At 41.7% G+C, this 72,089-nt stretch overlaps 2 protein-coding genes, 1 non-coding gene and 1 pseudogene across 3 annotated transcripts; all 4 read right to left on the bottom strand.

Moving 5' to 3' along the window:
- Positions 1-21,483: 21,483 nt before the first annotated feature.
- LOC117277225 (small nucleolar RNA U3) lies at positions 21,484-21,687 on the bottom strand (annotated as a pseudogene).
- A 20,589-nt stretch (positions 21,688-42,276) lies between these two features.
- LOC117275005 (small nucleolar RNA U3) lies at positions 42,277-42,490 on the bottom strand. Its single transcript, XR_004505162.1, has one exon. It is a non-coding gene; the product is annotated as a small nucleolar RNA U3 (small nucleolar RNA).
- Positions 42,491-47,437: 4,947 nt separating this feature from the next.
- LOC138904908 (uncharacterized) lies at positions 47,438-49,111 on the bottom strand. The gene is made up of 4 exons (XM_070193406.1): positions 49,092-49,111; positions 48,924-49,026; positions 47,981-48,103; positions 47,438-47,833 (listed from the first exon to the last, which is right to left on the bottom strand). The coding sequence occupies exons 1-4, from the start codon at positions 49,109-49,111 to the stop codon at positions 47,438-47,440; spliced, it is 642 nt and encodes a 213-aa protein (XP_070049507.1).
- Positions 49,112-52,359: 3,248 nt separating this feature from the next.
- Positions 52,360-53,120, bottom strand: LOC104089435 (3'-5' exonuclease-like). Its single transcript, XM_009594331.4, has one exon. It carries the CDS (start codon positions 53,118-53,120, stop codon positions 52,494-52,496), a length of 627 nt encoding a protein of 208 aa, XP_009592626.1. The 3' UTR covers positions 52,360-52,493.
- Between the last annotated feature and the right edge of the window lie 18,969 nt (positions 53,121-72,089).

Genomic DNA, 72,089 nt, shown 5'->3' with positions numbered 1-72,089 from the left:
ATCGGGGTTGGATTCTGATTTCGGAAGTTGGAATAGGTCCGTAATGTTGAATAAGACTTGTGTGCAAAATTTGAGATCAATCGGACGTGGTTTGGTAGGTTTCGGCGTCGGTTTTGGAATTTGAAAGTTTAGAAGTTCTTTAGGCTTGAATCCGGGTGTAATTGGTGTTTTGATGTTGTTTTGAGTGATTCGAAGGCTTGACTAAGTTCATATGGTATTTTAGGATTGGTTGGTATGTTTGGTTGAGGTCCCGGGGACCTCGGGTGAGTTTTGGATGCTTAACGGATCATTTAAGGACTTGGCTTGACAGCTGAAGTTCTGGTTTCAGCAGGTTCTAGTTTCCTTCTACGCGATCGCAGGGATTCATTCGCGATCGCGTAAGCTTATTTGGGGCAGGGGTGAGTTTGTTCTATGCGATCGCAGGGTTAGGAATGTGATCGCGTATGTGTGCGAAGAAGTGCTTCCCGAATGCGGGGCTAAGGTCGTGTCCGCGTAGAAGGATTTGTGTTGGAGAGGAGGTGTGGCCAATGCTCTATGCGATCGCGTGAGAAAGGATGCGATCGCGTAGGTATGAGAGGCAGTGATCCGCGATCGTGTGGGTGATTCCGCATTCACGTAGGGTAAAAATGTGGGGCATCATAGTTGTGCTTCGTGATCGCGAGGAATGTTCCGCGATCGCGATGAAGAATATCTGGGCAGGAAATATTAATTTCAAAACGAGGGTTTGAACCCATTTTTTCACATTTTGAGCTAGAGAACATGGAATTGGACGATTCTTGAAGGGATATTTGTGGAGTTGATTGGGGTAAGTGATTCTTACTTGATTTTGGTTAAATCCCATGATTTCATCTTTAATTGAATCATCTAATTTGTGATTTGGGGTGAGAAATTAGGGGGGAAAAGGAACAATTTTTGAGTTGGGATTTTGAGGTTTTGAATGGAATTTTGTTATCGAATTTGAGTAAATTTGTTATGGTTAGACTCGTGAGTGAATGGACATTCGGATTTTGTGACCTTTGTCAGATTTCGGGACGTGGGCCCGGGGGCCAAGTTCAGGCCAATTTCGGATTTTTGGCTATAATTTAGTACTTTTCTTGTGGAATTGATCGCTTTAGCCTATATTGATTGTATTGTTCTACTTGTGGCTAAATTCAGCACGTTTGGAGACCGATTTGAGAGGCAAAGGCATTTCGGAGTAGAGATTTGCTCGGTTTGAGGTAAGTAACATTTTTAAATTTGGTCCTGAGGGTATGAAACCTCGAATTTTGGTATGATGTGATTGTTTTGGAGGTGACGCACATGCTAGGTAACGGGCGTGTGGGCGTGCACCGTGGGGGATTGTGACTTGGTCCGTCCCGCAAGAATATAAAGTCGAATAGCTCATTGTTAATTTCATGTTCCCTATATCTTCAAGAAATTTGACTGCCATTTATGTTATAAACCATGCTTAGGCCATATGTTATCACTGTTGGGACCCGTAGCGGTCGAGTACTTATTGGATTGGCTGCTAATTTTTGTCTTGTACTCAGTCACAGTCTTACTTGTGTGTTATATCTTTGTTCCCTCTCATTTCTTGTTGATACTTGTTGTATTCTCTGTTTGGATTGATTATTGTGATATTCTGAGAGCTCGAGGGGCTGGAGAGGTCAGTGTCACGACCCAAACCGATGGGCCGCGACGGGTGCCCGAATCCTACATGTCGAACATCCTTAAGCATGCGTTTAAGATATAAATATCAATAGTGTATGTGAGGGAAATCTGTCCAAAATACATATATACATAAACATACGGAATACAGTGGGGCGAGCCGGCAAGGCTGCTATAGACAACTATATATCCAAAACTAAAAGTCGACAAGGCCACATTCTATCCAACTGTACATAACTGTCTACAGATCTCTAATAGAAATACAACTGTACAAAGACGGGACTGAGCCACGTCATACCCATATATGTATACAAGCATATCGTACCAAAATCAAAAGTAGCTCTGGATCAAGTGGAGCACGCCAACTCTCGCTGATCAAGGATCCTAAGAAGGGGGGTCGTCAGCTTGCCTACCTGCACCTTCGGGCATGAAACGCAGGCCCCGAGAACTAAGGCATCAGTACGAACAATGTACTGAGTGTGTAAGGCATGAAAATCAATACATAAGAGACATTGATGAAACATGGAATAAGGAATTCCACCTGTAAGTCTAAATAAGTTTGCAAATCCTGAAACAATTATAACATCATGCACGTGCGTGTAAATGTCGTGTGATGCATAGGTATAGGTGTAAATAACATCATCAAGCCTCTGAGGGCATCCCATCATATCATCTCGGCTACTGTAGGCAAAATCATCAACATATACCAACCGATCAGGTGGTGGTGCATATATAACGCCGTAACCTTTTCCCACATCCCATATACATATATATACATATAAATACGCGTATATAATGCCATATGGTCATGGGTCAATGTACATGTATAAATGAATGAAATGCATGAAAATATGTTAATAATCTCAACATTCCCTTCGGATAAACTTTATCAATTGCGTATTATTCTAAGACCTATGAACAGAAGATAGAATAATAAGACTTATGAGAGAATAAGAATATACACATCTCTAGCATTTTTATGAATAGAGTAATTTATGAAGGTTGTGCATTTGCTTATTTCGCTCGTGTCATATAGATCATGCCAAAAAGAAAGAAGGGATAGCCTTAACATACCTGGAGTAGGGAAAAAATTGTGTGATATTCTTGAGAAGGTTTACACCGTATTCCCTTAAAATTGCAAAATCTCTGTTCGATTTATAAAAGACCCGCACCCTTCTATATGTTAGTTTTAGATTGCTTTCGATGTTGGCTTTAGGATGCATTTCGTTAGCTTCAGATTGTTTTCATGAAAAGCCTTTTCTAATCTCTCAAATGTTGAAGATATGAATCTTCTAATTTGTAAGATAAATACGTAGCCTTTTTGAAATTCAAGGCTTGTCTTTTAATTAGTGTAACTTATATCTCCTTCTAACAACTTCGTAGCCTTCTGACCCGTGCTAGTGGTTGTAGTCTTCGGAAGCATCGCTGAAAACGTAACATATCGTTAGGAAATGAATTCTTATATCGCACGATCTAAGATAAGAAGAGAGGATAACATCCTATATGTCCTGTAGCCTCATGTCTATAAGTGTGGTGCACAACACACCCATAAACAAGACTCTACTAGACACGGTCTATAGACAAACCTTGGACAGAACTGCTCTGATACCACTTTATCACGACCCAAATCGATGGGCCATGACGGGTGCCTGAATCCTACATGTCGATCATTCTTAAGCATGCGTTTAAGATATAAACATGAATAGTGTATATGAGGGAAACCTGTCCAAAATACATATATACATAAACATGCGGAATACTGTGGGGCGAGCCGCCAAGGCTATTATAGACAACTATATATCCAAAACTAAAAGCCGACAAGGCCACATACTATCCAACTATACATAACTGTTTACAAACCTCTAATAGAAATACAATCGTACAAAGACGGGACTGAGCCACGTCGTACCCATATACAAGCATATCGTACCAAAATCAAAAATAGCTCCGGATCAAGTGGAGCATGCCAACTCTCGCTGATCAAGGATCCTAAGAAGGGGGACCGTCATCTTGCCTACATGCACCTGCGGGCATGAAACGTAGGCCCCGGAAACTAGGGCATTAGTACGAACAATGTACTGAGTATGTAAGGCATGAAAATCAGTACATAAGAGACATAGATGAAACATGGAATAAGGAATTCCACCTGTAAGTCTAAATAACTTTGCAAATCCTGAAACAATTATAACATCATGCACGTGGGTGTAAATGTCGTGTCATGCATAGGTATAGGTGTACAAAATATCATCAAGCCTCTGAGGGCATCCCATCATATCATCTCGGCCACTATTGGCAAAATCATCAACATATACCAACTGATCAGGTGATGGTGCGTCTTTAACGTTGTAACCTTTTCCCACATCCCATATACATATATATACATATAAATACGCGTATATAACGCCATCTGGTCATGGGTCAGTGTACATGTATAAATGAATGAAATGCATGAAAATATGTTAATAATCTTAACATTCCCTTCGGATAAACTTTATCAACTACGTATTATTCTGAGACCCATGAACAGAAGATAGAATAATAAGACTTATGGGAGAATAAGAATATACACATATCTAGCATTTCTATGAATAGAGTAATTTATGGAAGTTGTGCATTATCTCATTTCGCTTGTGTCGTATAGATCATGCCAAAAAGAAAGAAGGGATAGCTTTAACATACTTGGAGTAGGGAAAAATCCGTGTGATATTCTTGAGAAGGTTTACACCGTATTCCCTTAAAATTGCAAAATCTCTGTTCGATTTATAAAAGATCCGCACCCTTCTATGTTAGTTTCCGATTGCTTTCGATGTTGGCTTTAGGATGCATTTCGTTAGCTTCAGATTGTTTTCATGAAAAGCCTTTTCTAATCTCTCAAATGTTGAAGATATGAATCTTCTAATTTGTAAGATAAATACGTAGCCTTTTTGAAATTCAAGGCTTGTCTTTTAATTAGTTGTCACCTAATCCCAACATGACTAATGAGTCATTGTTTTGGGTGGTGGTTGCTGCCACATTTGTTTGGGGGAGGGGGGGTTAATTCTTATCTTATAATTTATTAATTAATTAGGTAATGTCCCATTACCTGATAATTAACCAATTACCCACATGATTAAGAATTATCTTAAATTACTTAAAATACTACTCATTTTTAATATACTTTATATATCATACTATCATGGTCATATGGTACCTTGTATGGTACTAGTCCCTAAATATCGGGTATTATAGTTCGGACCGTATTTTATCCCAAATCGACAACCTTTAACGAAACTCATTTTCTTTAATTCGTGTACCATTTACCCTTCATGGCACTTACTTATCGCTTGTTATAAATAGCATAAATACGTTAACCTCAAGATAATCTCATCTCCGAGTCTACGTCGATTAACTGAAGACGAAACTTTAACGTACAAAAATGCGAGATGTAACACCCTTCCCCCCTTAGAAACATTCGTCCTCGAATGTTTAACTCCCCGAGATCGATATATAATTTTGGCAGAGTCGCCTTTGTAACAATACTACTACCAACTCTTCCTGTAGAAACTCAATAATTCAACGCCACATAGGACCACAATCATCAATAACGACAATGGCCTCACACGACCAATGACAATAACTAACACAAGAAGCCATACACGTACCTTAAGGTTGTGATATCTTAGTCTGACCCTTCTCTGGAGGAGGAAATAAGTAGGGATATCTAAACTTCATGTCTCCATCGGCCTCCCAAGTCATTTCTTCCACATTGTTGTTTCTCCAAAGTACTTTCACCGAAGCTACATCTTTAGTTCTTAATCTCAGAACCTGTTTGTCTAATATAGCAATGGGTGTTTCTTCATAAAATAGTTGCTCTGTGACCTGAACGTCGTTAACTGACACAATTCTAGAAGGATCTCCGATACATTTACGGAGCATAGACACATGAAAGACTGGATGTACAAATTCCAAGTCAGAAGGCAAGTCTAACTCATACGCTACTTGGCCTACCTTGCGTATGATCTTATATGGTCCAATGTACCGAGGGCTAAGTTTTCCCCTTTTTTTGAACCTCATAATGCCTTTCATCGGTGATACCTTTAGGAATACCCAATCGTCAACCTGAAATTTTAAGTCTCGCCGTCGATTATCCGCATAAGACTTCTGACGGCTTTGAGCTGCTAATAGTCTTTCCTGTATAAGCTTAATTTTCTTGATTGCATGCTGTACCAATTTTGGTCCTACTAACATAGTTTCTCCAACATTGAACCACCCTATAGGCGACCTACACTTCCGTCCGTAAAGAGCTTCGTATGGAGCCATCTGAATACTGAAATGGTAGCTATTATTATATGCAAACTCAATAGGCGGCAAATGATCATCCCAACTACATTTGAAGTCTATCACACACGCTCGTAACATATCCTCAAGTGTTTGAATAGTACGCTCAGCCTGTCCGTCTGTTTGGGGATGAAATGATGTACTAATACTTACCTGAGTCCCCAATCCTTTTTGGAAGGACCTCCAGAAGTTAGCTGTAAATTGGGCTCCTCTATCCGAAATAATAGATACAGGGACGCCATGCAGTCATACTATCTCCTTAATATAAAGCCTTGCATAATCCTCTGCGGAATATGTAGTCCTAAAGGGCAGAAAATGGGCTGACTTTGTAAGCCTATCAATAATCACCCATATCGAATTGAACTTACGCTGGGTACGAGGTAAGCCTACGATGAAATCCATATTGATTACTTCCCACTTCCAAGTCGGAATCTCTATAGCCTGCAATAATCCACCGGGTTTTTGGTGCTCAATCTTGACCTGCTGACAGTTAGGGCACTGAGCAACAAACTCCGCTATATCCCTTTTCATTCCATCCCACCAATATACCTCCCTGATATCATGATACATCTTTGTTGCTCCTGGATGGATAGAATAACAAGAATAGTGAGTTTCTCCCATAACCTGCCGACGCAGCCCTGCAACATTAGGAAAACATAATTGTCCTCGATATCTGAGGACCCCATCTTCTGTGATTTCAAACGGTGTCTTCTTCTTCTGAGGGGTAGTATCCCTATAATGAACTAACACAGGATCCTTGTACTAGCATCTATTCACTTCAGTTACTAAAGAGGATGTTGCCGTATCCTAAATAGTAATTCCAATATCACTCGAGTCCAGTAACCAAACTCCCAGACTAGCTAGCTGATGAATCTTATGGGCTATTCCCCTCTTTTCTGGTTGTAAATATGACAGGCTACCCATAGATCTATGGCTGAGGGCGTCGGCTACTACGTTCGCCTTTCCCGGATGGTATAAAATATCAACGTCATAGTCTTTAAGTAGCTCCAACCATCTCCTTGGATGTAAATTCAATTCCTTTTGCTTGAAGATATATTGGAGGCTATTATGATCCGTATATATATATATATATATCAACATGAATTCCATACAAGTAGTGCCTCCATATCTTTAGTGCATAAATCACCGTGGCTAACTCTAAATCATGGGACGGGTAGTTCTTCTCATGTTTTCTTAGTTGTCTAGAAGCATAAGCTACAACCTTACCATGCTACATCAGCACACAACCCAATCCAACGCCTGAAGCGTCACAATAGATAACATAACATCGGTCCCTTCTGGGAGCGTTAGAACCAGTGCTGAAGTTAATCTGTCCTTCAATGCCTGGAAACTCCATTCGCAAGCATCAGTCCACTGAAACTTAGCTCCCTTTTGAGTCAACTTACATGGGTATTCTAATCTTTTTCAATTCATGAAATTCCTCCTGTTAAAGGCCCAAACGTCATCCTTTATCTATCACAATTACGCCCTTATTCCACTACCACGGTAGCATTCCATCTCTTCTAAATGCTACTGGTCTTAGACTCCTTTGAGTTCACTCAGGCTACACTTATCTTTCTATAACTTAGAGAAACCATCAGCTCTCTTATTTTCATGGGCTTAATCCCAAGGACTTATCCATTCTCGTCACCTTCTCACTCACCCTTTCTTATCCTTATTCCTGTCTTCCTAAAACCTTATCGCTCTACCATACTTTAGCTTGTGACCTACACATATCTATTTATACTTATTCGCCACCTTCCTTCAACTTGCTTGCACCATAGATATCCTTATATTATTCTGGAACATCAAGCGAGACACCACATACCACTTTTGTCAAAGGTGCTAAAAGAGAAGAAAATTCCGTTACAGGTTTCCTGTAATAACCTGCCAAACGGAGAAGCTATGAACCTCCGTCAGTGTCGAGGGTCTAGGTCAAGTCTTTACTGCCTCAATATTTTGCGAATACCTTCACCTGAAATAATATGCCCAAGGAAAGCTACAGAATTCATCCAGAATTCACATTTAGAGAATTTTGCATAGAGCTTCCCTTTTTGTAAAACTTTGAGCACCGTATGCAAATGATCCACGTGCTCAGTCTCTGAACGAGATTACACCAATATGTCATCAAATAATGAAACCACTAATAGATCTAGAAAGGGTTTGAATACTCAGTTCATCAAGTTCATGAATACTATTGGGGCACTACTCAAACCGAACGACATAACATGAAATTCAAGGTTCTCATATCTGGTCCTGAATGTTATCTTCGAGATATCTTTCTCCTTAACCCTTACCCGATGGTACCCGGACCTTACGTCTATCTTCGAGAAATACTTGGCACCTTGAAACTGTACCAAATAATTCATCAATCCTCAGGAGGGGGTACTTATTCTTAATTGTCACCTCATTCAACTGTCTAATCAATACGCATCCGCAAGGAACCATCTTTCTTCCTCACAAATAACACATGTGCTCCCCATGTTGTTCTTTCAATGCTTTTAACTATGCGGGTGCCATTCTGTAGGGAGAAATAGATATTGGTTGAGTAGCTGGTAGTAGGTTAATAGCAAACTTAATTTATTGCTCTGGCGGAAGACCTGGAAGCATATTGAAAAAAAGCATCGGGAAATTCATTAACCATAGGGATAGATTGAACGGTTGGTGACTCTACTTTCACAGTATTTACCCGAACTAAGTGATAATCATACCCTTTTCTGATCATCCTCTTTACCTCTTGGCAATGCCGTATTACCTTTCTACTCCAAAAACGGGCTTTCCTGGGAATTATAATCGAACCACCTTTGTTCTTCAATCAACATTAGCATAACAAGAAGCCAACCCATCCATACCCATTATAACATCAAGTTCTACCCAACCAAGCGCCACGTACCTTATCCTTATTTATTATCAAATCTATCACGGGCCATTACGGGCGACATCCACATATATAAGTAACAATATTAAGACTTAACTCGCATAACTAATTTAGAAAAAGGTTTATATACATAGGGGTCGACAAGGCCATAGACATATCATATTCAAAACTATATACATGATACTGTCTGCAAAACCTCTAAGTAAACATAACCATAATATATACAAGTCGGGACAGGGCTCCCTACGTCCTCACAAAATAACCTAACATATTCAGAACCCTGAATTGGTAATACTTCAAGAAGAAGTGGAGCTCACTAACTAAAAGCTGACATCTGGAGGAAGTCGACAGTAGAGGGTCCTTGCCTCGTCCTATATGAGAGCCTTGATCAGACATACTTCGAAGTGGAATCTTCATATCCTCATCACTTACCTTCCTCCTCTTGGCCCAACTACTATCCTCTTTCTCTTCATATCCCATAACATACACTGACGAACCTTGATTGACGGACTCCCAAGATTGTGGACTATCTGGAACCTCAGAAGAGCTGGTGTCCACAAATACCTTGACATAGTTTTGAGCCTGAGGGGAACCCGGTTGTGCCATTCCATGAACCACTCCCCTTATACCCTGATCATTGGGCCCTGATAATGAAACTAAGGGCCTTGGTGAGGTCGAAACTCCCCTTACCTAATCTGCTGCCGGCGAAATTGAAACTACTCGAACGGATGACTCATATGGATCCTCGGATGGATCCTCCTCGATAGAACCCATGATCTCCGATGGATCTGACTCCATAATGTAACTTATATCTCCTTCTAACAACTTCGTAGCCTTCTGACCCGTGCTAGTGGTTGTAGTCTTCGGAAGCATCGCTGAAAACGTAACATATCGTTAGGAAATGAATTCTTATATCGCACGATCTAAGATAAGAAGAGAGGATAACATCCTATATGTCCTGTAGCCTCATGTCTATAAGTGTGGTGCACAACACACCCATAAACAAGACTCTACTAGACACGGTCTGTAGACAAACCTTGGACAGAACTGCTCTGATACCACTTTATCACGACCCAAATCGATGGGCCATGACGGGTGCCTGAATCCTACATGTCGATCATTCTTAAGCATGCGTTTAAGATATAAACATGAATAGTGTATATGAGGGAAACCTGTCCAAAATACATATATACATAAACATGCAGAATACTGTGGGGCGAGCCGCCAAGGCTATTATAGACAACTATATATCCAAAACTAAAAGCCGACAAGGCCACATACTATCCAACTATACATAACTGTTTACAAACCTCTAATAGAAATACAATCGTACAAAGACGGGACTGAGCCACGTCGTACCCATATACAAGCATATCGTACCAAAATCAAAAACAGCTCCGGATCAAGTGGAGCACGCCAACTCTCGCTGATCAAGGATCCTAAGAAGGGGGACCGTCATCTTGCCTACATGCACCTGCGGGCATGAAACGTAGGCCCCGGGAACTAGGGCATTAGTACAAACAATGTACTGAGTATGTAAGGCATGAAAATCAGTACATAAGAGACATAGATGAAACATGGAATAAGGAATTCCACCTGTAAGTCTAAATAACTTTGCAAATCCTGAAACAATTATAACATCATGCACGTGGGTGTAAATGTCGTGTCATGCATAGGTATAGGTGTACAAAATATCATCAAGCCTCTGAGGGCATCCCATCATATCATCTCGGCCACTATTGGCAAAATCATCAACATATACCAACTGATCAGGTGATGGTGCGTCTTTAACGTTGTAACCTTTTCCCACATCCCATATACATATATATACATATAAATACGCGTATATAACGCCATCTGGTCATGGGTCAGTGTACATGTATAAATGAATGAAATGCATGAAAATATGTTAATAATCTTAACATTCCCTTCGGATAAACTTTATCAACTACGTATTATTCTGAGACCCATGAACAGAAGATAGAATAATAAGACTTATGGGAGAATAAGAATATACACATATCTAGCATTTCTATGAATAGAGTAATTTATGGAAGTTGTGCATTATCTCATTTCGCTTGTGTCGTATAGATCATGCCAAAAAGAAAGAAGGGATAGCTTTAACATACTTGGAGTAGGGAAAAATCCGTGTGATATTCTTGAGAAGGTTTACACCGTATTCCCTTAAAATTGCAAAATCTCTGTTCGATTTATAAAAGATCCGCACCCTTCTATGTTAGTTTCCGATTGCTTTCGATGTTGGCTTTAGGATGCATTTCGTTAGCTTCAGATTGTTTTCATGAAAAGCCTTTTCTAATCTCTCAAATGTTGAAGATATGAATCTTCTAATTTGTAAGATAAATACGTAGCCTTTTTGAAATTCAAGGCTTGTCTTTTAATTAGTTGCCACCTAATCCCAACATGACTAATGAGTCATTGTTTTGGGTGGTGGTTGGTGCCACGTTTTTGTTTGGGGGGGGAGGGGGGTTAATTCTTATCTAATAATTTATTAATTAATTAGGTAATGTACCGTTACCCGATAATTAACCAATTACCCACATAACTAAGAATTATCTCAAATTACTTAAAATACTACTCATTTTTAATATACTTTATACATCATACTATCATGGTCATATGGTACCTTGTATGGTACTAGTCCCTAAATATCGGGTATTATAGTTCGGAACGTATTTTATCCCAAATCGACAACCTTTAACGAAACTCATTTTCTTTAATTTGTGTACCCTTTACCCTTCATGGCACTTACTTAACCTGGATCTGCACATGAAGTGCATGGTGTAGCATGAGTACAATCAACTCAGCAAGTAACAAAAATATATAAAGAACTGAGAAGGTAGTGACGATCTATACAAATACATGTCATTTTCAATAATTCCATCAAAGAATAGACATGCTTTCAAATCCAGTAGTTCAAGTCAAATCAATTTATACATTTACAGTGCAAGTAATCCAGATATAGAATCTTTCAGAAATTTCACAACAATGACAGATAACAACTAAGTGCATCAACAAATGAAAAACAAGTACAGCCTCTCAGGGCAGCTGACACTCAACTCGTCACAACAGCTCAATCATTCAGCTCTCAGCCCTCAGTAATCACACTTAATAGGTACCTGCACTCACTGGCGGTGTGCAGACTCCGGAGGGGCTCCTTTCAGGGCAAGCGATATATCGTTGCGGCGTTCAGCCCGACCCAATCACATAAGTAAACATAAGGCACGTTGCGGCATGCAACCCGATCCACAATCCATAAATAGCCATAAGGCTCGTTGCGGCATGCAACCCGATCCATATACCCTCACATAGCTCACAGCTCCGCACTTAGGCCCTACCTCAGTCACTGACTGTTACATATCGCATTTTCGTACGTTAAAGTTTCGTCTTCAGTTAATTGATGTAGACTCGGGGATGAGATTATCTTGAGGTTAACGTATTTATGCTATTTATAATCACGGTGGTCGTTGAGTTCGTCCGCGATCGAGTACCGGAGACTATGAGGTAGCTGCCGGCGTCCGAAGACCTTGTCTCTCCTTCTATATTTTATTTCTTTTCTGTATTGATACTCAGACACAGTTTATATTAGACTGGATATCTAGATGCTCATGATTCAGTGACACCCCGATGTCGGGCTATTTTTCTGCACTTATGTTTTATTTGGGTTTTACCCCCATTTTTATGAAAGAGTCCGGTTATTTTAAATGTCTTAATTCATTTCTGTTAAATTTTGGAAGTGTTTTGGAAAGGTCGACTTGCTTAGTATCACGATAGGTGCCATCACGATGGGTTAGCTTTTGGGTCGTTACAAGTTGGTATTAGAGCCTAGGTTACATATGTCTCACGAGTCATGAGCAGGTTTAGTAGAGTCTTGTGGATCGGTACAGAGACACCTGTACTTATCTTCGAGAGGTTGTCGAACCCTTAGGAAATTTCACATTCTTGAATTCTTGTCGTGTGAATATTTTGATTCTGGTAACTAAATTTTTGTTGTTCTAATTCTCTCACAGATGGTGAGGACGCGTGCTACGGGGCAGGAGGGACAACCACCAGTACCACCAGTCAGGGTCGCGAGAGGTCGAGGTCGCTGTAGAGGCCGTGGTAGGGGCAGAGGTGCAGCTCGCACCATAGCTAGGGCAGCACCTGTAGATCCACTAGTTGCCCTAGTTCAGGAGCAGGCTCCAGTTGTGGATGAGCCGGTGGGACCAACTCAGGCACCACCTGTGCCTATTCTGATTTCAGGCTTTTAGGAGGCCTTAGCTCAGATTTTGACTGTATGTACCAGTCTTGCTCAGGCGGTTTCTATTCCGGCCGCAGCAGCCACTTCTCAGACCGAGGGAGGTGCTCAGAATCCCTCCTCCCGCACACCGGGGTAGGTGGTACAGGGATTCTAGACACTAGGGGCACCACCAACCCAGCTGGTTACAGCTGCTCAGGACCATGTGGTTCGTATCATGCCTGATAATGAGCAGCATCGATTGGAGAGGTTTGGGAGACTCCATCCTCCATCTTTCAATGGTATCGAGTGAGAGAATGCACAGGGCTTCTTGGACAGGTGTCAGAGGATACCACATACAGCAGGTATTCTACAGGCCAGTGGGGTCTCGTTCACTACTTTTCAGTTCTCTGGGGCTGCCTTCAGTTGGTGGGAGGCTTACGAGAGGCGTAGGCTGGTCGGCGCCACACCCCTTACATGGCAGCAGTTCTCCGGTCTATTCCTGGAGAAGTTCGTGCCATAGTCCCGCAGAGAAGTGCTACGCAGGTAGTTCGAACAGCTTCATCAGGGTGATATGTCCATGACGCAGTATGAGATGAGATTTTCAGAGTTGGCCCGTCATGCTATCTGGTTGGTTCCCACAGAGAGGAAGAGGATCAGGAGGTTTATAGATGGCCTCACTTTTCAGCTGTGATTGCTTATGACCAGAGAGAGAGTGTCTGGTGCTACGTTTTATGACGTTGTTGACATTGCTTGTCAGATTGAGATGCTTCGAAGCCAGGAGCGGGTTGAGAGAGAGGCCAAGAGGCCTCGTGGGGATGGTGGATTTAGTGGTGTTCCTTTTGGGGTCAGTTCCACCACAGTAGGGTTCGTCCTTTCAGACATGCTCAGACGGCTCGCCCAGTTCATCGTGGTGCATCAGCTGGCCATAGTTCACACGATTATCAGCATGGCCATTCATCTCTCAGTGCCATCCCAGCTCAGAGTTCGTCCCATGCTCCACCGGGTCAGGGTTCGTCTATGCCAGGTCCTTCTGCCAGTTATCCCGGTGCTCGGGGCTCCCTTCAGTCCCCAACACCAGCATCGGGGAGTTGTTATGAGTGTGGAGAGTTTGGCCACATCAGAAGGCATTGTTCCCACCTTATGGGAGGTCCGACTTAGCAGAGGAGTCAGTCTTTGAAATCATCACCAGTTTCTTTACCACCCGCTCAGCCAGCTCGGGGTGGAGCCCAGTCAGCTAGGGGTCGCCCGAGAGGGGGAGGCCGATCAGGGGTGACCAGGACCATTTCTATGCTCTTCCTGCCAGACCAGATGTCATTGCTTTGGATGTTGTGATTACAGGTATTGTCTCAGTTTTCCACAGAGATGCCTCTGTATTATTTGACCCTGGTTCTACTTATTCATATATTTCCTCGTATTTCGCTCATTTTATGGATATGCCCCGTGAGTCTCTAGTTTCATCAGTTCATGTGTCTACTCTTGTAGGTGATACTATTATTGTGGATCGCGTATATCGGTCATGTGTGGTGGCCATTGGGGATCTGGAGACCAGGGTAGATCTTTTGTTGCTCAGTATGGTCGATTTTGATGAGATATTAGGTATGAATTGGTTGTCTCCATATCATGTTGTTCTAGATTGCCACGCTAAGACTGTGACGTTGGCGATGTCAGGGTTGCCTAGGGTTGAGTGGAGAGGTTCTATAGATTATGTTCCCAGTAGAGTGATTTCATACTTGAAGGCTTAGCGGATGGTTGAGAAGGTTTGTCTATCCTATTTGGCTTTTGTGAGGGATGTTAGTGTAGAGACTCCTACCATTGATTCTGTTCTGGTGGTGCGAGATTTCCCGGATGTATTTCCTACAGACCTGCTGGGCATGCCGCCCGACAGGGATATTGATTTCGGTATTGATTTGGTGTCGGGCACTCAGCCCATTTCTATTCCACCATACCATATGGCACCAACTGAGTTAAAGGAGTTGAAGGAGTAGCTTCAGGATCTCCTTGATAAGGGGTTTATTTGGCCTAGCGTGTCACCATGGGGTGCAACAGTTCTATTTATGAAGAAGAAGGATAGTATTATGATAATGTGTATTGATTATAGATAGTTGAACAAGGTCACAATCAAGAACAAGTATCCTTTGCCGCATATTGATGATTTGTTTAACCAGCTTCAGGGAGCGATGTTGTTCTCCAAGATTGATTTGAGGTCAGGGTATCACCAGCTAAAGATTCGAGACTCAGATATTCTTAAGACAACTTTCAGGACCCGATATGGCCATTATGAGTTCCTTATAATGTCTTTTGGGCAGACCAACGCCCCAGCAGCGTTCATGTATCTGATGAACAATGTGTTTTAGCCGTATTTGGACTCGTTCGTCATTGTATTCATTGATAATATCCCGGTGTACTCCCGTAGCCAGGAGGAGCATGCCCATCATCTGAGGATTGTATTACAGTGATTGATGGAGGAGAAGCTTTATGCAAAGTTCTCAAGTGTCAGTTTTGGCTCAGTTCAGTGGTGTTCTTGGGGCACGTGGTATCCAGTGAGGGTATTCAGGTGGATCTGAAGAAGATTGAGGCAGTGCAGAGTTGGCCCAGACCGTCCTCAGCAATGGAGATTAGGAGCTTTCTTAGTTTGGCGGGCTATTACCGTTATTTTGTCGAGGGTTTCTCATCTATTGCATTGCCCTTCACTAAATTGACCTAGAAGGATGCTTCTTTCAGGTGGTCGGATGAGTGCAAGGAGAGCTTTCAGAAACTCAAGACTGCTTTGACCACGACTCCAGTTCTAGTTCTGCCATCAGCTTTTGGTTCTTATACAGTGTATTGTGATGCCTCACATATCGACATTGGGTGTGTTCTAATGCAGGAGAGTAGAGTGATTGCTTACGCCTCGCACTAGTAAAAGCCCTATGAGAAGAACTATCATTTCCACTACCTTGAGTTAGCAGCTATTGTTCAAGCCTTGAAGATTTGGCAGCACTATTTGTATGGTGTCCATTGTGAGATTTACATTGATCATCGGAGTTTGTAGGATCTGTTCAAACAGAAGGATCTTAACTTGCATCAGCGGAGGTGGCTGGAGCTTCTTAAGGACTATGATATCACCATTTTGTACCATCTCAGGAAGGCCAATGTGGTGGCCGATGCCTTGAGTCGTCGGGCAGAGAGTTTGGGGAGCATAGCACCATTTTGGCAGCACTATTGGCATTGGATGTTCAGGCCTTAGCTAGTCAGTTTGTTAGATTGGATGTTTCTGAGCAGAGTCAAGTATTTTCTTGTGTGGTCTCTCAGTCTTCTCTTTATGATCGTATCAGGGAGCGTCAGTACAAGGACCCCCATCTGCTTTTCCTTAAGGACACGGTCCAGCACGGTGATGCTAAGGAGGTTACTATTGGGGAGGATGGAGCATTGAGGACGCGGGGCAGGCTATGTGTGCCCAATGTAGATGGTTTGCATGAGTTGATTCTTCAGGAAGCTCATAGCTTGCGGTATTCTATTCATCCAGGTGCCGCGAAGATGTATCAAGACTTGAGATAGCTTTACTGATGGAGGAGAATGAAAAAGGACATAGTGGAGTATGTAGCTCGGTGCCTAAATTGCCAGCAGATGAAATATGAGCATCAGCGACCAGGTGGGTTGCTTTAGAAGTTAGAGATTCCGGAGTGGAAATGGTAGTGGGTCACTATGGATTTCGTTGTTGGGCTTCCACGGACTCAGCAGAAGTTTGATGCAATTTGGGTGATTATGGACCGGCTGACCAAGTCAGCTCATTTCATTCCTGTGATGACTACCTATTCTTCCGAGCAGCTGGCTCGAGTGTATATTCGCGAGATCGTCAGGCTTCATGGTGTACCGATATCTATCATCTCTGACCGTGGTACACAGTTTGCATCACGGTTCTGGAGGGCCGTACAGCATGAGTTGGGTACTTGAGTGGAGTTGAGCACAACATTTCACCCTCAGACGGACGGATAGTCCGAGCGCACTATTCAGATATTATAGGATATGCTTTGTGCGTATGCAATGGAGTTTGGGGGTTCATGGGATCAGTTCTTGCCTCTAGCAGAGTTTGCTTACAATAACAGTTACCAATCGAGCATCCAGATGGCACCGTGTGAGGCTCTGTATGGTAGGCGGTGTAGGTCTCCAGTGGGTTGGTTCGAGCCTCTATTAGGTACAAACTTGGTTCAGGATGCTCTGGAGAAGGTCAGGATAATTCAGGATAGACTATGCACAGCCCAGTCCAGACAAGAGAGTTATGCGGATCGAAAGGTTCGCAATGTTGCATTCATGATTAGAGAGCGGGTCCTGCTCCGGGTGTCACCCATGAAGGGTGTTATGAGGTTCGAAAAGAAGGACAAGCTGAGCCCGAGGTTTATTGGTCCATTTGAGGTATTGCGATGTATCGGGGAGGTTGCTTAGGAGCTTGCTTTGCCTCCTAGTCTAGCAAGAGTTCATCCAGTATTTCACGTTTCTATGCTCCGGAAGTATCACGGCGATCCGTCTCACGTGTTAGATTTAGGCGCAGTCCAATTGGACAAGGATTTATCTTATGTTGAGGAGCCGGTGGCGATCTTAGATAGGTAGGTTCGAAAGCTGAGGTCGAAGAGTATTGCTCCTGTGAAGGTTCAGTGGAGAGGTCAGACGGTCGAGGAGGCGACCGACTTAGGATACCGAGCACAATATGCGCAGCCGTTATCCTCATATTTTCACTACTCCAGGTATGTTTCTATGCTCGCTCGAGGACGAATGATTATTTTAAGAGGGGGAGGATGTAACGACCCGACCGATCGTTTTGAGTGTACTAGCGCCGATTCCCTATTTACTGTTTTTTCCCATATCTGTTTCTACTTATGTGACTTGTCAGGAGGTCTTGTTTTTGATTTCGGAGTGTTTTGGGACACTTAGTCCCTAAAACAGAAGCTTAAGTCTCAGGACTTTGACCGTAATCGGAAGTGTGTAAAGACGACTCCGGAATGGAGTTTCGTCGGTCCCGTTAGCTCCGATGGATGATTTTGAACCTAGGAGCATGTCCGTACTATGAATTTGAGGTCTATAGATAATTTAGGCTTGAAATGGCGAAAGTCGAATTTTGAAAAGTTTGACCGGGGGGTTGACTTTTTGAAATCGGGGTCGGATTCCGATTCCGAAAGTTGGAATAGGTCCGTAATGTTGAATAAGACTTGTGTGAAAAATTTGAGGTCAATCGGACGTGGTTTGGTAGGTTTAGGCATCGTTTGTGGAATTTGAAAGATTAGAAGTTCTTTAGGCTTGAATCCGGGTGTAATTAGTGTTTGGATGTTGTTTTGAGTGATTCGAATGCTCGACTAAGTTCGTATGGTGTTTTAGGATTGGTTGGTATGTTTGGTTGAGGTCTCGGGGAACTCGGGTGAGTTTCGTATGCTTAACGGATCTTTTTTGGACTTGGTTTGATAGTTGAAGTTCTAGTTTCAGCAGGTTCTGGTTTCCTTGTACGCGATCGCAAGGATTCATTCGTGATCGCGTAAGCTTATTTGGGGCAGAGGTAAGTTTGTTCTATGTGATCGCAGGGTTAGGAACGCGATCGTGTATGTGTGCGAAGATGTGCTTCGCGAACTGGGCTAAGGTCGCGTCCACGTAGAAGGATTTGAGCAGGAGCGGAGGTGTGGCCAATGCCCTATGTGATCGCGTGAGGAAGGATGCGATCGCGTAGGTATGAGAGGCAGTGATCCGCGATCGCGTGGGTGATTCTGCATTCGCATAGGGTAAAAATGTGGGGCAGCATAGTCGTGCTTCACGATCGCGATGAATGTTCTACGATCGTGATGAAGGATATCTGGGCAGGCAGTATTAATTTCAAAACGAGGGCTTGAACCCATATTTTCACATTTTGAGCAAGAGAACACGGAATTTGGTGATTCTTGAAGGGATTTTCGTGGAGTTGATTGGGGTAAGTGATTCTTACTTGGTTTTGGTTAAATCCTATGATTTCATCTTTAATTTTATCATCTAATTTGTGATTTGGGGTGAGAAATTGGGGAAAAAGAGGAAGAACTCTTGAGTTGGGATTTTGAGGTTTTGAATGGGACTTTGTTATCGGATTTGAGTAAATTTGGTATGGTTAGACTCGTGAGTGAATGGGCTTTCGGGTTTTGTGACCTTTGTCGGATTTCGAGACGTGGGCCCGAGGGCCGGATTCGGGCCAATTTCGGATTTTTGGCTATAATTTAGTACTTTTCTTGTGGAATTGATTCCTTTAGACTATATTTATTGTATCGTTATACTTGTGGCTAGATTCGGGACGTTTGGAGACTGATTTGAGAGGCAAAGGCATTTCGGAGTAGAGATTTTCTCGGTTTGAGGTAAGTAACAGTTTTAAATCTGGTCTTGAGGATATGAAACCCCGGATTTTGGTATGATGTGATTGTTTTGGAGATGATGCACATGCTAGGTGATGGGCATGTAGGCGTGCACCATGGGGGATTGTGACTTGGTCCGTCCCGCGAGACTGTAAACTCGAATAGCTCATTGTTAATTTCATGTTCCCTCTGTCTTCAAGAAATTTGACTGCCATTCATGTTAGAAACCATGCTTAGGCCATATGTTATCATCGTTGGGACCCATAGCGGTCCAGTACTTATTGGATTGGCTGCTAATTTCCGTCTTGTACTCGGTCAAAGTCTTACTTGTGTCTTATATCTCAGTTCCCTCTCATTTCTTGTTGATACTTGTTGTATTCTCTATTTGGGCTGATTATTGTGATATTCTGTGAGCCCGAGGGGCTGGAGAGGTCAGCGAGTGAGGTAGGGCCTGAGTGTCGAGCTGTGAGCCATGTGAGGGTATATGGATCGGGTTGCACGCCGCAACGAGTCTTATGGCTATTTATGGATTGTGGATCGGGTTGCATGCCGCAACGAGCCTTATGGATACTTATATGATTAGGTCGGGCTATATGCCATAGCGATATAGAGCTTGGGCTAAAAGGAGCCCCTCCGGAGTCTGCACACTCCCAGTGAGAGCATGTACCTATTGAGTGTGAGTACTGAGGGCTGAGAACCGAGTGATTGAGTCATTGTGACGAGTTGAGTGTATGTTGCCATAAGTGGTTGTACTTGTTTATCATTTATTGATGCACTTAGTTGCTATCTATCATTGTTGTGAAATTTCTAAAAGATCCTATATTCGGATTACTTGCACTGTAACTGTATAAATTGATTTTACTTGAATTACCGGATTTGAAAGCATGTCTATTCTTTGCTGGAATTATTAAAAATGATCTGCATTTGTATAGCTCGTCACTACCTTCTCGGTTCTTTATTTATTTCTATTACTTGCTGAGTTGGTTGTACTCATGCTACACCATGCACTTCATGTGCAGATCCAGGTGTGTTTTATCATGGTGGTCATTGAGTTCGTGCGCGATCGAGTACCTTAGACTACGAGGTAGTTGCCGGCGTCCGCAGACCTTGTCTCTCCTTCTATGTTTTCTTTATTTTCAGCATTGATACTCAGACACTATTTGTATTAGACTGGATATCTAGATGCTCATGATTCAGTGACACCCCGATGTCGGGCTATTTTTCCGCACTTATGTTTTATTTGGGTTTTACCCCTATTTTTATGAAAGACTCCGGTTATTTTAAATGTCTTAATTCCTTTCTATTAAATTTTGAAAGTGTTTTGGAAAGGTCGGCTTGCCTAGTATCACGATAGGCGCAATCACGACGGGTTAGGTTTTGGGTCGTGACAAAAAAGGGCCACTGGGTGCTTGATTTTCGTTTTGATGTGACGTACAGTCTCGAGTATGAACATTTTGAAGGATTAGATCCCGGGGGTACCACCAATATTGAAGGGTTTATATTCCAAAATATTCGTACAAAATCCTTTCCCCCCGAGCGTGGCTCCCAAACAGATCCCCAAGAAGTATTGCATGCCCGAGATTTCTAAGTATAATGGAATGGCCGAACCCAACGAGCATGTCACCTCTTCCATATGTGCCATTAAAGAGAATGGTCTAGAGGACGGCGAGATCGAATCTGTGTTACTAAAGATATTCGGGGAAACCCTGTCAAAGGGAGCAATGATATAGTATCATAATTTACCACCTAACTCTATCGATTCTTTTGCCATGCTTGCAGATTCTTTTGTAAAAGCACATGCTAGAGCCATAAAGGTCGAGACAAGGAAGTCGGGCCTTTTTAAGGTAAAGGAGAAAGATAACGAGATGCTCAGAAAGTTTGTATCTCGTTTCCAAATGGAACGAATGGATCTACCACCGGTCACCGACGATTGGGTCGTTCAAGCTTTCACCCAAGGACTAAGAGAACGGAGCTTAGTGGCTTCACAACAATTGAAGCAGAACTTGATTGAGTACCCGGTTGTTGCCGGGCCGATATACATAATTGATATCAATCAAAGATTGAAGAGTCTGTCAGACAACTATTAACCATCTCGGCACCCATGGTTAGGGCTGAGATCGTGCTCCATTGCCCGAAGGACACAAGGGTTGTTAATCACGCTCTGGTCTAATGCCCAGAATTCATCTACCAGACTTGGTTTCCTATCTCCTTTGAACTCAATGATACAGTGGTACGAGCCTATAGAACAGATCCTGTTCAAGTAAAAGGGATCCACTATCAAAAGGGACGTCGATCGAGAACCAAGGTTGAACATGGATCGATGCCAGTCGTATCATAGAGATCATAGGGGCAATGACCCTGGGCACAACTCCGTACAAGAATACAGGAGAAGTGATCGAGGCCAAGACTCTCGAGGGCTGATGAGCAAGAAAGGTTTTGACAGGCATACCGGACCTAAGGAAGCACCATGACTGTTAGAGTATAACTTCAATATTGATGCATCCTCCATCGTATCGGCTATCGGACGCATCAAAGATACTAAATGGCCTCGACCTCTGCAGACCGATCCAGCCCAGAGAAATCCTAATCAAGTATGCAAGTATCATGGCACCCATGGCCACAGAATGGAAGATTGCAGGCAGTTGAGAGAATAAGTAACCCGATTATTCAATAAAGGGCACCTTCGGAAGTTCTTAAGTGATCGGGCCAAGAATCACTTCAAAAACAGAGAGTTCAACAGACAAAATGATCAAGAAGAACTACAACACATTATTCACATAATTATTAGAGAGATCGATACTACCCAAGGGCCAGTGTTAAAACGCACTAAGGTGTCAATCATAAGGGAGAAATGACCTCGGGATTCGGATTACATACCAAAAGGAACCTTATCCTTCAATGACGAAGACGTAGAAGGAATCATGCAGCCACATAATGATACACTGGTAATATCTGTACTCATAAATAAGACTCAATTTAAGCATGTGTTAATTGATCCAGGTAGTTTGGCCAATATCATTCGATCGAGGGTCGTAGAGCAACTCGGTCTACAGGACCAGGTTGTGCTCGCGGCCCTAGTGCTAAATGGATTCAACATGGCATGTGAAACTACTAAGGGCGAGATAACTTTGCCAGTAAACATGGTCGGGGCCATCCAAGAGACGAAGTTCCATGTGATCGAGGGCGACATGAGGTATAATGCCCTGTTTGGGAGACCATGGATCCACAACATGAGAGCAGTGCCCTCGACTCTTCACCAGGTCCAGAAACTCCCAACACCCTAGGGAATCAAAATGGTCTATGGGGAGCAACCCGCTGCAAAAGAAATGTTTGTCGTTGACGAAGTAATTTCGATATCAACATCCTCCTCGATAATGGGGTCAAAATCGAATGGTAAGTAGGAGGCCAAATAGCAGTCACAAACATCGGCCTCGACCCAGCTAGGGAAGTAGGGGACTGACGAAGATGATGATTATGGGATCCCTCGATCCTTTATATTCCCCGATGGTTCTGACGCTACTAAATCAAAGGTCGAAGAGCTAGAGCAAATCATACTAATCGAACATCTGCCCGAACGAAAGGTATACCTGCGCACGGGGTTAAATCCCGAGCTCAAAAAAAAGCTTATTCAATTTCTTACAGCTAACAAGGATTGTTTTGCGTGGTCCCATCTTGATATGACAGGGATCCCACCAGAAATCACCACCCATAAACTAAGCTTGAGCCCGAAGTTCCATCCGGTGAAGCAAAAAAGAAGACCCCAGTCTGAGGTCAAACATGCTTTTGTCAAAGACGAGGTAACCAAGGTTCTTAAAATAGGGTCGATCCGAAATATAAAATACCCTGAATGGTTAGCAAACGTAGTAGTAGTCCCTAAAAAAGGAAACAAACTTAGAATGTATGTAGATTACAAGGATCTAAATAAAGCAGCCCTAAGGATTCTTTTCCTTTGCCTAATATCGATCGCATGATCGATGCCACGGCCGAAATCCTCAGTTTTCTTTATGCCTATTCCGGGTACAACCAAATACGAATAAACCCAGATGATCTGGAAAAGACTCCGTTCATCACTAAATATGGTACCTAATGTTACAATGTAATGCCATTTGGATTAAAAAGTTTCGGTGCCACTTATCAACGCCTAGTAAATCGGATCTTCGAAGAACAAATAGGGAAATCTATGGAAGTTTACAATGACGACATGCTAGTTAAGTCCCTGCGAGTAGAGGACCATTTAAAGCACTTGTAGGAAACTCTCAGTATATTGAAGAAATACAACATGAAGCTGAACCCGAAAAAATACGCATTCGGGGTCAGGTCAGGCAAATTTCTCGGGTTCATGGTATCTAACCTAGGAATTGAGATTAATCCCGACAAAATCAAAGTTATTGATGGCATCACAGTGGTAGACAGCGTAAAGGCCATGCAGAAGTTAACTGGTCGCATGGCCGCCCTGGGATATTCATCTTGAGGTCCTCTGATAAAGGCCACCGATTTTTCTCGTTGCTAAAAAAGAAAAATAATTTCACATGGACCTCGGAATGCCAACAGGCCTTGGAAGAGCTTAAACGGTACTTATCGAGCCCATCGATTCTTCGCACGCAAAGGGAAAACGAACAACTTTACTTATATTTGGCAGTATCAGAGGTAGCGGTAAGTGGAGTCCTAGTCCGACAAGAACGAGGTACGCAATTTTCCATTTATTATGTCAGCCGGACATTAGGTGAGGCCGAAACTAGATATCCCCACCTAGAAAAATTGGCGCTCGCTTTAATAAGCGCCTCTAGGATACTAAAACCATACTTTTAATATCACCCCATATGTGTTGTAACAACTTATCCACTTCAAAATATTTTGCATAAACCCGAGCTTTCGGGATGGTTGGCCAAATGGGCCATAGAAATCAGCGGGTATGATATCGAATATCAACCCCGAACAGCAATTAAGTCTCAAATTTTGACAGATTTCATAGTTGATTTCACGCCGGCCCTAGTTCTCGAGGTCGAAAGAGAACTGTTGATAAATTCGGGTAAGTCTTCAGGAATCTGGACCCTCTTTATAGACGGTGCCTCGAACACAAAAGGTTCAGGGTTCGGCATCGTACTAAAACCATCCACAAGCAACGCGATTAGACAATCTATTAGAACTGTAAAATTAACTAACAATGAGGCCGATTATGAGGACATGATTGCAGGTCTCGAACTAGCAAAAGGCTTGGGAGTAGAGGTGATCGAAGCCAAATACGACTCCTTCCTCGTGGTGAATCAGGTTAACGGAACCTTCGAAGTCAGGGAAGAACGAATGCAAAGATACCTAGATAAGTTACAGGTAACTTTGCACCAATTTAAGGAATGGACTTTGCAACATGTGCCTCGAGGTCAAAATAGTGAGGTCGATGCCCTCGCAAACTTAGGGTCATCGATCGAGGACAACGAGCTCGATTCGAGGACCGTCGTGCAACTCATGAGGTCAGTAATCGAAGAAGGCCATGCCGAGATAAATTCCATAAGCTTGACTTGGGATTAGAGAAATAAATACATAGGGTATTTGAAAACCGGAGAGTTTCCCTCAGATCCGAAAGAATCGAGGGCCCTGCGCACAAAGGCAGCACGATTCATCTTGTTCGAAGATGGAACCTTGTTCAGAAGAGCGTTTGATGGTCCTTTAGCGATATGTCTAGGATCGGGAGACACCGAGTATGTTCTGAGGGAAATTCATGAGGGCACTTGCGGGAATCACTCCGTTGCTGAATCCTTGGTTCAGAAGGTAATCAGAGCCGGTTATTACTGGATCGACATGGAAAAACACGCAAAAGAGCTTGTTCGAAAATGTGACAAATTCCAAAGGCATGCACCAATGATTCACCAACCCGGAGAACCGCTCCATTCGGTCTTGTAACCATGGCCATTTATGAAGTGGGGAATGGACATCGTTGGCCCTCTTCCACGGGAATCAGGTAAAGCTCAATTTATTTTATTTATGACTGACTATTTTTCTAAATGAGTTGAAGCACAGGCCTTCGAGAAAGTTAGGGAGAAGGAAGTCATCTACTTCATTTGTGTGTGATAACGGGAAACAGTTTATCGGCAGCAAAGTAACCAGATTTCTCAAAGATCACAAGATCAAAAGAATCCTATCAACACCTTATCATCCCAACGGGAACGGGCAAGCCGAATCGACCAACAAAACCATCATCCTAAATCTTAAGAAGAGGCTAGCTGATGCCAAAGGAAACCCGAAATTCTCTGGGCATACCGCACAACCTCAAAGTCCAGTGCCGGGCTACCCTATATTCATTAGTTTATGGCGCCGAAGCTCTAATATCGGTCGAAGTCGGAGAGCCAAGTGTTCGGTCTTGATACGCAACAAAGGAATCAAATGACAAGGCCATGGATGCAAGCCTAGAACTATTGGATGAAAGGCGCGAAACAGCCCTCATCCTTCTAGCTGCCCAAAAGCAACGGATCGAAAGATACTACAACGAATCGTGCTAACTTATAATCAAGCCAAATTACAAATTGGAATTGGAGATCCATTCGACATTATCTGAGGTTCCTTAGTAATCAACCTCGAATACTGGGGGGGGCTACCCTCGGTTATGCGTATTCTACGAATATCAACTCTAGAAAGGAAACTACTTCATAAAGGGGGGATCTCAATAGATAGGATTTATTGTAAGGGTCAAATGGTCAAATCGAATTGTGCCCGTATAGATTGCTCGAACCCTGTTTCGATCGAGAATAATGAGAAGTATGTTCCTTACAAACATCTTATGCTTAGAAAAACTTTTTTTTCTTCTCTTTTTACAAAAGAGCTTCGTACTTCTGTGCCCGTATACAAACACAAGCCCAAGGGCAATATTTAACCAGAATACGGACAATCTCTCCCTCACTCGGGGACTGCCATCCGACTCAAACATCCCGTCATCGGGCCTCGGGAGCAAAAGACCTAATAGGCAACGCCCCAATTTCTAAAAGTCACGGCCACCCCACTCGAGAACTATTATCTCAGGCAAGCCCAGATAAAACGGGAAGATAAACCCAATGGGCAATTCCTGAACAAAAAGTCTACGACCAATTTAACACGGCTCGAAGACGTCCGAAATCCGTAACAAAAATAGGCCTTCGAAAAATAAAAATTCTTTCACAACCGGTTCTAAATGCTACCCTCGAAAAAATCTCGAACTTAAGATGTTTTTTGGAAAAAACTTTGATAACATTGAACCCCAATAACGCCTTAACCGAGAAAGGCAATAAAGGCAAGGTTTGTTCGAACCCTCGAACACAATCTTATTGTTTCATGCTAAGGCATTTTCAACCTTTGTATATACAAATAAAGCAAAGGAAAAATATGATAGTCGAAAGGGAAAGAAAAGCCTTATATTTATATACAATAGTTTTTTACAAAGGCCAAATCAGCCTAAATTTACAACGGCCAAAAAACGGCCTCGAAGGGCAAGCTACAAAAGAAAAAACAAAAAGTCCTAAGAGGCTTGGTCTTCATCAGAGGTCGCATCTCCATCCTCGGGATCTTCTCCGTCTTCATATTCACCTGAATTCTCGGAGTCTTCCTCAGGGAAGGCCAACTTCCGGGCCCTAGCTTCCTCTACTCTGGCCTCCTCGATCTCAGCTATGATATCGATGCCCTGGGCCTGAACTTCTTTGAGGGCTTCCCTTTGAGCCTGCCATATCGCATGTTCGACCATGCCCTTGGCCTTAGCCTGGTTGACTTTGACATCAACTCTAAATTGGGCCACTTTAGCGTCAGCTCTTTTTTATTGGCCACGGACACCTCAGATCTAGCTACGGCCACCTCGGATTTGGCCACTTCGAGTTCATCGGCCAAGCTTGCCTTATTAGAAATGGTCAAATCCAACCGACACTGAAGCTCTTTGATCTTCTCGACCTGCACCGAGGCCTTCTCTTTTGCAGCTTGCAGCTGGGCCTCGGCCGACTCCAATTGAGCTTGGAAGATCTTCTTTTTCGAGGCTAGAATGTCCATGTTCTTTTTGAAATCTTCTGCCTCGGCCTCTATTGCATTCACTTGTGTTTGCAGACATTTGATTTGTTCAAGCCTATGTCGGACCTGCAAGATTGGATCATTAGTAGTTATCTCCAATCCATATTCACTATCATGAAGCAGTCAAAATACCTACTCAACCATCTTGGTATGCTCGTCCCGAGCCTTTACCAAATATGTCTGAAGCTCCTCACTAAGAAGCTTGTAGGTGTCGCTCTTCTCGGTAAGGTTCCGAACCTCGCCCTCATGCTCCTCCCAGATTCGGAGGAATGCCTCATGATGCAACACCAAAGCCTGCAAACCAGGAAGAAGATGTTAGAATTATATACAACTCTAAGTATAAAAGAAACAATAGAGGTACCCTCGAAATTACCCGATTCAGAGCATGTTGGGCCTCATTGAAAAGGCATGTGGCTCCTACCGCGTTCATCGTGGCTTAATCCTCCTCGGTCACCAAGGATCTAAGATAACTTGAAATCCTCATGGGGGGAGAGAAAACTCGGGCATCCTCCGGTATGAAAAGCACTATCTTTCGCCTACGATCGGGATTAACACTCATGGCCGAGAATCGGTCCACCAGTTTTGGGCTCGATGAAGACCCGACAGTGCCCGACCATGATATTTTCCTCGGTACTGGTAATCTACTGAACCCAGTAATATCCTCCGAGATAGGAAACGCGAGCCCATCCAAAATACCATGGAGATCGGTCATCTCTTAAATACCCTCGTAAGATCGACTTTCCAACATGTTGGCATGACGGATTATAGCATTCGAAATCTGAGGTGATTTGAAAATATCGACCATCATGAGCTCGTCCATCGAGATATCTGCCACTACCCGAGAAGCCTTGCCCCCGGTCTCTCCTTCTATCATCTCGGCTCGGGACGAAGTTGTCTCAACTTCTTTTGGTTCAGGAAATATCGCCAGAGTTCCCTCAACAACCTTCGTCGATTCGGAGGATTTTTGTATCAAAACATTAGCCCGCACACAGGCTACTTCCTCTTCTCCTTCTTCGGGCTAATCCCTTAATCGCTGGATCAAGTCTGAAGGCATAACACTGGAGCCTCACTTGGGCTTGCGAGACTTCCTCACCGGTTTTATCTTTTCCGAGACCGGGGAACTCAGAGCCTCTTTTATTTTCTTATCTTTGGCCTTCTTTAGATCAGGGACTTCTTCATCACCAGACGGGGGCCTCATGGCAACGTCCTTCTCGAGGCCTACAAAAGGGGGATTAAGCCAGAGAAAAGGATCAAACGATAATCGTTCTAAGAACTTACCATGACTGTGTGCCTCTCATTGGCCCTTTGATAATTCCACCCAAGCACGCTCGGAGTATGGTCTCTGCAACACCAGACCTTCAATCCATTACTTAAGTTCTGGGATCGGTTCCGGCATCTAAACCACAGCTATAACAACATAGAAAAAGTAGATAAAGAAAATGGAAAGCAGAGCCACAAAATTGAACGTTTAAGGGGAATACTACTCACGATTCATATTCCATTTCTCAGGAAATGGCATGTCTTCAGCAGGGATCAGGTCTGAAGTCCTGATTCGAACAAAGCGGCTCATCCAACCTCGGTTGCGGGTCTTGTCTATGCTCGAGAATGGGGCTTTGGTGGCTCGGCGAGCAAGCTTGATTAGCCCACCTAGATATAGTCGGGGACTGTAAAGGCGCATAAGGTGATCGAGGGTGAAAGAACACCCCTCGATTTTGCTCGAGAAGAATCAGAGGAGAATCACTATTCTCCAAAAATAAGGGTGGATCTGGCCAAGGGTTACGTCGTATCTCTTGTAGAAGGCAACGATGACAGGGTATAAGGGACCCAACATGAAGGGGTAAGTGTAAACATTTAAGAACCCCTCCACGTAAGTAGTAATCAATTATTCAGGCGATGGGATTACCACATGCTTTTCGCCCCAGTTGCATTCCTTTTTTACTTTGTCGAGGATTTTCTCGGTGATTGAACACATGCACCTCGAGATCGGCTCACATCGACCTAGTACTGAGGAGGTTTTTTTGACCTTAAAATCGATGACGGTAGAGCATCCTACCGGAATGAATTCCTCAGGGGGGCTCTGTCGCATTCTCACCACCGACAGGTCGCGACGAAGAAGCGGTTTCCTTTTGCGGTACTATTTTTGAGGTTTTCGCCTTTGATGAACAAGAAAAGAGAGAATTAGGATGATATGCGGTTTAATTGGAGTTCTAGAAATTTGGGTCTAAAAATTATGAAGCAAAGGAATTTTTTCTGAAGAAGATGCAAGAATAGAGAAGAAGCTTTGAGTGTAAAGTTTGAATGCGAAATGATTGGGCTCTTATAGGTGGTAGGCGACGGTTCGGAACCGGTAATGGCCGACCAAAAACTGACAGGTATTTAATGCCTTGGTAACTGGACTGATGGGATGTTTTATCGCATATGTCATAATCGGGCTCGTCGCTGACGTTATTACCCATCAAATCGGAGTTCGAAAATTCATATCGTGTCTCGCCATCTTATTTCCAAGAAATGAGGGGACTATTTGTATATGGTAAAAACTGAGCTTGCCCTTCATATGACTAATCAAGACTAAAACATGATAGATCAAGGCTCAACTTCGTGTAATATCATGATATGATGCGAAGTTAGGTTGCCGAGATCGTGACTGTCACGACCCAAATACCTAACCAGTCGTGATGGTGCCTATCGTGGAACTAGGCAAGCCGACATTATCAATATGCTTTCAATATATAACAAAAGTGAACTAAAGCAATTAAACCAACTGAAGGTTTACATAATAACGGGGTAAAAATCCAAAACACAAGTGCGGAATGATAGCCCGACATCGGGGTGTCACTAAATAATGAGCATCTAACAACCAATCTAGAAAGCAGAGTCTACTACAGTCTGTGCCAAATTCCAATACAAAAGAGAAAAGATAATAAGAAAGGAGAAACAAGGACTACGGACGCCGGCAGCTACCTCGTAAGTCTCCGATAATCAGCCCACGCACGAAACTCAGCGACCGCCAGAACCGTACACACCATGATATGCACATGAAATGCAGGGTGTAGCATGAGTACAACTAACTTAGCAAGTAATAAAATTAAATAAGGAATTGAGAAGCAGTGACGAACTATAAAAAATACAGATCATTTCAAAAAAATTCAATAAAGAGTAAACATTCTTTCAAGTCCGGTGGTATAAGTCAAATCAGTTCGAGCTCAAGTAAAACAGATATGAATATTCCAGAAATTTCACAACAACAACAGATAACAACTAAGTGCAATAATAAATAAAAGCAAGTACAGCCTCTCAAGGTAACAGTCGCTCAACTCATCTCAACAGCTCATACTCTCGACTCTCAGCCCTCAATATACACTCTCAATAGGACCTGCGCGCACTGGGGGTGTACAGACTCCGAAGGGGCTCCTTCAGCCTAAGCGCTATATTGCTGCGGCGCGCAGCCCGATCCAATATTGTTGCGGCGTGCAACCCGATCCAATAATATATATATATATATATATATATATATATATATATATATATATATATATATATATATATATATATATATATATACTGTGACTGAGTACAAGATAGCAATTAACAGTCAATTCAACAAGTATTCGACCAATGCGAGTCCCAACATTGATATCATATGGCCTAAGCATGGTTTCTAACATGAAAGGCAGTCAATTGCTCAAAGACAAGGAAAACCAAGTAATAACAATGGCTATTCGACTTTACAGTCTCATGAGACGGACCAAGTCACAATCCCTCACGGTGCACATTCACACGCCCGTCACCTAGCATGTGCGTCACCTCTAAATATTCACATCATACAAATTCTCGGGGTTTCATACCCTTAAACCATATTTAAGACTTTTACTTACCTCAACCGCGTAGAAATCCTACTCTGAAATGCCCTTGCCTCTCAAATAGGCCTCCAAATGCCCCGAATCTAGCCACAAACAGTACGAGATAATCAATATTGGCGAAAAGGATCAATTCCACAAGAAAACTACTAACATATAGTCCAAAGTTCGAAATCGGCTCACCACCCCCCCCCCCCAGGCCCACATCTCGAAATCCGACGAAAGTCACAAAACACGAAATCCCATTCACACACGAGTCTAACCATACCAAATTTATCAAAATCCGACCTCAATTGCCCCTCCAAAACCCCAAAATTCACTCTCGAATTCCTAAGTCCTAATCTCCCAAATCTCACCTCAAACACTCACCAACTAGGTGCGAAATCAGTGGGGAAATACCATTATTGAAGATAAATGGCAAAAGGAACTTACCTCAGTGATTACTCCGAAATCTCTCTCGAAATCCCCAAATTCGAGCTCAAAAATGATGAAAATGGTGAAAAATCTCGAAGTTTTCTATTTATAGGTTCTGCCCAGACTTATCGCACCTGCGGCTCCATTTCCGCATCTGCGGGCAAAGCCCCGCTTCTGCGAAAAAATCCCTAAACTCAGTTGAAACTTCGAATCACTCAGGATAATATCAAAACAAGAATTACACCCGGATTCAAGCCTAAAGAACTTCTAAACTTTCAAATTCCACAAACGACACCGAAACCTACCAAACCACGTCCGATTAACTCAAATTGTACACACAAGTCAAAAATGACACCACGAACCTATTCCAACTTTCAGAAATCCAATCCGACCGTGATATCAAAATTTCCACTGCCGGCCAAAATCGCCAAAATTCTATCTTTCGCCAATGCAAGCCTAATTCTACTACGGACCTCCAAATAACATTCCAGGCGCGCTTCTAAGTACAAAATCTCCTAACGGAGCTAGTGGAACCATAAAAATTCAAATCCGAGGTCATTTTCCCACAAGTCAATGTCCGGTTGACTTTTCCAACTTAAGCATGCAATTAAAAGATTAAGTGTTTCAATTCACTCCAAAACCACTCCTAACCTGAACTCGAACCAACCCGGTAAGACATAATACATATGTAACACACAAAAGAAGCAGAAATTTGGGAAACGGGGCTATAACTCTCAAAATGACCGGCCGAATCGTTACATCCTTCCCCTCTTAAGCAAACGTTCGTCCTCGAACGGGTCTTGAAACATACCTGGAGTCTCAAATAGGTGTGGATATCTGCTCCGCATCTCCCGCTCGGTCTCCCAAGTGGCCTCCTCCACAGGCTGACCTCTCCACTGCACCTTCACTGAAGCTATATCTTTGACCTCAACTTCTGAACCTGCCGCTCCAAAATGGCCACCGGCTCCACATCATAAGTCATATCACCATCCAACTGAACTGTGCTGTAATCCAAAACATGGGATGGATCGCCGATGTACTTCCGTAGCATAGAAACATGAAATACTGGATGCACAATCGACACTATAGGTGGAGAGGCAAGTTTGTAAGCCACTTCCCTGATCCTCTGAAGTACCTCAAAAGGCCCAATGAACCGAGGGCTTAACTTGCCCCTCTTCCCAAAACTCATAACACCCTACATGGGTGATACCTTCAGCAGAACTTTCTCCCCGACCATGAAAGACACATCACGGATCTTCCCGTCAGTATAGCTCTTCTGACTAGACTGCGCCGTGCGAAGCCACTCCTGAATCAATTTCACCTTGTCTAATGCATCCTGGACCAAGTCTGTACCAATGAGCCTAGCCTTACCCGGCTAAAACCATCCCACCGGAGATCTACACCGCCTCCCATATAAAGCCTCCTACGGAGCCATCTGAATGCTCGACTGATAATTGTTGTTATATGCAAACTCCGCGAGCGGCAAAAACTAGTCCCATGAACCCCTAAAACCAATGACACAAGCGCGTAACATGTCCTTCAATATCTGGATAGTGCGCTTGGACTATCCGTCCGTCTGAGGGTGAAAGGCTATGCGCAACTCAACCTGAGTACCCAACTCTCACTGCACGGCCCTCCAAAACTGTGATGTAACTTGTGTGCCTCTATATGAAATGATGGAAACTGGGACACCATGAAGGCGAACAATCTCTCGAATCTAAATCTCAGCTAACCACTCCAAAGAGTAAGTAGTACCAACTGGAACGAAGTGCATGGACTTGGTCAGCCGATCCACAATCACCCAAATAGCACCGAACTTCCTCGAAGTCTGTGGGAGCCCAACTAAGAAATCCATGGTGATCCGCTCCCACTTCCACTCTGGGATCTCTAACCTCTAAAGCAAGCCACCCGGTCTCTGATGCTCATACTTAACTTCCTGACAGTTGAGACACCGAGCCACAAACCCAACTATATCCTTCTTCATCCTCCTCCACCAATACTGTTGTCTCAAATCCTGGTACATCTTCGTGGCACCCGAATGAATGAAATACCGCCAGTTGTGGGCCTCTTCAAGAATCAACTCCCGAATCCCATCCACATTGGTCACACATATCTGTCCCTGCATCCTTAACACGCCATCATCACCAATAGTCACATCTCTAGCATCACCTCGCCGAACCTTGTCCTAGAGGACGAGCAGATGGGGGTCATCATACTGACGCTCCCTGATACGATCATAAAGAGAAGAACTGGAGAACACACAAGCCAATACCCGACTCGGCTCCGAAATATCCAATCTGACAAGATGGCTAGCTAAGTCCTGATCATCCAATGCCAAGGGTCTCTCTGCTACTGGAAGATACACTAAACTCCCCAAACTCTCCGCCCGGCGACTCAAGGCATCGGCCACTACATTGGCCTTACCGGGATGGTACATAATGGTGATATCATAGTCCTTGAGAAGCTCCAATCACCTTCACTGACGCAAGTTAAGATCCTTCTGTTTGAACAGATGCTGCAAACTATGATAATCAGTGAAAATCTCGCAATGAACCCCGTAAAGATAGTGCCACCAAATCTTCAAGGCGTGAACAATAGCTGCTAAGTCAAGATCATGGACAAGATAGTTCTTCTCATGGGTCTTCAACTGGCAGGAAGCATAAGCAATCGTTCTTTCCTCCTGCATCAGAATACATCCAATACCTATCCATGAGGCATCACAATACACTATGTACGAACCAGAAGCTGATGGCAGAACTAGAACTGGGGTCGTGGTCAAAGCACTAATCCGACCACCTGAATGGAGCACCATTTTGGGTCAATTTGGTCAAGGGCAATGCAATAGATGAAAAACCCTCCACAAAACGATGGTAATAGCCCGCCAAACCAAGAAAGCTCCTAATCTCTGTGGCTGAGGACGGTCTGGGCCAACTTTGCACCGCCTCTATCTTCTTTGGATCCACCTGAATACCCTCGCTGGACACTACGTGCCCTAAGAACGCCACTGAACCGAGCCAAAACTCACACTTGGAGAACATTGCATAAAGTTTCTCCTTCCTCAATCTCTGTAACACAATCCTCAGATGCTGGGCATGCTCCTCTTGGCTATGAGAGTACACCAGGATATCATCAATGAATACGATAACGAACGAGTCCAAATAAGGCTGAAACACACAGTTCATCAAATGCATGAATGTTGATGGGGCATTAGTCAGCCCAAAAGACATCACAAGGAACTCATAATGGCCATATCGGGTCCTGAAAGTTGTCTTAAGAATATCCGAATCGCGAATCTTCAGTTGGTGATACCCTGACCTCAAATCAATCTTGGAGAACACCCTCGGCCCCTTAAGCTGGTCAAATAGATCATCAATACGTGGCAAATGATACTTGTTCTTGACGATGACCTTGTTCAACTGCCTGTAGTCAATGCACATCCTCGTAGAACCATCTTTCTTCTTTACAAATAGAACTGGTGCACCCCAAGGTGACACGCTAGGCCAAATAAACCCCTTATCAAGGAGTTCCTGAAGTTGTCCCTGCAACTCCTTCAACTCCACCGGTTCCATACGATACTTTGGAATAGAAATGGGTTGAGTGCCCGACACCAAATCAATATCGAAGTCAATATCCTTATCAGGCGGCATGCCCGACAGGTCTGCAAGAAACACATCCGGAAAATCACACACCATCGGAATAGAATCAATGGCAGGAGTCTCTGTACTACATCCCTCACAAAAGCCAAATAAGATAGACAACCCTTCTCAACCATTCGCTGAGCCTTTAAGTATGAAACCACTCTACTGGGAACATAGTCTATAGAACCGCTCCACTCAACCCTCGGCAACCCCGGCATCGCCAATGTCACAGTCTTAGCGTGATAATCTAGAACAGCATGACATGGAGACAACCAATCCATACACAATATCACATCAACATCGACCATACTGAGCAGCAAAAGATCCACTCTGGTCTCCAAACCCCCAGTAGTCACCACACATGACCGATATACGCGGTCCATAATAATAGTATCACACATAGGAATAGATACATAAACAGATAAAACTAAAGACTCATGGGGCATATGTAGAAAATGAGCGAAATACGAGGAAACATATGAATAAGTGGAACCAGGGTCAAATAATACAAAGGCATCTTTGTGGCAAACTAAGACAATACCTGTAATCACAGCATCTGAAGTAATGGTATTTGGTCTGGCATGGAGGGCATAGAAAGGGGCCTGGCCACCCCCTGAGATGCCTCCCCCTCTCGGGCGACCCCTAGCTGACTGGGCTCCACCTCGGGCTGGCTGAGCGGGTGGTGGAGGGGCTGGTGTTGATTAGATAGACTGGCTCCTTTGCGGAGCTGGACCTCCCACTATACGGGGACACTCTCTCTTTATGTGACCAAACTCCCCACACTCATAACAACTCCCTAGTGTTGGTGCAGGAGACTGAAGGGAGCCCCAAGAATGGGATAACTGGCAGAAGGACCTGGAATAGACTAACCCTGACCCGATGGAGCACAAGAAGAGCTCTGCGTTGGGAGGGCACCGAGAGATGAACGGTCATGTTGATAACTGTTAGAACCATGGACAGATGATGCACCACGGTGACCTGGACGAGCCTTCTAGGCATGTCTGAAAGGACGACCTCTACTGTGCTGGAACTCACCCCCAGAAGGAGCACCGCTAAATCCTCCCTATCCACAAGGCCTCTTGGCCTCCCTCTCAACCCTCTCCTAACTGCGAACCATCTCAATATGATGGTCAATGTCGATAACCTCATCAAAGGTAGCACCAGACACTCTATCTCTGGTCATAAGCAATCACAGCTGATAAGTGAGGCAATCCATAAACCTCCTGATCCTCTCCCTGTCTGAGGGAACCAACAAGATAGCATGACGGTCCAACTCTGAGAATCGCATCTCATACTGCATCACAGATATATCACCTTGACGAAGCTGCTCAAAATATCTGCGCAGCTCCTCTCTACTGGACTGAGGCACGAAGTTCTCCAGAAAGATAACGGAGAATTGTTGTCAGGTAAGGGGTGCTGTGTCGACCGGCCTACGCCTCTCGTAAGCCTTCCACCAACTGAATGCAGCCCCAGAGAACTGAAAGGTAGTGAACGAGACCCCACTGGTCACCAAAATACCTGTTGTACGGAGTATCCTCTGACACATGTCCAAGAAACCTTGTGCATCGTCTCCCTCTGCACCACTGAAAGATGGAGGTTTGTGTGCGGGCAGTGGGAGTCTGAGCACCTCCCCCAGCCTGAGAAATGGCTGCTGCGGCCGGAACAGAGACCGCCTGAGCAAGGCTGGTACACGCGATTAGAATCTAAGCTAAGGCCTCCTGAAGGCTTGGAATCACAATAGGCATAGGTAGTGCCTGAGCTGGTGCATCAACAACGAGAATCTGGTCCTGATCTGGGGCAACTGGTGGATCTGCAGGTATAGCCCAAGCTATTGTGCGGGCTTCACCTCTGCCCCTACCGCGGCCTCTACTGCGACCTCGACCTCTTGCGGCCCTGGATGGAGGTACTGGTGGCTATCCATCCTGTCCAGTAGTACGAGTCCTCACCATCTGTGAGAGAATGAAATAACAGATGCTTAGTTACTAGAATCAACAAATTTGCACGACAAGAATTCAAGAATGTGGAGTTTCTTAAGGGTTCTGCAGCCTCTCGAAGATAAGTACAGAGGTATCCGTACTGATCTGCAAGACTCTACTAAACCTGCTCATGACTCGTGAGACCTATGTAATCTAGGCTCTGATACCAACTTGTCACGACCCAAATACCTAACCAGTCGTGATGGCGCCTATCATGGAACTAGGCAAGCCAACATTCTCAATATGCTTTCAATATATAATAGAAGTGAACTAAAGCAATTAAATTAACTAAAGGTTTACATAATAACAGGGTAAAAACCCAAAACACAAGTGCGGAATGATAACCCGATATTAGGGTATCACTAAGTCATGAGCATCTAACAACCAATCTAGAAAACAGAGTCTACTACAGTCTGTGTCAAATTCCAATACAAGAGAGAAAAGATAATACGAAAGGAGAAACAAGGATTACGGACGCCGGCAGCTACCTCGTAAGTCTCCGATAATCAGCTCGCACGCGAAACTCAGTGACCGCCAGAACCGTACACACCTGGATCTGTACATGAAGTGCAGGGTGTAGCATAAGTAAAACCAACTCAGCAAATAACAGAATTAAATAAGGAACTGAGAAGCAGTGACGAACTATAAAAAAATACAGATCATTTTAAAAGTTTTCAGTAAAGAGTGAACATGCTTTCAAGTCCGGTGGTATAAGTCAAATCAGTTCGAGCTCAAGTAAAACATATATGAATCTTCCAGAAATTTCACAACAACAACAGATAACAACTAAGTGCAACAATAAATAAAAGCAAGTACAGCCTCTCAAGGCAACACTCGCTCAACTCATCTCAACAGCTCATACTCTCGCTCTCAGCCCTTAATACACACTCTCAAAAGGTACCTGCACTCACTGGGCGTGTACAGACTCCGGAGGGCTCCTTCAGCCCAAGCGCTATATTGATGCGGCGCGCAGCCCGATCCAATATTATTGCGGCGTGCAGCCTGATCTAATATTTGTTGCGGCGTGCAACCCGATCCAATAATATATATATATATATATATATATATATATATATATATATATATATATATATATATATATATATATATATATTTGGTACGGCGTGCAACACGATCCAATATTGATGCGGTGTGCAACTCGATCCAATATACCTCATAGCTCGGCACTCAGTCACTAACCTCTCCAGCCCCTCGGGCTCACAGAATATCATAATAATTAGCCCAAACATAGAATACAATAAGTATCAACATGAAATGAGAGGGAATGGAGATATAAAACACAAGTAAGACTATGACTGAGTACAAGACACCAATTAGCAGTCAATTCAATAAGTATTCGACTGCGGCGGGTCCCAACAGTGATATCATATGGCCTAAGCATTGTTTCTAACATGAAAGGCAGTCAATTGCTCAAAGACAAGGAAAAACAAGTAATAACAATGGCTATTCGACTTTACAGCCTCACGGGACGGACCAAGTCACAATCCCTAATGGTGCACGCTCACATGCCTGTCACCTAGCAAGTGTGTCACCTCCAAATATTCACATCATACAAATTCTCGAGGTTGCATACCCTCTAAACCAGATTTAAGACTTTTACTTACCTCAACCGCGCAGAAATCCTACTCTGAAATGCCCTTACCTTTCGAATCAGCCTCCAAATGCCCTGAATCTAGCCACAAACAGTACGAGATAATCAATATTGGATAAAAGGATCAATTCCACAAGAAAACTACTAACGTATAGTCCAAAATCTGAAATCGGCTCAACCCCCCCCCCCCCTCCGGGACCACATCTTGAAACCCGACGAAAGTCACAAAAACCGAAAGCCCATTCACTCATGAGTCTAACCATACCAAATTTATCAAAATCCGACCTCAATTGCCCCTCCAAAACCCCAAAATTTACTCTCTAATTCCCAAGCCCTAATCTCCCATATCTCACCTCAAACACTCACCAACTAGGTGAGAAATCAATGGGGAAATACCATTATTGAAGATAAATAGGCACAAGGAACTTACCTCAGTGATTACTACGAAATCTCTCTCAAAATCCCCAAAATTCGAGCTCAAAAATAATGAAAATGGTGAAAACTCTCGTAGTGTTCTATTTATAGGTTCTGCCCAGACTTATCGCACCTACGGCTCCATTTCCACATCTGCGGGCAAAGCCCCGCTTCTGCGGAAAAATCCCTAAACTCAGCCTCCGCTCCTGCGATCCAGTGATCGCATATGCGGTCCTCGCGGGTGCGGGAAATACATCGCACCTGCGGTCCAAACTCGCACATGCGCCCCTAAATTCGCTTCTGCGACCATCGCAGGTGCGGGAATTCCATCACACCTGCGTCCTCTGCCCAGGCCCTCCTTAGCCGCATCTGCGGATCCTCCTTCACTTCTGCGGGATCACACCTGTGGTTCCCACTCCGCAGGTGCGGTTTCACCAGTAGCAGCAGCTTCCGCTGCAATTCCTCAACTCTCATCAAGCCGTTAACCACCCGAAATTACCCCGAGCCCTCCGGGACCTCAACCGATCATACCAACAAGTCATATAACCCCATGCGAACTTAGTCAAACCTTAGAATCACTCAGGATAACATCAAAACACCAATTACACCCGGATTCAACCCTAAAGAACGTCTAAACTTTCAAAATCCACAAACGACGTCGAAACCTACCAAACCACGTTTGATTGACCTCAACTTTTACACACAAGTAAAAAATGACACCACGAACCTATTCCAACTTCCAGAAATCCAATTCGACCTCGATATCAAAATTTCCACTGCCGGCCAAAATCGTCAAAGTTCTAACTTTTGCCAATTCAAACCTAATTCTACTACGGACCTCCAAATCATATTACGGATGCGCTAATAAGTCCAAAATCACCTAATGGAGCTAATGGAACCATAAAAATTCAAATCCGAGGTCGTTTTCCCACAAGTAGACGTCCGGTCGACTTTTCCAACTTAAGCTTCCAATTAAGAGATTAGGTGTCTCAATTCACTCCAAAATCACTCCGAACCCGAACCAACCAACCCAGTAAGATATAATGCAGCTATAAAGCACAAAAGAAGTATAAATGGGGGGAAACGAGGCTATAACTCTCGAAACGACTGGCCTGGTCGTTACAGTGACCTAGAGACCGGTCAAGATCAAGATCGGTCAAGACTGATACCGAGAAGAATAGAGACCGGTCGAGATCGTCCAAGATTGAGATCGAGCAAAATAGAGACCGATAAAGTGCATGATCGGCCAAGATCAAGATCGAACCAGAAAACAAAAAATCTGGTATATTCGTAATTAGGGCGAGAATCTCGGCGAACATCCCAGCGCATATCAAGGAGAGGCCAATTAATTAATCTATCATGGAATTCCTTCTGTATTTAGAATTATAAACAAAGTAGGACTTCCCCCTATATAAATAGGGTTTTGATAATTTGTGCACCACATTCTGGAAGCAATAAAAACAACACTTTATCTTCTTTGAAAGCTTGATTATCTTGTTACTCTGTTCTTATACTAGCAGAATACTCACTTGTTTCAAGGGTGACCGAACTCAAGGGACAAAGATAATTGATTCATTTGGTTTGAATTTATCTCTTTTATAGTTGATTTCAGCATTGATATATATACATTTTCTCGGTTTGTATCAAGTTATATCACGTATCCTTAGAGCCGCGTATAAATTCAATTGTTATCCATTTTATGGGTAAACAGTTTGGCGCCCACCGTGGGGCTGAGGATAATAGTGGTTATTTGGTTCAAATCTCTGAAAAACACACTATTTTACACTTGCTTTTGGAAGTATCTTTGATTTTAGACTAGAAATGACGAACTCTTAATTAATGCCCCTACATATTGACAACGAATCTGGCCATCTAGGTAAGAATAACAACGTGATGCCCGGGGATGAAAGGCCACCCGTTGACCCCATTGGGACTCGGGTCGTGGATCCGATTAACATTAATTCGCATGTGGCCATCGAAGCGAACCAACATTCCGATCCCGAAAACAGCATCCATGGTGGAACCCGATCTGCAGCTCGAAATACCCAAAATATTGGAGAAGACGGAATTAGCCTGCGTATGATACAGATGGCGATAGCTCAGTTGCAGAGCCAAACCCAGGCACCGAGCAGGGCTGAGCTCGGTCCACCCCAAGAAGTCACCCACAGAACGGAGCCAGCTGTGGTAAGGTCAAATAGACAAGAATCGGGGACTAACCCCGAAATTATAAATATGCTCGAGGAACTGACAAAACGAATAGAGTCATGGGAAAAGAATATCGAAGCAAACGACAAGAAAGTGGAAACCTATAACTCCAGGGTTGATCAGATCCCGGGGGCATAACCAATATTGAAGGGTTTGGATTCCAAACAATTCGTACAAAAGCCTTTCCCCCCTAGCGCGGCTCCCAAACCGATCCCCAAGAAGTTTCGCATGTCCGAGATTTCTAAGTATAATGGAACGACCGACCCCAATGAGTATGTCACCTCTTACACATATGCCATTAAAAGGAATGATCTAGAGGACGACGAGATCGAATCCATGTTACTAAAGAAATTCGGGGAAACCCTATCAAAGGGAGCAATGATATGGTATCATAATTTACCACCTAACGCTTTCGATTCTTTTGCCATGCTTGCAGATTCTTTTGTAAAATCACACGCCGGAGCTATAAAGGTCGAGACAAAGAAGTCGGACCTTTTTAAGGTAAAGCAGAAAGATAACGAGATGCTCAGAGAGTTTGTACCTCGTTTCCAAATGGAACAAATAGATCTACCACCGGTCACCGATGATTGGGCCGTTGAATCTTTCACCAAAGGACGAAATGAACGAAGCTCAGTGGCTTTACAACAATTGAAGCAGAACTTAATTGAGTACCCGGCTGTTACCTGGGTCGATATACATAATCGATATCAATCAAAGATTGAAGAGTCTGTCAAACAACCATTAAACTATCCCAGCACCCATGGTTGGGGCTGAGAACGATCATCTACGGCTTTATTGACCGAAGGCCACAAGGGTTGTTAATCACGCTCTAGTCTGATGGCCAGAATTCATCAACCAGACTTGGTTTCATGTCTCCTTTGAACTCAAGGATACAGTGGTACGAGCCTATAGAAAAGATCATGTTCAAGTAAAAGGGATCCACTATCAAAAGGGATGTCGATTGAGAACCAAGGTTAAAACAGGGATCGATACCAGCCGTATCATAGAGATCGTAGGGGCAACGGACCTGGGCACAACTCCGTACGAGGTGAAAGGATAAATGATCGAGGCCAAGGCTCTCGAGGAATGATGAGCATGAATGATTTTGACAGGCATACCGGACCTAAGGAAGCACCATGACTGTCAGAGTATAACTTCAATATTGATGCATCCGCCATCGTATCATCTATCGGACACATCAAAGATACTAAATGGCCTCGACCTCGGCAGAACGATCCAGCCCAGAGAAATCCTAATCAAGTATGCAAGTATCATGGCACCCATGGCCACAGAACGGAAGATTGCAGGTAGTTGAGAGAAGAAGTAGCCCGGTTATTCAATGAAGGGCACCTTCGGGAGTTCTTAAGTGATTGGGCCAAGAATCACTTCAAAAAAAGAGAGTTCAATAGACAAAACAAGAAAGAAGAATTGCAACACATTATTCACATGACTATCGGAAGGATCGATGTTCTTCAAAGGCCAGTGTTAAAATGCACTAAGGTGTCAATCATAAGGGAGAAGCGACCTCGGGCTCAGGATTACATACCGAAAGGAACCTTATCCTTCAATGACGAAGACGCAGAAGGAATCATGCAACCACATAACGATTCACTAGTAATATTTGTACTCATGAATAAGACTCAAGTTAAGCGTGTGTTAATTGATCCAGGTAGTTCGGCCAATATCATTCGATCGAGGGTCGTAGAGCAACTCGATCTACAGGACCAGGTTGTGCCCGCGGCCCTAGTGTTAAACGGATTCAACATGGCATATGAAACTACTAAGGGAGAGATAACTTTGCCAGTAAACGCTGCCGGGACCATCCAAGAGACGAAGTTCCATGTGATCGAGGGCTACATGAGGTATAACGCCCTGTTTGGGAGACTATGGATCCACAACATGAGAGTAGTGCCCTCGACTCTTCACCAGGTCCTAAAATTCCCAGCACTAGAGGGAATCAAAACGGTCTATGGGGAGCAACCCACTGCAAAATAAATGTTTGTTGTTGACGAAGTAATTCCGACATCAACACCCTCCTTAATAATGGGGTCAAATTCGAAGGGTAAGTAGGAGGCCAAATAGCAGTCACAAACGCTGGCCTCGAACCAACTAGGGAAGCAGGGGACTCACGAAGATGATGATTATGGGGTCCCTTGATCCTTTATAGTCCCTGATGATTCTGACGCTACCAAATCAACGGTCGAAGAGCTGGAGAAAATCATATTAATCAAACATCTGCCCGAACGAAAGGTATACCTAGGCACGGGGTTAAATTCAGAAAAAAGCTTATTCAATTTCTTATAGCTAACATGGATTGTTTCGCGTGATCCCATCTTGACATGACAGGGATCCCACCGGAAATCACCACCCATAAACTAAGCTTGAGCCTGAAGTTCCAGCTGGTGAAGCAAATAAGAAGACCCCAGTCCGAGGTCAAACATGCTTTCGTCAAAGACGAGGTAACCAAGCTTCTTAAAATAGGGTCAATCCGTGAAGTAAAATACCCTGAATGGTTAGCAAACGTAGTAGTAGGCCCTAAAATAGGAAACAAACTTAGAATGAACCAAATACGAGATCCTCAGTTTTCTCGATGCCTATTCCAGGTACAACCAAATACGAATGAACCCAGATGATCAGGAAAAGACTTCGTTCATCAATAAATATGGTACCTAATGCTACAATGTAATGCCATTTGGATTAAAAAATGCTGGTGCCACTTATCAACACCTAGTAAATCGGATCTTAGAAAGACAAATAGGGAAATCTATAGAAGTTTACATTGATGACATGCTAGTTAAGCCCCTATGAGCAGAGGACCATTTAAAGCACTTGCAAGAAACTCTCAGTATATCGAAGAAATACAACATGAAGCTGAACCCGAAAAAATGCGCATTCGGGGTCGGGTTAGGCAAATTTCTCGGGTTTCATGGTATCCAACCGAGAAATCAAGATTAATCTCGACAAGATCACAACTATCGATGGCATCATGGTGGTAGACAGCGTAAAGGCTGTGCAGAGGTTAACCGGGCGCATGGCCGTCCTGGAGCGATTCATCTTGAGGTCCTCTGATAAAGGCCACCAATTTTTCTCGTTGCTAAAAAGGAAAAATAATTTCACATGGAACTCGGAATGCCCGCAGGCCTTGGAAGAGATTAAAAAACGGTACCTATCGAGCCCACCGATGCTTTATACGCCAAGGGAAAATGAACAACTTTACTTATATTTGACAGTATCTGAGGTAGCGGTAAGTGGAGTCCTAGTCTGAGAAGAACGAGGTATGCAATTTCCCATTTATTATGTCAGTTGGACCTTAGGTGAGGCCGAAACTAGATATCCCCACTTAGAAAAACTGGCGCTCACTTTAATAAGCGCCTCTAGGAAACTAAAACCATACTTTCAATGTCACCCCATATGTGTTGTAACAACTTATCCACTACGAAATATTTTGCATAAACTCGAGCTTTCAGGATGGTTGGCCAAATGGGCCATAGAAATCAACGGGTATGATATCGAATATTGACCTCGAACAGCAATTAAGTCTCAAATTTTGGCAGATTTTGTAGCTGATTTCATGCCGACCCTAGTACCCGAGGTCGAAAGAGAATTGTTGATAAATTCGGGTATGTCTTCAGGAATCTGGACCCTCTTTATAGACGGTGCCTCGAACGCAAAAGGGTCCGGATTTGGCATCGTACTAAAACAACCCACAGGCAATGCGGTTAGACAATCTATTAGAACTGCAAAATTAACTAACAATGAGGCCGAATATGAGGTCGTGATTGCAGGTCTTGAACTAGCCAAAGGCTTGGGAGTAGAGGTGATCGAAGCCAATAGCGACTCCCTCCTCGTGGTGAATCAGGTTAACGGAACCTTCGAAGTCATGGAAGAACAAATGCAAAGATACCTAGATAAGTTACAGGTAACTTTGCACCGATTTAAGGAATGGACTTTGCAACATGTTCCTCGAGATCAGAATAGTGAGGCTGATGCCCTCGCAAACTTAGGGTCATTGATCGAGGACAACGAGCTCGATTCGGGGGCCGTCGTGTAACTCATGAGGTCAGTAGTTGAAGAAGGCCACGCCGAGATAAATTCCACAAGCTTGACTTGGGATTGGAGAAATAAATATGTAGGTTATTTGAAAACTGGAAAGCTTCCCTCAGATCCAAAAGAATCGAGGGCCCTGCGCACAAAGGCAGCACGATTCATCTTGTCCGAAGATGGAACCTTGTTCAGAAGAACGTTCGATGGTCCTTTAGCGATATGTCTGGGACCGAGAGACACCGAGTATGTTCTGAGGGAATTTCACAAGGGCACTTGCGGGAATCACTCCGGTGCCGAATCCTTGATTCAGAAGGTAATCAGAGCCGGTTATTACTGGATCGATATGGAAAAACACGCAAAAGAGCTTGTTTGAAAATGTGACAAATTCCAAAGGCATGCACCAATGATTCACCAACCCGGGGAAGCGCTCCATTCGGTTTTGTCACCATGGCCATTTATGAAGTGGGGAATGGACATCATTGGCCCTCTTCCATGGGCACCAGGTAAAGCTCAATTTATTTTATTTATGACTGCAGGTGGTCGACAAGAAACGACGATGGATTTTTTAGCAAATGACACGAAGTCTTTAGGTCTGAAAGCACATGTTGCACATTTTTTTCCCTCAGACCGATTTTCTCCCAAATGGGTTTTTTCGGCAAGGTTTTTAATGAGGCAACGACGAATCGTGCTAACTTAGAATCAAGCCTGATTACGAATCGACATCGGAGATCCATTCGACATTATCCGAGGTTCCTTTGCAATCAACCTCGAATACTGGGGGCTACCCTCACATATGCGTTGTCTTTGAATATCAACTCTAGAAAGGAAACTACTTCATAAATATAGGATCTCAATAGATAGGATTTATTCTAAGGGTCAAACGGTCAAATTGAACTGTGCTCGTATAGATTGCTCGACCCATGTTTCGATCTAGAATAATGAGAAGTATGTTCCTTACAAACATCTTATGCTTAGAAAAACTTTTTTTCTTCTATCTTTACAAAAGAGTTTCGTACTTCCGTGACCATATACAAACACAAGCCCAAGGGCAATACTTAACCGGGATACAAACAATCTCTCCCTCACTAGGGGACTGCCATCCGACTCAAACAGCCTGTCATCGGGCCTCGGGAGCAAAAACCCTAATAGGCAACGCCCCAATTTCTAAAAGTCACAGCCACCCCACTCGGAAATTATTATCTCGGGCAAGCCCAGATAAAACGAGAAGACAAACCCAATGGGTAACTCCCGAACTAAAAGGCTACGGCCAATTTAACACAGCTCAGAGACGTCCGAAATCCGTAACAAAAATAGGCCTTCGAAAAATAAAAATTCTTTCACAACCGGTTCTAAAGGATACTTTCGGCAAAATCTCGAACTTAAGATGTTTTTGCCAGAAAAAACTTTGATAACATCGAACCCCAATAACGCCTTAACCCAGAAAGGCAATAAAGGCAAGGTTTGTTCGAACCCTCGAACACAACCTTATTGTTTCATGCTAAGGCATTTTCAACCTTTGTATATACAAATAAAGCAAAAGAAAAATATGAGAACCGAAAGGGAAAGAAAAGCTTTATATTTATATACAATAATTTTTTACAAAGGCCAAATCGGCCTAAATTTACAACGGCCAAAAAACGGCCTCGAAGGGCAAGTTACAAAAGAAAAAACAAAAAGTCCTAAGAGGCTTGGTCTTCATCGGAGGTCGCATCTCCATCCTCAGGATCTTCTCCGTCTTCAGATTCACCTGAACTCTCGGAGTCTTCCTCAGGGAAGGCCAGCTTTCGGGCCCTTGCTTCCTCTACTCTGGCATCCTCGATCTCAGACATGATATCGAAGCCCTAGGCCTGAACCCCTTCGAAGGCTTCCCTTCGAGCCTGCCATTTCGTATGTTCGGCCATGCCCTTGGCCTTAGCATGGTTGACTTCGACATTAACTCTAAACTTGGCCTCTTTAGCGTCAGCTCTTTTGTTGGCCACGACCACCTCAGATCTAGCTACGGCCACCTCGGATCTGGCCACTTCGAGTTCATCAGGCAAGCTTGCCTTATCAGAAACGGTCAAATCCAACCGACACTGAAGCTCCTTGATCTTCTCAACCTGCACCGAGGCCATCTCTTTTACAGCTTGCAACTGGGCCTCGACCGACTCCAATTGAGCTTGGACGATCTCCTTTTTCGAGGCCAGAATGTCCATGTTCTTTTTGAATTTTTCTGCCTCAGCCTCTATTGCATTCACCTGCATTTGGAGACGTCCGATTTGTTCAAGCCTCTATCGGACCTGCAAGATCGGATAATTAGTATTTATATCCAATTCATCTTCACTATCGTGAAGCACTCGAAATACCTAATCAGCCATCTCAGTATGCTCGTCCCGAGCCTTTACCAAATCTGCCTGAAGCTTCTCACTAAGAAGCTTATAGGTGTCGCTCTTCTCGGTAAGGTTCCGAACCTCGGCCTTATGCTCCTCCCGTATTCGGAGGAAAGCCTCATGATGCAACACCGAAGCCTGCAAACCAGGAAGAAGATGTTAGAATTATATACAACTCTAAGTATAAAATAAACAATAGAGGTACCCTCGAAATTACCCGATTCAGAGCATGTTGGGCCTCATTGAAAAGGCATATGGATCCTACTGCGTTCATCACGGCTTAATCCTCCTCGGTCACCAAGGATCTAAGATAACTTGAAATCCCCACGGGGGGAGAGAAAACTCGGGCATCCTTCGGGACGGAAAGCACTATCTTCCGCCTACGATCGGGATTAACACTCGGGGCCGGGAATGGGTCCACCAGTTTTGGGCTCGATGAAGACCCGACAGCGCCCGACCATGATATTTTCCTCGATACTGGTAATCCACTAAACCCAGTAATATCCTCCGAGACAGCAGACTCGAGCCCATCCAAAAAACCATGGAGATCGGTCATCCCTTAAATACCCTCGTAAGATCGACTTTCCAACATGTTGGCATCACGGATCATAGCATTCAAAATCTAAGGGGATTCAGAAATATCGGCCATCATGAGCTCGTCCCTCGAGATATATGCCACTGCCCAAGAAGCCTTGCTCCCGGTCTCTCCTTCGATCATCTCGGCTCGGGACGAAGTTGTCTCAAATTATTTTGGTTCAGGAATTATCGCCAGAGTTCCCTCACCAACCTCTGCCGATTCGGAGGAATTTTGTATCAAAACATTAGCCCGCTCACAGGCTACTTTCTCTTCTCCTTCTTAGGTCTCATCCCTTAATCGGTGGATCAAGTCCGAAGGCATAACACCATAGCCCCCTTGGGCTTGCGAGACTTCCTCACCGATTTTTTTCTTTTCTGAGACCGGGGAACTCGAAGCCTCTTTTCTTTTCTTCTCTTTGGCCTGCTTCGGAGCAGGGACTTCTTCGTCACCAGATGGGGCCCTCATGGCAACGTCATTCCCAAGGCTACAAAAGGGGGATTAAGCCAGAGAAGAGGATCAAACGATAATCGTTCTAAGAAAGAAACTTACCATGACTGCGTGCCTCTCATTGGCCCTTTGATAATTCCACCCAAGCACGCTCGGAGTATGGTCTCTACAACACCAGAGCTTCAACCCATTGCTTAAGTTTCGGGATCGGTTCCGGTATCTAGGCCACATCTGTAACAACATAGAAAGAGTAGATAAAGAAAATGGAAAGCAGAGCCACAAAATTGAACGTTTAAGGGGAATACTACTCACGATTCATATTCTATTTCTCAGGAAACGATATGTCTTCAGCAGGGATCTGGTCCGAAGTCCTGATTCGAACAAAGCAGCTCATCTAACCTCAGTCGCGGGTCTCGTCTATGCTCGAGAATGGGGCTTTGGTGGCTCGGCGAGCAAGCTTGATTAGCCCCCCTCGATAGAGTCGGGGACTGTAAAGGCGCATAAGGTGATCGAGGGTGAAATAACACCCTTCGATTTTGCTCGAGAAGAATCGGAGGAGAATCACTATTCTCCAAAAAGAAGGGTGGATCTGGCCAAGGGTCACGTCGTATCTCTTTCAGAAGGCGACGATGACAGGGTCTAAGGGACCCAACATGAAGGGGTAAGTGTAAACACTTAAGAACCCCTCTACGTAGGTAGTAATCGATTCTTCAGACGATGGGATTACCACATGCTTTTCGCCCCAGTTGCATTCCTTTATTACTTTGTTGAGGATTTTCTCGGTGATTGAACATATGTACCTTGAGATCGGCTCACATCGACCTGGTACCGAGGAGGCTTTTTCGACCTTAAAATTGATGATGGTAGAGCACCCTACTGGAACGAATTCCTCAGGGTGGGGCTCCACCGCATCCTCACCACCGGCAGGTCACGATGAAGAAGCGATTTCTTTTTGCGGCACTATTTTTGAGGTTTTCGCCATTGATGAACAAGAAAAGAGCGAATTAGGATGATATACGGTTTAATTAGAGTTCTAGAAATTTGGGTCTAAAAATTATGAAGCAAAGGAATTTTTTCTGAAGAAGATGCAGAATAGAGAAGAAGCTTTGAGTGTAAAGTTTGAATGAGAAAAGATTGGGCTCTTATATGTGGCTGGCGACGGTTCGGAACCGATTATGGCCGACCAATAACTGACAGGTATTTAATGCCTTGGTAACTAGTCCGACGGGACGTTTCGTCGCATACGTCATAATCGGGCTCGTTGCTGACGTCGTTACCCATCAAATCGGAGTTCGAAAATTCATATCATTTCTCGCCATCTTCTTTTCAAGAAACGAGGGGACTATCTGTATACGGTAAAAATTGAGCTTGCCTTTCATATGACTAATCAAGGCTGGAACATGATAGATCAAGGTTCAATTTCGTGTAATATTATGATATGATGCGAAGTTAGGTTGTCGAGCTCGTGACCTAGAGACTGACCAAGATCAAGATCGGTCAAGACTGAGACCGAGCAGAATAGAGACCGGTCGAGATCGGATAAGATTGAGATCAAGCAAAATATAGACCGATCAAGTGCATGATCGGCCAAGATCAAGATCGAACCAGAAAACAAATAAGTCGGTATATCCGTAATTAGGGCGAGAATCTCGGCGAAAATTCCGGCGCATATCAAGGAGAGGCCAATTAATTAATCTATCATGGAATTTCTTCTGTATTTAGAATTATAAACAAAGTAGGACTTCCCCACTATATAAAGGGGATTTTGATCATTTGTGCACCACATTCTGGAAGCAATAAAAACAACACTTTATCTTCTTTGAAAGCTTGATTATCTTGTTACTTTGTTCTTACACTAGCGGAATACTTACTTGTTTCAAGGGTGACCGAACTCAAGGGCCAAAGCTAATTGATTCATTTGGTTTGTATTTATCTCTTTTATAGTTGATTTCAGCATTGATATATATATATATATATATATTTTCGGTTTGTATCAAGTTATATCACGTATCCTTAGAGCCGCGTATAAATTTAATTGTTATTCATTTTACGGGTAAACAGATAGCTACCGGAAAGTTTCATCTATCACAATCTTTATTTTTCTATTGTCCACATATCTGTTCTTAAGCATATTCACCACAATAAGTGAATCCAGTTCCAATTTTGTCCTTCGTTTTGTTATTTGTCCAAAATGAGTCGTCGTACTCCGCTCCTTCATTATCTCTGAGAAAAGGTCACAGCCCTGATATATTTAACATGAAACCAAAAACAGAAGTGGAAAAGTTGTTCAAAATGAATATGTTGCACTATAAGCACAGTAGGGATTGATACACAAATAGCCAGTTAAATTTATGTTTAATTTTTCTAATCGGTTAATTATATACAATTATACATATATTATATATATGTTATATATTTACCGTCTATTTATAGTTTAAGAGATTTGGTTAACGAATTCTTCTACAAAGTTTTGAGGAGGGACCTGTCCAGCCTCCCTCTAAAGGGTCAGGCCCCTCAATGTGAGTTTGGCTGTATATATCCCTCAATGTATGGATCATATATGTATTATGTATTTTTCAATGAAAATACATTTTTTTTTTTGTAATTTTGCCTATATTTATGTATTCCAAAGGTGATTTTTTCGGCAGATCCTTCTATTTTTTGAATCTTTATTGTTAAAAACCAACCAAATTAAATATAGTGAATTGAATCCGGTCGAATATCACTGTATTTTTTATTTTTCGTGAATACGGTCGAACTGGATATAGTAAAATTGAATACAATGTAAAATAGTTAATAATGAATATAGTCGAATTGAATACAGTGTATATATCTGAATTGAATACAGCGACATACACCCTATTTCTTGATTTTTTGTTATTTGTATACAATTGAATTCAATAAAGTGAAATTGAATGCAATACATAATATATAAGAACTAATAGATCCGAATTAAATACAGTGTATACAACCGAATTAAATAGAACGACATACATCCTATGACAAGCAATTAGTAGCTATAAAATGTAATTAGTTAAATTATAGCTACGTTGACAATAAGCCTCCAACAAAAGCAAAGACAAATCCAAACTTTTATTTTGATGGGTTCAACCTTCTAAATTTCTTAAGATATTTAATATTTAATAATGTTTTCACATAGTATATATATAATTATATTCTGTGAAAAGATATTGGGTTATTCATTTTAATCCATAGCTCTAAGGCTACATTAACCCTGACCACAGCGGCCAATATGAAAGAGAAGCGAGGATATCCTCAGAGTAGAGCAAAAATTTAGCATAACATACGAATAATAGGCCGCTTTGACAAATGAAAACTCAAGATGCTTACGAAAACATTAACAGCCAAATACTATAAAATGAAATACTTAAAATTCGGACGTCGCCGAAGAAACCTTCAATAGACATTTGATTACTAGGAAACCATGCAAAAGAAAGATCACCACATTTATCTAAAACTCTTACTTAACTTATTATAATAACTTCACATTTCCATAAGAAGCTTGTGACCAATCTTGTAGGAAGCATAAGCATCAATGCATGCATATTCAACTTGGCTTTCACTAAGAACCCTTGCCTCCCAATTGCTCATGCACACGTGTTTTGGCTTAGGCATATAAAGACCACATATATCTTTAGCAAGATCTTTCAATCCTGGACGAGAATACCTGCCTGGCCACGTACTCTTAGCAACATCACGAATATCAGCACTTCTATTACAAACCAACCTATACTCATTCTTTAGTTTAAGGATATCTTCAGCAACCTCAACTCCCACAAATATAAAGTTAGGATTAGCCAAGAATGTTTTGAGGGTTTGTGGGATTTCGTCCAAATAAAACAACTGCACTATCAGACACCTGTCGTCGATGCAGAGTTGGAGTGTAGCTGTTTTGTTGCCTCTATATGGACTAAAATTAGGTCTCCATTCATTGTCTAAGCCAACAACTGTGTCTTTTCCAGCATATTTGGAGAGCATTTCAGTTGCCCATTCATTGGCAATTGCAGCTTTGTTAGTCACTGTTGTTTCAATTGTTCGTCCACCAAATTTGATTCGGTACTTTAAAGTGGTGGTGCCAGAGCTGCTGCTGCTACCATATGATGAGTACATAGCTGTTGTATTGTGAAAATAAATTAGAATGATGAGTTTTGGTAGATGGCTCGTATGGCTACTTATAGCACATTTATATGCGTTTAATTAATCTTTTTTGGAAAACTCAGAAGTTTTTCTTATTAATTGTACTATTAGTAAACTGGGAACATCATTAATCACTTTGACGTACATTAGTTGTAAGATACCAAGAAAATGAACGGTCTATTAAATACTTCATGCATGCATGCCAGAAGTAATTAGGGACGACACGACTGATGAGTTTTTCAAAACTTATCTCTCCCATTAATGTCTTTACAGGTTTTATTTTTACTGTTTGTAATTTTGTTTCAATTTCCAAGAATATGATAGAGTTTCTCTTTAAATCCTCAATCTCCATTGGATATTGTTGGGAATGGCCTGAACATAGAGAAGACTTAATTTCTATGTGCGAAACCCAGAACTCGAGAATATATACTTTGACTGCTAAACTAAAATGTAATAATAATAAAATAAAATCAAAATGGCCCGTCTTAGGAATTGATAAGAACCAATTAATACTTCTTTAGATCGACCGGCTACCGAAATTGTTTTAGGAGTTGAATTTTTTAAAGTTCCGGATCGGAGGCGGAGGGGAATTTTCCTAATTGAGATTTTACAATCCAATCTATTGTTTAAAAACTAAAATAAATTATATAAATAAATGAATTACTTCTCATTTATCCATATTATTATAAAAGTATGAATATGATATCGGTTTACAAAAACAACCTTATATTATTAAGCATAATAACTCATAATAAAAGGACATAACCGGAATTCTAGATATTAGTCTTATAATCCTATTAGTTTTAGGACATAATAATACATGTTAGGAACCCTACATGATTACATTTAGGAATCCTATTAGTATAGTTATTTTCTGGCTGTCTAATTCATATAAAATTGAACAAGTAAATCATGTAATCCTTTTACTTTTAGGATATACTTCTTAATAATTATTATTACTAATTTAATTTAAAAACGTATTATAATGTCCTATTACTAATTTAATTTGAGAATGTATTATAATGTCCAAATCCATTTAGAAAAAGGAGAGACTATTATTATAAAAGCATAAATACAATATTAATATACCAAAATAGACCTAAAATATTAAACGGGAGAACTCATATGGAAAATGCATAACTGCAATAACTTATTTTTTGGACTACAATACCTTCTATGCTAATTTTTATATTTCAGATTTTAAAATTAATAAAATTTATCTATTAAATTCTTATTAAAAATATGTAGGAAGGTTTAATGAAATGAATTTCATCAGAATCCTCTGTATTGGCAATACATTACCACTTCATATTGTCCAATACCAAAAAAATAAAAGTAATATTAAATGGACTGCATAAAGAGCTGACATCGAGAAAACAAATACCCCACGATAATATATTTTTATATTATATTTGAACTATTTTTCTACTCAAATAATATAATTTTATTAATTTTTCATGTAATATTAAAAAATATTCAATTATTAAACAACAATTAAGAAAATATTTAAGAATATAAATGTGTGAGAAAGAGAAAAAAAATGATTGGTAAGAGTCAATACCACTGATGATTCTACGGACATAAATGTCACGACCCGAAATTTACCACCGACGGGACCGTGATGGCGCCTAACATTTCACTTGCTAGGCAAATCAACGTTAGAAAATCGTTAAACCAATTCCTTATTTTCATTCAGTAAATAACAATAATTAGCTAAGATGAAATATAATAAGTGCCGAATATCATAAAACTGTATAAATTACTACCATCCGGATCTGGAGTCACAATCCACGAGCATTCTAGAATTTACTACAAGTAATAGTCTGAAAGAAATACAACTGTCTGAATGAAAGATAACAGTAGGACATAAAAGATAGACGGGGACTTCAAGGTCTGTGAACGCCGACAGATCTACCTTGAGCCTCCGGACAGCGAACCAGTAGCAAATCTCGATCAACCTGAGCCGGTATCAAAATCTGCACAGAAAGTGCAGAGTGCAGCATCAGTACAACCGACCCCATGTACTGGTAAGTGTCGAGCCTAACCTCGGCGAAGTAGTGACGAGGCTAGGAAAAAACACCCACATATAACCTGAACAGTATAATCATGCTAGTGGCAACAACAGTAAATAAAGCAATAACGCAGAAATAATGGGAAGCGGACATATAGTGAGGGAATACAACATAAAGAGTGAAAATAATGAAAAGACAAAATTAAACAAAAAATCCTTAAACGAATTGAGCAATTAAAACAGCAAAGGAAAACTGTACGGCATCACCCTTCGTGCTTTTACTCTCAACCTCACCAAATAAATAAATAGAACGGCACGGCATCACCCTTCGTGCTTTTACTCTCAACCTCACCAAATAAATAAATAGAACGGCACGACATCAACCTTCGTGCTTTTAACTCTTCCTCACAATATAAATAATGCGTGCACGGCATCACCCTTCGTGCTTTACACTCTTCCTCACAATATAAATAATACATGCACAACATCACCCTTCGTGCTTTACACTCTTCCTTACAATATAAATAATGCATGCACGGCATCACCCTTTGTGCTTTACACTCTTCCTCACCAATCACAAAATCAATAACAATGGATAGATAAGAGTATCACAAAGAAACCAGTATTTTACCCATAATCAATAGCACAATGTAATCTCGACCTTGAATCAATATTTGAAAGTTACAAAATCTCAATGAAACCATATATGAGTCACCCATCATTTCAAATAACCCGATAAGCATGGATAGTAGAATTTAAAGCTACAAAATAGACAAGAATAGAATTTCACTTGCATGCTATGACTCGACAACGACACATAGATGCTCGTCACCTCATCTATACATCGTATTTAACAACCAAACACGTAGCAAATGAACACATAATATCTATTCCCTCAAGCCAAAGTTAGACATGACACATACATCGCTCCGAAGGCCACTAAATTCTCAATCACAGCCTTTCCTTTGGGATTCACCTCCAAACCACTCGTATCTATTCAAAAATGACTCAATAATATCAAACATTGCTAAAGGAGTCAACTTTAATGAATAATTATAGATTTTTCAAATTTTCCTCCAAAAAGTCAAAAATCGACCCGGGGCCCGCTTGGTCAAAACCAGAGGTTCGGACCAAAATTCATTTACCCATTCACCCCGAGCCCGAATATGTAATTGATTTTGGAATCTGACCTCAAATCGAGGTCTAAATCCCCAAATTCCCGAAATCCCTAGTTTCTACCCTACCCCCTAATTCTATCATGAACACTCTAGATTTTAGATTGAATTCTTATAAAATGAAGTAAAAGATTGGAAGAAACGAGTTAAGGAACACTTATCTATGATTTGCAGAAGAAAATGTCCTTAAAAAATCGCCCTAGGCCTCCTATCCTTTTGAAAGTAGAAGAAAAATGGCTGGAGTCCGAATTAAATGAACTCACTGCCCAGCGACCTTCGCACTTGCGGTGCTTTGGTCGCACCTGCGCATCCGCATGTGCGGACATGATGTGCGCTTCTGCGGAAAAGGACTGGGCCAACTGGGGTCGCACCTGCGGATAGGGTTCCGCTTCTACGGTCCTGCTCCTGCGAAAGGAAGTCTGTATCTGCGAAAAAATGAAGTCCAGGCCTGGGTCGCACCTGCGGGGCCATCGCTCGCACCTGCGACCAAAGGCTCGCAGGTGCGGGCACACCAGATTTGGTGCACCAGCAGCCTTGTTGAGGTTTGAACACAACTCGCGCATCGCCCGAATGGCACCCGATCCCTCGGGGCTCCAGATCAAGCATGCACACAAGTCTAAAAATATTATACGGACTTGCTCGCGCAATCAAATCGCCAAAACAACACCTAGAACTACAAATTTAGCACCAAATCAAATGAAATTCTCAAGAACACTTTAAAATTTTTATTTTCTCAACTGGACGTCCGAATCACGTCAAATCAACTCCGTTTCTTACCAGATTTAACAGATAAGTCTTAAATATCATAATGAACTTGTACCGAGATCCGGAACCAAAATACGGACCTGATACTAACAATGCCAAATATCAATCAATTCTTAAAAATAAATAATTTTCAAACTTTTAATTTGCATCAAAAATTCATAACTCAAGCTAGGGACCTACGAATTTGATTCCGGGCATATGCCCAGGTCCCATAATTTGATACGGACCTATCGGAACCGTCAATAAATGGATCCGGGCCCATTTACCAAAAATATTGACCGAAATCAACTAAAATCAACTTTTAAGGCAAAAATTCTTATTTTCATTAGTTTTCAACATAAAAGCTTTCCGGAAACCTGTCCGGACTGCGCACGCAAATCGAGGAGGGTAAAAATAAGATTTTTAAGGCTTAAGAGCACAAATTCGGATTTTAAAACATAAGATGACCTTTTGGGTCATCACAATAAAGATCTAAAAGTGAAATGTCATATCAATCTTTTACTCTTTGAAAATAAAATTTATGGTGGATAAAATTATAATTAAGATTAAATATTCAAAACAAGATGAACTAATATTAAGATCTGAATCAACATAGAATAAATTATTTTTTATGTTAATTAAATAATTAAATCTTCTAATTAATTATATAGCAAGAGAATCCAATTCAATATTTTTTAAATTTATCACATGAGTAAAATTCTTATTCAATTAAAAAAAATCTTTGGGTACATAAATTCATTCCATAAAAAGAGTGTTAGAACACAAAGTAAAAGCTTAATATATTATTAAGAATCAAAATGTTATACAAGTGTCTGAAGACGCATAATCAAAGCTAAATCCAAAACAAAACAAGCTTTCAAGACTATATTTTAAAGAGCCGACTCTGCTATAACGGGATTATTTTTTGTAGATTCCTCCGGCGGAATCGAAATAATATTTTTATGCCATGCATTACTTGCAAATATCATATCAAGAGGCATGACACTGTTAGCAATAATAGCAAGTGGTGTACCAATAATAATTTTATTGTGAGACCACCCACTTTAGATTTGATATACCTCTTCAAACAACTTAAATAAATATCAAAAATATATCAAAGCAGAGCAATGGTACTAAATTTATAAGGAAAGCAAAATTAATAATATGGGATGAAGCACTTATGGCTAAGTGTCAAACGGAGTAATAGAGATGTATTGGATATTAATGAACTGTTTGGTGAAAAATTAATGGTTTAGGAGGTAATTTATGCCAAGCACTATCATTAATTCCAAAATCGACAAAAGCAGAGACTATAAAAGCTAGCTTGCCAAAGTTATACTTTTGACCTTAAATGAAAAAGATTCAACTGACAAGAAATATAAAGTAAGAATAGATCCAGTATTCAGTGTCTTCTTGCTTCGTGTCGGAAATGAATAAGAACATCTAATAAAAGATGATTTGGTTGTTCCTGAACACTTGGTGTCACGACCCAAACCGATGGGCCGCGACGGGCACCCGGTACCTTACTCAACCGAGTACCAACATAACGTATTTTTTCGTATCATATATCATAGATAACTGAGCCGGAGAGGCTGCCGTGAGATAGGTAGAATACAACATGTAATACCAACTTATACATAAGACATATGGGCCTATAAGACCAAAATAACCACGCGTACACTAAACATAGGCCGACAAAGCCATACAATCTTTTACGTACATGATATCTGTCTACAAGCCTTTAAGAATATATAATTGTCATAAAGGTCGGGACAGATCCCCACCATACCAAACAATACACATCTAAATCATACTGACCAAACAAGAAACTCCGGAGCAAATGGAGTGCACCAACATATTTCGCTAAGCTGATCGCCTACTTGGAGGACTCTCGACCTGTCTATCGAGACCTGCGGACATGAAACGTAGCATCCCCAGGCAAAAGGGACGTCAGTACAAATAATGTACCGAGTACGTAAGGAATGAAAATCAGTAAATAATAGACATGAGAGAAACATGGAGTAAAAGACTCGACATGTAAGTCTGCATAGCTCTGTGAATCATTTTATTTTTTATAATGTCATGCATATGCGTATAAATATCATACCATGCATAGGTATATGCGTTTATAACATCATCAAGCCTCTAAGGGCATCCCATCATATTATTTCGGCCACTGTGGGCAAATCATCAACATATACCAGTTGATCAGGTGGTGGTGTGTATATAACGCCGTAACCTTTTTTCATATCCCATATACATATATATATATATATATATATATATATATATATATATATATATATATATATGTGTGTGTGTGTGTGTGTGTGTGTGTATGTGTGTGTGTGTGTGTATATAATGCCATCTGGTCATTGGTCAATGTACATGTATAAATGCATAAAATGCATAAGAAATGTGTTAATAAGAATTCTCGGAATGTCATAAAAATAATATGCATGTCGGATAAACTTTATCAAATACGTATTTTTCTGAGACCCATGAACAGAAGATATAAAAATAATTCATATGGGGAATCAAAAATATAGACACCCCTAATATTTCTATGAATGGAGTCATTTATGGAAGTTGCGTATTTTGCTCGTTTCATTTGTATTATTTGGATCATGCCAAAAAAAAAGAAGAAGGGATAGCCTTAACATACCTGGACCGATTCTCTTGACAATTCCTCTAACACACGTCTTTTGCGACGAAACACGTAACGGCAGATCGAGGTAGGGAAAAATCCGTATGATATTCTTTAGAGAGATTACACCGTACTCCCTTAGAATTTGCCAAATCTCACGTTCTTAAGACGCCATGAAATTTGGTTTGAAACTGATATATGTATCTCTCTTAACATACCAAATCCCTCTTTAAATTGATATATGTTCTTAAGGTGCCAATCTCACGTTTTAAAGGAAATATTGAAGCAACTCACGTTGCTAAGATGATATAAAATTTGGTTGAATCTTTGTAGAACGTTGTCTAATTTTGATCATAATACTGTATAACCTTTCTTGCTGAAGTTCATCCGTAACTTTGAAGATGAAGTATCTTTATTTTTGTGAATTTTGTATTAGTGGGTATGGCCCCACACTTTTGATGACCAAGCCTTTAAATGCGACACCTTATCACTTAGCAAAAGAGTCACATTTTTTATTTGTGAGTCACTTTCATTTGCTGCCACGTTTGGGCACCTTAGGCTTATCCAAGATTCCTTAATCAACTTTGTTTTCCCTCACTAATCCAATAATTAACCAATTACTCACATAATTAAAAATTATCTCAAATTACTTAAAATACTACCCGTTTTTAACATACTTTATACACCTTACTATCATGGTCATGTAGTACCTTGTATGGCACTAGTTCATAAATACCGGTTATTTTAGCTCGGACCGTATTATATTCCAACATGTCAAACTTTGACGAAAATTTATTTTTTTGATTTGCTTACCCTCTCACCTTCACGAATTTACTCATCACTTGTTTGAAATAGTATAATGCTTATAATCTCAAAATAATCGCATTCCCGAACTTACGTCGATTAGCTTACGACAAAACTTTAACGTACGAAAATGCGAAATGTAACATCTCATTTTCGAGCTTATATCAATTTACTTATGGCGTACTTCCATGTACAAAAATAATATGGGGTGTAACACTTGGTTATCAAACCCAATGGTAATAGTATGCATCTAATAAGAGAAATATTTCTATCATTAGATTAAAACGCAATTTGTGCAAATCGCATGATAGAATTAAAAGGACATTTTAGTTAACCGAAATGAATATGTTGTTCAACTAAATAAAAGGTTGATTGCAAAATATAGAAAAATAAAATGTTTTACACTCAGCAGAAAATGATACCACTAATTACAACCAAGAAGAATACTTAAATACTTTAATACCAAACGGCCTTCTACTATACATGCTTTTGTCAAGTTTATTATTTCTTACTTATGTTAGTGTCACCATATATATAATATACTAAGTTAATCGTCCATAGGTTGAATTTGAAAAAAAAATATGCCCGTCATGCTACTGAAAAACTTAAATACGCCGAATAACTTATATAATAGCACACAAATGGTATATAAAAGTTTTGACAATAACGTCATACATGCAAAAATCATGATATTGGTCAATGTGCTTCTAAGTATATTCTTATTTCTGAATTCAACTTTCATCTTTCGAAACTAAGGAATATCTTTTTAAATTTGTGTGAAAATAATTTTTAGTATGTTTATGTTTTGCAAATATAATAAATAAAGCACAAGAACAAACATCCTAAATATTAGACTATATTTACCGCAATATATTTTCTTGCACGAACAAATGTATGTTGTACTTTCAAGAGGGATATCAAGATTGACAACAAGAGTTCTGGTTAAGGCAGAGCAACCAAAACATTAAGAGGAAACATACACAAAAAAATATTGTCCACAAAGGAGTGTTCGTTAAGATACCATCACATTAAATATTTTTAAACAATAATATACAATTATCTAACTAACATGACAAAATTGATCATTTGTGTAAGTTTTGATGATATCCTTTTATTTTAAATTCATGTATTATGCTAATGTAATAATATTTTTCGGTATTTAGATGATTGTTGTATTATTATACCTAAAATATCTCTTATTAATTAAATTTTATTGTTCATTCATATAAATAAATATTTGAATCATCATGTGTCATTATTAACATGCAACGCACGTTAATAGATACTAGTAGGCTTTAAAATGTGGTAATTATTAACATAATTCAACATAGTAGCAAAACCACCCTTGGAGTCTTGGACAACCCATTTTCATACTCAAGTTCGCATGAAAGTCGAAGTGTGAATGTCAAAAAATCAGATTACACGTGATAGAAGGTGTAGAGCCATCGTATAATGTACAATATCATGTAATTAAGGCATCTAAAGGTGCTTATAAGGATCTTGAGTTACTTTACTCATTGTTACAAGGTTTTATATTGAATCCTCTTTGAGTTTTTTATTACGTGGTATCTAGACATGTCCTGAATTTGGGCCCCAAAAAAAAAAAGGACATGTACTTGGCTCAAGAAGAAAAATCAAGCCGATATGTGAAGAAACGTATCTTTTATATTATAGGTTCATATAATTCAATATTTACTAATTTGTATTCTTTTCATTGATTGGTTAATTTAGGAAAGCAGTGTAATATGATAAATATAGTATATAATTTAGTTATATCATGTAAAATGATTTAATTTAGCTCCCGCTTTGACCCAGTTTGTATGGCATGAGCTGTGGACTTGTCAGCTTAGTTAAGTGATCTTGTAGTTAATTCGTTCGACGTTTTTGATACATGGAATAGTACATTGGGATTTTTAACCCAATTTTAATAATTAAGGATCCATTGTATTATTCTAGTAGTTAGATCGTGGTTTCCCTTGTGTATATATGATCCAGGATTGAAAGAACTTGCTTCTGTAATGTGTGGTCTTTATTTGCATAAACCTAAGCCTCTTTCCATGGGCAATTGGGAGGCAAGGGTTCGGTCGTTTTGAGTATTACAGCCCTGTTTTCTCATTTACTGCTCAATTTATATTTTACAGTTATTTTTGACTTACCGGGTTAGTTGGTTCGGGTCCAGAAGGAATTCGGAGAGAAATGAGACACTTAGTCTCATAATTAAAAATTTAAGTTAGAAAAGTTAACCCGGATGTGGACTTATGTGTAAACGACCTCGAATTTAAATTTTGATGACTCCAATAGCTTCGTATGGTGATTTCGGACTTAGGAGCGTGTCCGAAAAATTATTTGGAAGTCGGTAGAGGAATTAGGCTTGAAATGGCAAAAATTGAATTTCTCGGAAAGTTTGATCGGGGGTTGACTTTTGATATCGGAGTCGGAATCTGATTCTAAAAATTAAAATACCTTTGTTATGTCATTTGTGACTTGTGTGCAAAATTTGGGGTCAATCGGACGTGATTTGTTAGGTTTCGGCGTCTGTTGTTGAATTTGGAAGTTTCAAAGTTTATTAGGCTTGAATTGATGTGTGATTCATGTTTTTAGTGTTGTTGGATATGAGTTGAAGACTCGAATAAGTTCGTATGATGTTTTAGGACTTGTTGGTATATTTGGCTGGGGTCCCGAGAGGCTCGGGCGTGTTTCGGATGGTATTCGGATTATTTTCCTTCATTTTGGCACTGCTGGTAGCTGTTGTTTGCTGGTGTTTCACGCCTTCTTCGCGATCGCGAAGATTGGGGCGCGATCGCGAAGACTTAGTTGAGGCAGTGTTTATTGAGGTCAACCGCGATCGCGTAGGTTGGGCCAGTCTGTGCTACGCGAACGCGTGGAAGAGGCCGCGATAGCGTAGGGGAAACTTGAGAGGAAGCTGGGCCACGCGTTTGCTCTATGCGATCGCGTGAAGAGGGATGTGATCACGTAGAGCTGGAATCTTGTGCATCGCGATCGCGTGTGATTCTTCGCGATCGCGTAGGGTTAAACCTGGGCAGTGAAAAACTGTTCTTCGCGATCGCGTGTGATTGTTCGCGATCGCATAGAGAAAAAGACTGGGCAGAGAGTTTAAGTTCTGAAAATGGGACTGACTTTGTCCCATTTTCCATTTTTGACGGATTGGAGCTCAAGAAGAGGCGATTTTTGGGAGATTTTCAGAGAAAACAATGGGGTAAGTATTCTTAACTCAATATTGGTTCAATTACCTGAATCCATGGTTGTTTTTATCATTTATTGGGTGAATCAAGTTAGGAAAATTTAGAAAACCCTCTTGGTTTAAATTGAAGATTTGAGGATCAAGTTGAGGTCGGATTTTGGTAAAATTGGTATGGTTAGACTCGTGGTTGAATAGGCTTTCGGATTTTGTAACTTTTGTTGGGTTCCGAGACGTGGGCCCCACGGGCGATGTTTGAGCTAAATTTTGGATTTTTATGAAAAATTAGCATTTTCTTATGGAATTAATTCCAATAAATTTTATTGACAGAATCGAATTATTTGTGGCTAGATTCGAGGCGTTTGGAGGCCAATTCACAAGGCAAAGGCTTAGCGGAATAAGAATTTCACGGTTTGAGGTAAGTAACAGTTTTAAATCTGGTCCTGAGGGTATGAAATCTCGGATTTTGTGTCATGTGATTATTTTGGAGGTGACGCACATACTAGGTGACGGGCGTGTAGGCGTGCACCGAGGGGATTGTGACTTGGTCCGTCCCGTGAAACTATAAAGTTGAATAACTTGTTGTTAGCTATATGCTCTCTATGTGTTAAAGAAATTTGACTGTAAATTATGCTTAGGCTATGTGATAGTACTGTTGGGACCCGCAGAGGTCGCGTACTTGTTGAATTATTTGCTAATTGATGTCTTGTACTTAGTCATAATTTTACTTGCGTATCATACCTCAGTCTTTCTTGATTTTTGTTGATACACTATGTTATCTTTGTTTGGGATAATCTTTGTGAATTTCGAGAGCCCGAGAGACTAAAGAGGTTGATGACTGAGTAAGACCAAGGGAATGTCGGTGAGGTATGGATATTATAGCACGTGAGTTGTCCGTGCAGTACGTGAGTTGTCTGTGCAGCACGTGATTTGTCCGTGCGGGATATTATATCACGTGAGTTGTCCGTGCGGGATATTATAGCACATGAGTTGTCCGTGCAGCACGTGAGTTGTCTGTGCGAATTATAGCGCTTGGGCTGTAGGAGCCCCTCCGTAGTCTGTACACCCCCAGTGAGCGCGGGTACCCATTGAGTGTGAGTGTTGAGGGCTGGGAGCCCAGTGAGTGATTGTTGTCCTGAGAGGTTGTACTTGTTTTTTATTTGTTGTTGATCTTAGTTGTTATATGTCATTGTTGTGAAATTCTCTGAAAGATTTTTATATCTGGATTACATGAACTTGAACTGTATAAAATTGATTTGACTTAAACTGCTGGATTTGAAAGCATGTCTATTCTTGCTGGAATTACTGAAAGTGAACTATAACTGTGTTGCTCGTTACTATCTTCAGTTCCTTATTTATTATTGTTACTTACTGAGTTGGTTGTACTCATACAATACCATGCACTTCGTGTGCAGATTTAGGTGTTCCTGACCATAGCGAGTGTTGATTTCTTTCGCACAGTTGATTTTCTGGAGATTCAAAGGTAGCTGACGTATTTCGCAGACCTTGCCTCTCCTTCCCTATCTCCTTATTTACTGCATTTGGTCTCATACTATAATGGACCGTATTTTCCAGACTTTTATTCATATTAGATGCTCATGTACTCAGTGACACCGGGTTTTGGGAGTGTTTATATATGTATTTTTGAGTTTTTCTTCCGCTAAATTTAGATATTATGTTTTCAAAGTTAAAAGATACGGTGGTTTATTGAGATTGTCGTCTTGCCTATTATTGAGATAGGCGCCATCACGACGGGTGAGATTTTAGGTCGTGACAAGTTGGTATCAAAGCTCTAGGTTACATAGGTCTCACGAGTCATGATCATGTTTAGTAGAGTCTTGCGGATCGGTACGGATGTCTATACTTATCTTCGAGAGGCTCTCGAACCCTTAAAAAAATTTTACTTTCTTGTATTCTATCATGCGGAATTGATTCAACTTGAAACATAACTATTTGAATTCCTTCCACGTATTCGTGTGTGCATGTGATTGCTCGGTATCAGCTGTGTATCGTTGACTTGTGATTCCATGAACGAGGTTCGAGATGAGTATTCTGTGTTTTGTTGATGGGTCAGTCTGGAGGACTTGAGGTCGGGGTTAGACCGCAGCTTAGGCTCGGTAGTTTTGGTGGTGAGAACTTGTACATTTGGACCCCTATATCCAGTAATGTCCCCACGAGTAGAATTTGTGGCTCGATGAGCGATTGAATGGCTATATGATAAGTATGAGTGACTGCGGGATGTGTTCGGATGGGTTGAATGTGACGAATAATGTTTGCTTATGACTCAAGAGTTTGTTATTGGGTACTTGATTTCTGTCTTGATTTGACGTATAGTCTCGGGTTGTGAGTGTATTGAAGGATCTTTCACGTTGTTAAATTGTGGGACAAATTAAATTCTCATGTCTTGTCAATGAGTTTGGACTCAAGAAGAGTAAGTGATTGTGTAGTAATTGTGGTTGCGAATGGGTATTTCTAATGTTGATGGCTCGAGAAAGATGATCTTCGAAGAAGCTTAGAGTCGGTAACATTCTATTGGTTCAGGTTCGACAGAGATGCATTTTGATATGATACGATAGTTGGGCAGCAAAGTGTGAGGGAAGACATGACGGGAAGTGTTTCGCGGTGGTTGAAGTACTAACAGGTAGTGACGGAACCATAGCACGAGAACCCTGATGTTGTGAGCTGCCCGATGTCCGAGGGCAAAATCTAGCAATGTGCCTTGGATCACCACAAGTATAACATGACCTTGGCTGCTGTGACTGCTGACCCTGAAACTGACCCTATCGACCTGAGTAACCACCCTGATAACTCTGGAGTGGAGGTGCACTAATAGGAGCTGGTGGTGCACTGTAGGCTAGCTGGTCGGAATAAGGCATATGAGGACCACGACCACCTGAGGCACCGTGGGATGCCTGGAGTGCTGAGTGAAACGGCCTGGGAGGATGGCCTCTACCAAAAGTACCCCTACCTCTAAATGAGGCACCGCTGAACTCACCGGAATGACGAGGTCTCTTGTCAGACCCCTGACCTCCCTGAGCAAGAACCATCTCGACTCGTCTGGCGACATTAGCAACCGCCTGAAAAGAAATTTCACTCCCAGTTTCCTTAGCCATCTGCAATCTGATAGGCTGAGCAAGTCCATCAATAAAACTCCTCACCCTCTCTCGCTCAGTGGGAAGTAGAAGAATAGCATGACGGGCCAAATCCACAAAACGGGTCTCATACTGAGTAATAGTCATACTGCCCTGTTGTAGACGCTCAAACTGACGGCGACGCTCCTCTCACAATGTGATAGGCAGAAACTTCTCTAGGAAGAGCTGAGAGAACTGGTCCCAAGTAAGAGCAGGCGACCCAGCTGGTCTGGTCAACAAATATTCTCTCCAACATTTCTTGGCGGAACTAGTCATCTGAAGTGCAGCACTGCTGGGGCTGCTGCTCAGGCTCTTGGCTGAGCCCTGCCCCTACCTCGACCTCTGGCACGGCCTCGGCCTCGACCTCTGCCCCGCGTAGGAGCTGCCACTGGAGGCTCTGGCTGCTGCTCAGCTGAGGAAGCGGTACGTGTTCTCGCAGTCTGCGAGAGAATAAGAGTGGAAGAGTTCAATCAGTATTGAGTAAACAAAATCGCACGACAGAGAAGAATAGAAGTGAAATTTGTTCCTCAACTTTATAGCATCTGGAAGATAAGCACATACGTATCCGTACCGATCCTCCAGACTCTACTAAGCTTGCTCGTGAATCGTGAGACCTAGGCAACCTAGTGCTCTGATACCAACTTGTCACGACCCGGAATTCCTACCGTCGGGACCGTGACAGCGCCTAATATTTCACTTGCTAGGCAAGCCAACGTTAGAGAATCATTAAACCAATCCTTATTCCATTCAGCAAAATAACAGCAAATAAGCTAAGAAGAAATATAGCGAGTGCGGAATAATACAGAAACTACATTAATTACTACTACCCTGATCTGGAGTCACAATTCACGAGCATTCAAGAGTTCACTATAAGTTATAGTCTGAGAGAAATATAATTGTTTGAATGAAAGAAATAGTAAAACAGAAAAGATAGACGGGGACTTCAAGGTCTGTGAACGCCGACAGATCAACCTTGAGTCTTCGGATAGCGGGTCCAACAGCTAAAATCTCGATCACTCCGTGCATGTGCCAAAATCTGCAGAGAAAGTACAGAGTGCAGTATCAGTACAACCGACCCCATGTACTGGTAAGTGTCAAGCCTAACCTCAACGAAGTAGTGACGAGACTAAGACAAGGCACCTACAAATCAACCTGTACAATTTAACAGTGTATATACAGAAACATCAATGAAGATTTAGACAGGTAATATCGGTAGGGGGAAAACATGCTAAGGGGAATACGAGATAAGGAACTACAACAGAATAATAACTGGAACAGTCAATATACTATGAATCAACAGGAATAGTGAATACAGTAAAGGAAAAATACACGGCATCACCCTTCGTGCTTTTATTCTCAACCTCATCATAAAATCAATAGAAACGGCACGGCATTACTCTTCATGCATTAACTCTCATATCATAGCACGACATCACCCTTCGTGCATTAACACTCACAATACGGCACGGCATCACACTTCATGCATTAACACTCACAATATGGCACGACATCACCCTTCGTGCATTAACACTCTCCCTTACCATAATGCAATGAACAATTAACAACAGGGAGATAGAATAACAAATACAAGCCTTACTTCAACATTTGATTCCACAATATCAACCTTAACTTCGGAGTCAATATTCAATTATCACCAGAAGATCCATAAACATGGTAAGAACAATCAACTTAACAACACTAGTCTAAACACATAGCAATTAGGCATGGGAAAAAGAGACAATATGAGAAAACGAGAGAAACAGGGAAAACAGGTAAATTTGGCGGTGCATAAGTACTCGTCACCTCACATATATGCCGCTCACATGAATTTCACATAGCAAATAGTCTGAGGTTCCTAATTTCCTCAAGTCAGGGTTAACCACGACACTTACCTCGCTCTGAAGGCCACTCAATACTCAATCACAGCTTTTCCTCTAGAATCCACCTGCAAACCACTCGTATCTATTCAAAAACGACTCAATAATATCAAATGTTTCTAAAGGAATCAATTACATTGCATAAATTTAGATTTTCTCAAGCTTTCTTCAAAAAGTCAAAAATTGACCCCGGGCCCGCTTGGTCAAAACCCGAGGTTTGACCAAACTCCATTTACCCATTCACCCCCGAACCCGGATATATAATTAGTTTTGGAATCCGACCTCAAATTGAGGCCTAAATTCCGAAATCCCTAGTTTCTACCCCAAACTCCTAATTCTACCATGATGACTCTAGATTTTTGGTTGAAATTTCATGTTATGTAATGGTTAGTTGAAAGAAAATGGTTTAGAATCACTTACCAACACTTTGGGGAAGAAAATATCTCTTGAAAATCGCCTCTAGCCCGTTTGGTTTTTGAAAAGTTGAAGAAATGGCTTAAGTCCCGTTTTGGGACTGTTTTATGAACTGGGCGACAGTGTTCATCGCATTCGCGAGGACACTGTCATGTTCGCGAAGAGCAGAGTTTGCTAAGCTAATGCGTTCATGAGTCCTCCTTCGCCTTCGCGAAGGCTACTCCCCCTTGGCCTTCACGTTCGCGAGACCTTGCTCGCGTTCGCGATGAAGTAAATATTGACCCCTCCTCGAGGTTCCTAACACTACGTGTTCGCAATGAGTCGGTTGCGTTCGCGAAGGGTAAAGCCCCCATCACTCCGCATTCGCGACCAGTCCTTCGCGTTCGCGAAGAATAAAAATCAGCCATCCCAGTTTCTACTTCGCGTTCGCGAGTGCCTTCACGAACGCGAAGAAGGAAACCATAAGGCACTGAAACTGCAGAAAAACCAGATTTTCCCAAGTCCAAAACATCTTGTAGCCTATCTGAAACTCACCCGAGCCTTCGGGGCTCCAAACCAAACATGCACACTAGTCTAAAAAAATCATACGAACTCACTCGCGCGATCAAATTGCCAAAATAACACCTAGAACTACGAATTTAGCACCAAACCAAATGAAATTCTCAAGAACACTTTAAAGTTTCTATTTTCTCAACTGGACGTCAGAATCACGTCAAACCAACTCCGTTTCTCACCAAATTTCACAGACAAGTCTTAAATATTATAATGAACCTGTACCAAGCTCTGGAACCAAAATACAGACCCGGTACCAATAATTCCAAACATCAATCAATTTTTAAAGACATTAGATTTTCAGACTTTTAATTTCTATCAAAAATTCATAACTCGAGCTAGGGACCTCAGAATTTGATTCCGGGCATACGCCCAGGTCCCATATTTCATTACGGACCCACAGTGACCATCAAAACATGGGCCCGAGTCTGTTTACTCAAAATATTGACCGAAGTCAACTAAAATCAAATTTTAAGCCAAAAATTCTTATTTTCATCGATTTTCAACATAAGATCTTTCAAGAAACATGCTCGGACTGCGCACGCAAATCGAGAAGAGTGAAAATGAGATTTTTAAGGCTTAAGAGCGCAGAATCGAGTTCTAAAACATAAGATGACCTTTTGGGTCATCACAAGAACGGTTTGGAATCATGATAGAATGTGATTTGGCCTACAAACTTTATTTGGAGTGATGATTATACGGAGAAAGATTGAATATGGTAGAAAGGAGTTTGTTTGAAATGAAGAGGGATGTGAATATCTGATTATCGTTTCAGGCGCAATATGACTTGAGTTCGGAAGGTATTGTTGAACTTTCAGTTGATGTCAATAGGGAAAGTGCAGATTTATACAAATGGTGGGCGAGCGTGAGCTAAGGAGAATTTACTAATTACGTAGTCGTTGCACCCAGTGCAGCGTCGTTGGAAGATGTCGGTAAGGAATTCCATTGGTGGGTTATCTCTTGTGAGGAGTTAGCGGTGGCATGATGTTGATGAAGCTTCTGTGAGGAATATTACTTGCTATCCGATAAGAGGTCGAGTGTGTGACAGTGGCTGGTGATTCAGAATATTCATGAAAAGCTTAACAAAAGACTTCGAGAAGTCTGGCGGGTTAACGGTGCGAAATCATGGTAATTGAGAAGGAGAAATCCTTGCGGGTTCTAAGTTTATATAATTGCAGCTTAAAGCTAAGTGGGGGAACCTGCTATTGACAATTTGATTTCATGGTTATGTGTTAAATTTTAGTTTTGGTCGAAAACATACTTGTGGATCAGTTATGACTTGCAGAGATGGAGATCGAGGATGACTCGAGTAAGGAAATTCCTGAATACGGGTTATATGGCACTTTATAGGAATACGGAAATCATGAAATGATTAAATTATTATTTAAAAGAATGTAGTGCGCACGAAATATGAATTTGATTGGTAGTGTTAAGGCATGTTTACTTCTTTGGGGTTGTTGTGCTAATGGGGCTTGTGCCTTTCGGCCCGTTTAGGCGGTGAAATTTAGATTTGAGCAAAGTGGGTGACTCCCAAGAAAATTATAATGGGTTTGAGAATTATATATAGCAATTGAGAATGTTTCCGGACTTGAGTATGGATAAAATCTGAGATTTGCATTTGAAGGTGTCGGGACTTGCGGTAATTTTGTATGACTATGGATTCTACATTTCAGTATAAGAAAGGAATGAGAAATAATTTTAAATTCACATAAGGTATTTCAGAGTGAGTGTTATTGTTGTGGTATTTATGGGGTAATTATGATGTTGTGAGATTTTACAGAAATTTTGGCGGCAATATTCTTGGGTTTGGTGACCTTCGTGGCTTGGTCGAGTTAGAGAGATTCAGTTCTGATAGCTTGGTTATGTGCAAATAAATTTCAAAGTGTTCTTAATGATTTCTACCATGGGTTGAACCAGATATATTCTACCGGTGTAGGGAACGTGTTGTGTATTATGAATTCCTCCTGGAAGGAAGTAAGATGAAGGTTAATGAATGACCGGGTATATAATTTGTTGGTTACCCAAAGTTGATAATGAAATTCTAGTACTTGTCACATGATGGCATGATAGATGTGGTGTGTGGCGCGGGATTAAGATTTATATGTACAAGGTGGCAGTTCATTCTTGAAAGGAAGATCACAAATTTTGGACATAATGGTCAATTTCAAATAATTAGATGAATGTTATAACTGCTCGGTGACCCCTGAGAAGGGTGGGCATTTCAAAAGGCGCATTGTGTTTTAACTTACGGATGTTTATTGGTATTGCAGTACTCACATGGTTGATAGACTGCTGATATTCAAATTATATCTATGTGGCACGGAAGAACTATGAAAGTATTCCTCATAGGAGGATAGTGAATGGAAGATGTGTTAGTCATTCTAGTGC

This window comes from Nicotiana tomentosiformis, chromosome 1 (genome assembly GCF_000390325.3).
Source record: "Nicotiana tomentosiformis chromosome 1, ASM39032v3, whole genome shotgun sequence".
Classification (NCBI taxonomy): Eukaryota; Viridiplantae; Streptophyta; class Magnoliopsida; order Solanales; family Solanaceae; genus Nicotiana; species Nicotiana tomentosiformis.
This window is presented reverse-complemented; position numbering and strand designations above follow the sequence as displayed.

Bases quoted from the DNA above. Each gene is read 5' to 3' on its own strand.
- LOC104089435 (XM_009594331.4), bottom strand. From the start codon at position 53,120: ATGTACTCATCATATGGTAGCAGCAGCAGCTCTGGCACCACCACTTTA.
- LOC138904908 (XM_070193406.1), bottom strand. From the start codon at position 49,111: ATGAGAGGCACGCAGTCATG. The intron at 49,027-49,091 runs GTAAGTTTCTTT...CCCCTTTTGTAG, and splicing joins ATGAGAGGCACGCAGTCATG to CCTTGGGAATGACGTTGCCA. The intron at 47,834-47,980 runs GTAAAGGCTCGG...CTCCAAATGCAG, and splicing joins AGAAGCTTCAGGCAGATTTG to GTGAATGCAATAGAGGCTGA.